The sequence below is a fragment of the Euprymna scolopes genome, chromosome 21 (assembly GCF_053919585.1).
Source record: "Euprymna scolopes isolate OS-2025 chromosome 21, ASM5391958v1, whole genome shotgun sequence".
Lineage (NCBI taxonomy): Eukaryota > Metazoa > Mollusca > Cephalopoda > Sepiida > Sepiolidae > Euprymna > Euprymna scolopes.
In genome coordinates, this window is record NC_136502.1 from 93,544,436 (window position 1) to 93,616,524 (window position 72,089).

Here is a 72,089-nt window from a genome sequence, read left to right on the forward strand (position 1 = left end):
CTAAACAACCAATGAAAACGTCCCAAAATTATTATAAAAATTGTCAAATTTTGGATTCAATCAGTTTGCCATTTACTATGTCCTGGACCGCATTTAATTCTTGGCCGCCATCTCGGTTACTGATCTGAACTATGCCCCCATCTTTGTTCAACACAATATCTCAGAACTTAAGAGGTTAACTACGCCACGGACCGCATTTGATTCTTGGTCGCCATCTTGGTTACTGATCTGAACTATGCCGCCATCTTTGTTCAACACAATGTCTCAAAACTTAACAATTTTCGAACCAATTAAATGTTTAAAGTGAGTAAAAATGTTAAAAACTTTTCCGGATAGGTAGAAGAGTAACTTCTCTTGCCTTTAATAACATATATTGGCTATATTTTTGCTTAATTTTTGACCACTTTTCTGTACCTCTGTGGATTGTAATACAAAGCCGTTTTTTTCCAACGCATAATTAACTAAATAAGAAGAAACTTATTTATTGAAATAGGGATTTAGTTGAGAGTACTTGTAATGCTTTGAAGGATTTATATTATAACACACAGACTAAAAGGGAAATATAAAATGAATAACAATTTATTGACTGACTCTTGCAGATCTCCTGGATCTCGGTGATGTATTTTTTTCTGCCTTTTTTCTAAGAGTTCAGTAAAGGAAAAGAAGGTTTAACAGTCAAAGAGAGGTAATTCAAATTATCTTACATCCTCTTTCAAGTGCCCAATTCATAGTGAGAGTTTTTTGGTGGTTGAACTTTTCTACCACTCTTTGTATATTTTACTTTGGGACTTTCCGAATTAAAAGGTTGGATATCCTGGTGTAGAGTTGACTTCACATCTGTCAGGTCAGTTTGTTCCATAAAATTATTGTGGCTGTATTCAGGAATGTTTCTGGGTGTGTTTGGTAAGACAGACAATTCTGTCGGTGTAGCTATTTGAGGAAATTTGATTTGCTCATTTCTTTTTCGAAGATGGCTTCTATTTCTATGAAACAATCCTGAATCATCTCAACCAGAACTGATCTTGGAGTAATAGTATCTACCACTTTGGTTGGGCTCATTTTAGGTGTCTTCAACCAAACTGCCTGTCCTTGGGTAACGAGAGTTTGTTCTCTAGTTCTATGACGTTTGTCAAAATATGCCTTTTATTTCCTTTTGACCTGAACATCTGCTTCTTTGAATTTTTCAGCATTTTGTTGATAATTTTCATTTTGGTGGGAGAGTGCTGGAATATGAGTCCTGAGTTTCCTATTCATCATCAATTCTGCAGGACTTTGGCCATGCTGTAGTGGAGTAGTGCGGTAATTAAGTAAAGCAATGTAAGGATCACTTGACTTTTAAAAAGATTTTTAACTGTCTGGACAGCGCGTTCTGCTTCACCATTACATTATGGATGGTGTGGACTGCTAGTGAGATGAATAAAGCCATAAACTTTAGCAAACTCCAGAAAGTCTTTAGATATAAACTGAAGGCCATTGTCACTTATTACCATTTCAGGTATACCATACTTAGCAAATATTGATTTGCAGGGTATTTTATAGATGAGATATTTCTGTCCATCTTGAATAATAGTCTATGACTATCAGGTATTTGATCTTCAATTCAAATAAATCCATCGCAATTTTTTGCCAGGGTAGTCAGGCAACTTGATTGGTTGTAGTGGTTCTGGTAGATATTTTCTTTCTTTTTCACAAATGCTGCATTACTCTATTTTTTCCGCTATTTGTTTTGAAAGGCCTGGCCACCAAACATTACTCCATGCCAGTGCTCTACATTTTACTATACCTTGGTGTTTCTCATGAAGACGATCCAAGATGTCTTTTTGAAAATCCGCAGGTATGATGAATCGGCTCTGATATAGTAAGAGTCCTTGGCAGATTGTAAGGTACTGCCTTATAAACCAGTAGGGTCTCAGTTGAAGGTCTTGCATAGCAGTTTCAGGCCAATGGTCCATTTTATAATAGTTCATGACTTGACTTCAGATTTTATCAGAGTATTGTTTCACTCTTATTTCCTCCAATCTCTTATCAGTAACTGAGATGTTTTGTATAATTGAATCAATGAACATGTCCGTCTCTGTCTCCTGCTCAAATTTGTGTTTGGTTGTAGGCTGTTTGGAGGTCTAGATAGTGTGTCTGCTGAAATGAGATTTTTCCCAGCAGTATGTGTAATCTCATAGGTGAATCTCATTAAGCTCATATGGAAACACTGTATTTTTGGGGTCAGCTCATCAAGGTGTTTAGTTTTTAGTAATGCTAATAATGGCTTGTGATCTGTTTCAATCATGAACCTATGCAGTTCAATCAAGAAGTCAGCAAATATTTTACAACACCAAGAGAGCGCAAGGGCTTCTTTTTCAATCTGAGCATATCTTTATTTAGTTTTGGTAAGTGATCTTGAGGCATAAAATACAGGTCTCCAGTCATCCCCCTTGTTTCTGGAGCAGCACTCCACCTAAACCATAGAAAGATGCATCAGCTGAAATTTTTGTTGGCTTATCAGCACTATAGTGGAGCAGTACCGGTGCAGAACTCAGATTTTTCTTTAGTGTGTTAAAGGCAGTTTCCTGAGGCTTATCCCAAACCCATTCATTTTCTTTCTTCAGCAGATCTCGGAGTGGTTTTGTGGTCTCTGCTAAATTTTCAGCAAATTTACCAACATGATTAGCCATCCCTAAGAGTCGTCGCAGTTCAGATACGTTTTGTGGTCTGGCCATGTTCATGATTGCTTTAATCTTCCCTGGTCTATTTGGATGCTTTCTTCTGAAATGATTTGCCCAATAAATTTAATTTTGCTAACAGAGAATACACATTTAACATTTAACGTTATTCCTGCTGCTTCCATCCTTTCTAGCACCATTCCCAAATGCTGCTCCTGCTGGCTTCTTCCACCAACAAGAACATCATCTATGTCACAGATGACTCCTGATATTCCTGATAAAATATGCATCATTTTGCGGTGAAAGATTTCAGGGCCTGAACTTATTCCAAATGGTAAACGTTTGTAGCAATATCTTCCAAATGGCATAATGAAGGTGGTTTGCTTCTGAGAATCTTCATGCAAAACAAGTTGATGAAATCCACTGTTGCAGTCCAATTTACTAAATATTTTGGCTCCATCAAACTGAGCTAATAACTGGTCTGAAGAAGGAAGTGGGAAATGTTCACGCTTCACATTTTCATTAAGTTTAGTGAAGTCAACACAAAGTCTGATTTTATCATCCTTCTTTGGAACTGCTACAATAGGAGCACTCCAATCAGTAGGCGTTTTGATCGGGCGGATGATGTCTTGACTAATCTTTTAAGCTTATCCTGGACTTTTTGCTTCATAGGAAGTGCTAGTCATCTGGGAGTTGTAATTGAAAAAGGTTGAGCAATCTCATCCAAATGTATTTTATAAACATGATCCAGTTTTCCCAGTCCTGTAAATACTTTTGGAAATTTTTGTTTGTATTGATGATCTCTGCTTTCTATAGAGTTGATTTTGCTCAACAAGTGTAAGGCTTTAATTACTGGTCCACCCAACAATGGTTCCATTAAGTCTTTAACAATGTACAAATTTTTTTCTCCATAACAGAGTGTAGCATCTATTTTCCCTATCACCTTTATTTTGCTCTGACCTGGTCTATATAATCTTGTATCCGTCCATTTTATTATAGGAGAATTTTTTCTATAGAACCGGTCTGGTACTATGGTCACATCTGCACCTGTATCTAACCTGAAGTGAACTATTTTACTGTCGATTGCGGTGATGACTTTTATATTAGCTTGCCAGTCAATTTTTTCTTCTTTTTCTCTGTTTTTAATATTTCCCAATGAGATCGAACCCTAAGAAGTGATTTTCTTCCTCTGCAACTCCTCTCACAGATTTACTTCTACATTCAGATGCATAGTGTCCTAGTTTTTTACACTTATTGCATTTTGCATGAATCGCTGGGCAGTCATCTCTGCATGTGAGGTAAAATATCCACAGCGTGTGCACTTCCTTTCAATCATTTTATTTTTATTCTGAAAATTGCTTTTTCTAAATACACGGATATAACCTGTGACTGTTGTTTTGACGTTTTGTGTGCTCTACCAATTTGCAGGCATTTATCTAAGGTTAGGGTTTTATCTGGTAAAAATGTTTCCCTTAAAATATCATCCTTCACCCCAACAACTTGATCCCTAATTAGTCTGCCCGTTAATTGTCCAAAATTGCAACTTTTTGCAAGCTGGCATAGAACCGCTACGTATGTTTCTATATTTTCTTCGGGTTCTTTTTTTCGAAGGTGAAATTTGTACGATTCGTATGCTTCATGTGTTTCTCTGACAAAAAATTCAACAAATTTTTGTATTACTTTTTGAAGATTATTTCGATCATCCTCTGATTTAAAATGCAACCCTTCAAAAATATCAAAACATTCCTCACCAATAAGAGAAAGAAAAACAAAAGTCTGATATTCCGAATCAACTTTGTTTGACAATCAACTCGCCACAGAATAATTTAAAAAATTCCGCCTAAATCTCTTCCAATTGCTCGCAACATTTCCTGACAAAGACATTTTTGCTGGGGGAGGTATATTGGCATTGAAATTTCTTTGAGTCATAGTTTGAATATATATATATATATATATATATATATATATATATATATATTTATAATATATATATATATATATATATATTATAAATAACACACTATTTCTGTGAAGAAAATAACCTTTTTCGTTTCAATTCTCGGTACTTCCAATATTGCGTGTGTGCAATCAGTAATAGCAAGATGTCCGTGTTTTTTTTTTTTCTTTCTTTCGTATAAGTTCTTCTTTGTTCTGCATATAATTTTTTTTTCTTTTACACTTGTAATGGTTTGAAGGATTTGTTATAATAAAAACAGACTAAAGGGGAAATATAAAATGAATAACAATTTATTGACTGACTCTTGCAAATCTCCTGGATCTCGGTGATGTATCTTTTTCTGCCTTTTTTCTAAGAAGAGTTCAGTAAAGGAAAAGAAGGTTTAACAGTCAAAGGGAGGTAATTCAAATTACCTTACAATACTCATCTACAAATTTATCAATTATATATATATATATATATATATATATATATATATATATATATTTTTTTTTTTTTTCAAATAGTCTTTAAAGTTCTCTTAAGCTTTGAATAATATGTAAACTATAAAATGTATAATTAATGTTCCTTAACACAAATGTATTTATATAAAAAAGAAAAAAGAAATTAAATTTTCCCCAAAGCATATATAAAAAGCCCATGATTTCAATTTTGTAGGAGTACTTCTACTTCACGGCTATGAAAACAATACGAAATTAATTAAAAAAACAAAAAACAAAAAAAAAGCGACACAAATATGTGGAAGCCGACATCTTCAATATAGTTCAGTTAATATCTTCAACATAACGATTTGTTTTTTTTTTAAATACATCATTAATTTTGCACTTGGTCTTCGGGCCGGGATCAAAGTGTAGTATCTGTTCTGCAGATGCTGCACTTAAGATAATTTGTACCAGTCAATGGAGGGGAAACCCTCTATACTGGGACAATTATTATTTTTGGTAACCAGAGTGACCCCTTTTAGGGGAGCTGGTTTTTACCTCACATTAAAAACGGCCTTGTGCCTAATTTGCTCAGTGGGGGAGCAAATAAATACCATCTGTTCTGCAGATGCTGCACTTAAGATAATTTGTACCAGTCAATGGAGGGGAAACCCTCTATACTGGGACAATTATTATTTTTGGTAACCAGAGTGCCCCCTTTTTGCTTACTTTTAGTGGAGCTGGTTTTTACCCCACATTAAAAACGGCCTTGTGCCTAATTTGCTTTGGTAAGGAAGCAAATAAATACATTAATTAGAATTGACAACAAAAACAAAAAGAAAAATCAGTTGAAACCATTGTTGTTGTTTTTTTGTTTGTTTTTAATCTGAAAACTCCATTTATCGACTACAAAATCTCCCAATAGTGTAGAAGCGTCACCATTTGTCGTTTCAGTTTGGAAAGCGCACATTAGGGGCAGACAATCGTACACCAGGAGCTGGGGAGGGGGGTGCAAACAAATGCAATTCAAGAATTTCCTAAGGAATTATCCGAAAATGGCCGCATATACATTGAACGCTAACATTTTGAATATGCACTATATGGTACTTTTAAAATAAAATAAATATATATTTTAAAAACTTCAAACCAAACTAACTAAATTGTGTTTAAAAAAAAACAAACATTTTTGTGTTATTATAATTTTGTTGATTTTACTTTAATGATTTTTATTTCATTTCTTAATTTTCGATTGGGTTCTGAAATTGCATTTGCCTGCCCCTGCTGTGTGCTCTCCTAATTGGGACAAAAGAAAGTTGCCCTTTACAGTAGTGCACAACTGCACAAGTATCGAAAATTTTCTATTTGGCTTTTTTTCTTTCTAAAAGTGCGCTCAATTCGGCTTTTTTTTTCTTTTAGCCCTTTTTCTTGAAAAATTTAGCTTCAAACATAGTCTGGCAACACTGTTCTCTGTAAACACATTTGTGACAAATCCCTCGTGGTGTAATTTTCTGTCTTTAAATACATTTAAAGAACATTTTGAGCATCGCAGGTGAAAAATATTATCTTCTTTCATTCTTTCATCTAATTCTGTTTACATTTCCCCCACGTGTTAGCCATTGTGTTTTAGCATTATTTTATTTTATTTTTTGTTGCGTGTTCAGAGAGGAGGCGAAACATTGTCAAAAATGCGCGTACTAAGATGGCCACCAGTAATAACATAAGAAATTACATTGCTTAATATCCAGAAAACAACTTATTTGCGGCAAATTTAAATGTGATATTCGTTTTCAGCATACCCGAAAACCTCTTCAAGCCGTCACTTTAAAAGTGATTGGTAAGGTGGAAAGCAAGCAAAAATGTACCAGTAATTTTTACAGAAAATTGGGGAAATTGCATTTTTCGTAGATGTTTGAAAGTAGACAGTGAAGATTGCAGAAACAGGCGACATAACTTAGAAAACATATTTTTAGATTACACCGTAATAGCGGCCAACATGTTTAGCCGATATCGGTATACTTTTTTCGTTGTTACTAAAAACACAATAGCAGCTGCAGCTCTGTTCTACTTGCTGCATTTTCGTAATTTTTGGATATATTACTATTTTCGACAGGACAATTAACTGAGTCATATTGTTTTTACTTAAAATGACATATTAAAAAAAAAAAAAACATCAATCTGTCGCCTCTTAAGCACCTTATTTTTATGCTGAAATCTTTAATTATATTAATTTTATATATTTCTTTAGATTTTAGGGCATTTGTGGATGTTTTGAGGATGTCACCAAAATCGGAAGGAAATTGTAATTTCGTTCCGGTGCAATAATGTACGTTTCTAATTGACCCCACTGCCCACTACAAAGAAATCGAACGTAAACGAGAAAAGGAATAGCAACCGATGGCTGACGTACACGAGTGAGGCCCCTCTAGCGAAAAATACGCATTGGTTCCGATGTTGTAGGCATCACGTTCTAGGGAGCGCTTATTATTTTGCGTGTACTGTACTGTGGCTTTGTTTTTGTTTATGTTGGCTTGAACTTGCGCTGTTCGGATCATTTTGTTATTATGTTTTTTGTTTTTGTTTTATGGATATTTTTATTTTTATTTTTTCCCGGAGATTATAGTTATAGGTAATTATTAACAGGGAAAATTTCAATGTATTATTAACGCTGAGGCTGGCCAGTACCAGATGGGTGACCATTTGTATGAGTTTGGTTTTTAATGTGTATGTGTGTGGGGGCCAGGTTCTCCAAAATGGGGAGGGGGGTGGGCAATTTAAAGCAGATTAAAAAAAAATTATTTCAGCGCGTTTGGGCCACCGTAGTCGAAAGGCGGCAAACGTTTCCAAACTTGATCGAAAAAATAATAATATTTTTAACACAAAGGGCACAATATTTATCAGATTTTTTTTGTATCGATTCTTCAAAGCATGCACTGTTTAATAATGGTCATGCATTATTCGGCTCGCTAAAAAGAAATTGTTAATTTATTTATCAAAGATTTTAAAATGGCTTTTTTCGTATAAATATAAAAAAAAAAATCTTTTTTTGTTTTGCTTAACTTAAATTAATTATTTTACTAAACATATTCACCGAATTTCACACTTCAAAACTCAAAAGCGGGATAATTAAACACAATCGAAGTTTTGATATTCAGACATCAAAATAAGGTATGCAAACAAGTTCTTTTTTTTTTTTTTTTAAATCTATAATCCCGTCCCTTACAACAACATAATATGTTTTGTTCAGTTTCAGATGATTATTTTAAGCATATTTGGAACCCCCTCAAAACAAGGAGGGTTTTGTAAGAAAAAAAAAAAAATATAAATATTGTTTATGAAAAATAAGTGCACTGTTATAAAGTTCATTCTTCTCTTAATCATCGCTGAAAATTTCGTATTGATTCGATAATTACCTGATTTTTGGTAGATTTTTAAAAAGACAGTCCGTCAAAAAGTACTAACCTGCCCCCCCCCCAGTTTTGGCGGTGCCTAAGAATACACATCCCATAATATTTGTTAAAAATATTTTTATTTTACTGTTGTTTAAAAAAAAATAAATTGATTTTTCTAAGCGTTCGTTTCCTACCTAGCTTTGTAAGTTTTTGGTGGCTTATTTTAAAGAGTTTATTTAGTAAAAAAGAAACAAACAAAAAAAAAGTAATGTAGAGTGTTACTTTTGTACAAAAAATCTCCGACATGAGATAATTACATCTTAGGAGTCTCGATAATCACTCAAAAATAGAAAATTAAAGAAAATACTGAGGTAGATATAGTTTTACCCCCCCCCCGATAATAAATTTGTATATTTTTAGGTAATGTCCAAGATGACTGCTTGGAAAAAAAATCAAGCTACCGAACGTGGATACGGTTGATTATGTAACGAAACCGAACGAAAGACACGTAAACGAAACCATATATTTCTAAAAAAAAAAAAAAAAAATACTCTAGTTTTTAACATTTCCTGGGTTATTACGAAACAAACAAAAAAAGAAAACACTTCTTGTATTATCAAATAATAAAACAAATATTTTATTTAGAAAATTTGGTACTTCACGGGGAACGTAGACCCTGATGTTTTTATTGGTGCCGGGAAAACTCGTCTCGGGAAAACTCGTCTCGGGAAAACTCGTCCCCTTTCGCTAGGTAGGAAAACTGGTCCCTTATTGAATAAATATCGATTGAAAACACATTTTATGATCGTTCTTGAAGGAGATATTGTTTTTTAAAATAAACTATAGCCCCCCCCTAATATTTTTTAAAAAATATTTTTACTTGTTTAATGTTTTTATTTTGTATTTTTAATAAAAGCGTTTATTATGTTCATAAACGAGACCGCATATTTTTTTTATATTAATATAAAAAGAATTTACTTATATACTGTTGTTTATAAAAGGGTAAAATCGATTTTTCTACCTCGCCGACTATGTTGTTTAATTTATTTGGAATCGTTTATTTGGTAAAGAAAAAAACAAAAAAAAACATGTCGAGTGTTATGGGAGAACGAGAAATAATGCCCGGTATATCACATCTTAGGGGGTCTTGATAATCGCTAAAAAATAGAAAATTAAAGAAATTACTGAGGGAGATTTGGTTTTAAAAAGAAAATAATAAATTTTAATATTTTTAAAAATATAATTTAGAGAGAGAGGGGGGGGATAAAAGCAACCAACAAAAAATGATAAACGATAGCGGAGTTTTTAATAAAATTGATTAATAAATTTATTTAGTGATTACTTTCTCTCTTAATGATTGATTTTAGAATTTTGAAGTAAAAATCTAAAAAAATTAAAAATGAGTTAACGAGAGATTGTTAGCACATGGCATCTCTCGCGGCAAAAAAATATTTCGCTTTTAATTTATTAGTTAATTTTTGCAAAATTTGACAGGATGACAATAAATGTTGATAATTGATAAAATCATAATTTTAAATAACGCATGAGTGCATTTGGTATGACAGAAAACAAAAACATAACAACAAAAAAACTATCATAATTAAAAAACAAAACCAAAAGCGTAACGAAGAATCGAATCGCTCCCTGTTTTTTAATTTTTTTTTTTTTATTGTTTTTCCAAAAAACATCGTTAAAATAAGAATAAAAAAAAATTTGTAATTAACTTTGTATGAACATAATAAACGCTTTAAAATAAGTTAAACCACTAAGAACTTAGCCAGTTAGGTAGAAAACGGACACTTAGAAAATCGATTTTATTTAAAAAAAACAAACAAAAAAACATTAAACAAGTAAAAATATTTTTTAAAAAATATTATGGGGGGGGGTATAGTTTGTTTTAAAAAACAATATATCCTTCAAGAACGATCATAAAATGTGTTTTCAATCGATATTTATTCAATAAGGGACCAGTTTTCCTACCTAGCGAAAGGGGACGAGTTTTCCCCGAGACGAGTTTTCCGGAGACGAGTTTTCCCGGGACGAGTTTTCCTAAATTCCATTTTTTGTTTGTAACACTCGACATTACTTTTTTTTTTTTTTTTTTTTAACTAAATAAACTCTTTAAAATAAGTTGAAAGACCAAAAACTTTCAAAGCTAGGTAGAAAACTAAAACTTAGAAAAATTAATTTAATTTTTTTAAAACAACAGTAAACAAGTAAAAATATTTTAAAAAAATATTATGGGATGTGTATTCTCTTTTAAAGACAATATCTTCTTCAAAATGTGTTTTCAATCGATATTTATTCAATAAGGGACCAGTTTTCCTACCTAGCAAAAGGGGACAAGTTTTCCGGGGTCGAGTTTTCCGGGTACGAGTTTTCCGGAGACGAGTTTTCCGGGGACGAGTTTTCCTAAATTCCCTCGAGTGACCTCAAAGCCTTGTTATGTGGTAACTCCTATGTAAAAAAAAAACTTTAAAAAAATAAAAACTCCTTTGATAAAAAAGATGTTTGTCAAGATAGAGTACACGAATCGATATTTTAATATGTGGCTTTAAGCAAAATTTCGAAAATAGTAATATATTCAAAAATTACGAAAATTCATCAAGTAGGACAATTGCTATTGCGTTTTCTTAAAAAAAAAATGTCTATCACTATCAGTTAAATCAAAATGAAATTTAGGAAAACTCGTCCCCTTTTGCTAAGTAGGAAAACTGGTCCCTTATTGAATATCGATTGAAAACACATTTTATGACCGTTCTTGAAGAAGATATTGTTTTTAAAAGAGAATACATATCCCATAATATTTTAAAAAAATATTTTTACTTGTTTACTGTTGTTTTAAAAAAATTTAATTAATTTTTCTAATTTTCCTTTTCTACCTAACTTTGAAAGTTTTTGGTCTTTCAACTTATTTTAAAGAGTTTATTTAGTTAAAAAAAAAAAAAGTAATGTCGAGTGTTACCTATGAACAAAAAATGTCCGCCATAAGAGGATCACGTCTTAAGAGTATAATCGCTCAAAAATAGACAATTAAAGAAAACGTTAAGGTAGATATAGTTTTAAAACGAACCTCGCCCTCTAGAAGAAAATAAATTTGTATATTTTTAGGTAATAATGCACATCCCATAATATTTTTAAAAATATTTTTACATGTTTATTGTTTTAAAAAAATTAAATTGATTTTTCTAAGTTTTCGTTTTCTACCTAGCTTTGTAAATTTTTGGTGTTTAAACTTATTTTCAAGAGTTTATTTAGTTAAAAAGAAATAACAAGTAATGTCGAGTGCGACATTACTTAATAAATAATTTTGAACAAAAAAAAATGTCCAAAAATTAAAGAAAATACTGAGGTAGATATAGTTTTAAAACGAGCCTCTCCCACCTCTAAAAGAAAATGAATTTGTATATTTTTAAGTAATGCACAAGTGCCCCCGAAATAACTTTTAAACGATAAGCCCAAAACCTCAACATGAAATATCTCCAGAATAAAAACTCGATTAAACCTAGAACCCCATCTTCCAACGTAGACGCCTACTACCAGGTCTCCTTCTCCAACATCAGGGGTCTACGTTCCAACCTTCCAGAGGTTGAAACCCAATTACAGGAGACAAAACCGGATATATTATTTCTAAGTGAAACTGGAATAGGGCCGACCACTTCCCTAGATGAGTTCATAATTAATGGATACTCTAATTTAACAGCTAAATCTGACACCCAAGATCGCCATAGGCATGGAATATGTGCCTACATTAAGGGTGGCTTCCCGTGTGGCAGGGATATCTCTAGAGAATATCCTAATTTACCCTATATGTGCTTCAGGGTTGCACTTGCTAACACCACTGCATTTATATTTGCCCTCTATAGGCCCCACAACAGCAGAGTTACTATCTTTAAGAGCATATCTGAGAAAATAGACCACATACTGTCTTCACATCCCTCGGCTAACATCCACATCTGTGGTGACTTCAACGTCCATAACGTGGAATGGCTGACCCATTCAAATAAGACAGGTTTTGTCATGATTTTGCCATTGCTTATGACCTCACTCAGATTGTTCGTGAACCCACCCGTGTGGCAGATACACCCAGTCAATATGCAAGCCTCCTAGACCTTTTTCTCTCAACTTCCCCTGAGCTATGTTCATGTTCCGTTCATTCTCCTCTAGGATCCTCTGACCACTCCGTCGTATCAGTTAAGATAAAAACGAAATGTAAGAAGCCCCTCCACCGTACTGTATACCGCTACTCTATGGCTGACTGGAATAGCTTCCGTACATTCATATCTGATTTACCTCTGCACTCCATGTTTAAAAAAGAAGTGTCCTCTATAGTATCAGATCTGACCGAATGGTTAATTGTAGGCATAGACCAATTCATACCATCTAAAAAATTCCAACAAAAACCTAACAGCCAGCCATGGTTCTCTCCAGAATGTGCTGCTGCTATCGTGCACAGAAATCACTTTTTCCATAGCTACCAACGTAATAGATGCACTGAGACTAAAGCTGCTTTCAGGACTGCCAGCAACCACTGTAAAAGAGTAATAAAAAATGCAAGAGAGATATATGCCCAGTCTGTTAAATCCAAGGTAGCTGATCAGCGGCTTGGTTCCCACCAGTTTTGGCAAATAACAAATAGGATCCTGAACAGAAGTGTGCATTCTATCCCAACCATTATCAATGGACCAGAGGTCATCTCGTCAGCGTCAGACAAGGCCAAACTATTTGCAAAGAACTTTGCAGCTAATTCTACCCTATGCGACGAAGGCCATCAACTCCCCATATTTCCTTCTATAACACAGAACAAGCTAGGTAACATACAAATATCCGTGCAGGAGGTCGCCAAGCTAATCAAGAACCTAGATTCCAGTAAAGCAACTGGCCCTGACAGCATTCCAGTTATAGTGTTAAAAAAGCTTCAACCAGAACTTGCTCCCATACTTACGAAACTATTTAAGCGCTGCCTTAAGGAGAAGTGGTTTCCGACTCCCTGGAAGACCTCATCAGTTTGCCCTGTATTTAAGAATTCAGGTGATAAGTCATCTCCCTCTCAGTACAGACCAATAAGTCTCCTGTGTGTTATGAGTAAGTTGCTAGAATCCATATTAAATAGAGAAATAGTCAACCACCTCAGCAGGAATAACCTTCTTAGTGACACACAATATGGTTTCCGCTCTGCAAGATCTACCGCAGATATGCTGACGGTTATATACCACAGGATTAGTGAATCTCTTGACAAAGGCTTCCTTTCTAGGGCAATTGCTCTTGACATATCAAAGGCCTTCGACAAGGTATGGCATAAGGGTCTACTTCACAAGATTTCCAGCTACAGTATAACTGGAAATGTTTTCTCAATCATTAAATCATTTCTCTCCGATAGGCTCATAAGAGTAGTGGTAGATGGACAAAAATCGGAGGCCTGCAATATAAATGCTGGAGTCCCTCAGGGGTCCATCCTGGGTCCAACTCTCTTCCTGATCTACATCAATGACCTCCCTAAACACATACTTAAATCATTCGTTGACATCTATGCTGATGATGCGACCATCTATGGCAACACATCAAAGGCTGTAAATGACAAAGTTCTCTCTGGTTCTCTCTCCTCTGATCTCGAGCGCGTGGTTCAGTGGGGGAAGATGTGGCTGGTTACCTTTAATGCATCCAAAACCAAACTCCTATCCTTACATCATCAACGCTCTGATCCCCATCTGGCATCAATTGTGATGGATGGCTCTTGTCTGGGTGAGGTCCCATGTTTTGACAAGCTTCTGCGTTTGACCTTTACTCCTGATCTGAAATGGAACACGTACATCAATCTGTTGCCATGGTCGCTGGAAAGATGGTGGGATCCTTCTACCGCTCCAGAAGATATCTCACTACTTATGCAATTCTCTATCTATATAAAAGCCAAGTACGCCCAAGGATGGAATACTGCTGCCATATCTGGGCAGGAGCTGCTAAAAACAGCCTATCCTGCCTTGACAGAGTACAAAATAGACTTTGTGGCTTAGTGGGGGATGCCCTTTTCTCTATCCTGCAACCTCTCTCCCACAGAAGAGATGTTGCGAACCTATCCTTGTTTTATCGTTACTTCCATGGCAGGTGCTCATCTGAACTCCAATCTCTGGTCCCCCCTCGCCAATCTTTCACGAAAAACACCCGTCTAGCTGAATCCACTGTGAAAAATTTCCCCCACTCTATATCTGTGCCTAAATCAAAACGCGGATTCCATGAACAAAGCTTCTTTCTTAGAACTGCACGCCTGTGGAACTCTGTTCCGTCTGCTTGCTTCCCACCGGACTACAACTTGGATGTCTTCAAGTCCAATGTTAACAAATTCCTAATCAACCGCCCCCTTAAGTAAACACTTCATCAAATCTCCACACTAACGTAATGTACTTGCAATAACCCTTATCCCTGAGTGGCTTCCGGGCCTTGATAAGTGGTGGTCACTGTGTAAAAAAAAAAAGAAAGAAAAAGCTCCCCTCCCCATGTTAAGAATGGCTTTCGAAATTATTATTTTAGCGCGGTACGAAAATTACATAAGACCGTGTTTTCTTTTTTGTTGTTTTGTAATAACATAAGAATTATTTAAACTAAATAAATTCTTCTAAATAAAATAATTGCTGTCTTTGATAATACGTGTTTTCTTTCTTTGTTTTTGTTTCGTAATGGCACAAAAAAGTATTAAAACTAGAGTATTTTTTTAATAAATATTTCTTTTCGTTTTCGTATGTTAACTCCGTGATCAGGTTTATTTTTTTTAAAGCAAGAGTTAAAAATAATTTTTAAAAATATTATGGGGGTGCATCTCTAGGTGTGTCAGAAATTTTGTGAAAATAGTGAATAATTCCACCCCATCTTTCCAAGCTTATAACTCCTCGAAAAATGTAATTCAAGCCCTAATTTTTTTTTCAATTAAAGGAGCAAGGACCAAGGTTTCATTAAAAAAAAAAACAAAAAAAAACGTGTTTTTTTAAAAAAAAAAAAAAAGGTTTTAAACTTCGGACTTTGCAGGTAAATTTCTAAAAAAACAGTACTTTTTTTTTGTTTTAAATTTGAATATATTATTTATTGACCTTTTCTCTTCAATTTGTGATATATAAGACTTTGGTACATAAATTAATTATTTACTTTTTAATAGACATTTCAAAATGGGAGGCGTGAATTATTCGACCCCCTGTCTTTCCAAGGTTATAACTCCTCGAAAAATGTAATTCAAGCCCTAATCTTTTTTTCAATTAAAGGAGCATGGACCAAGATTCCATTAAAAAAAAAAGAAAAAGCAAATAACGTGGTTTAAAAAAAGGTTTTAAACTTCAAACTTTACATTTAAAATTCTAAAAAACTCTGCGTTTTTTTTGTTTTAAATTTGAATATATTATTTATTGACCTTTTCTCTTCAATTTGTGAGTAAATTAATTATTTACTTTTCGGTTAGTAAATTAATTATTTACTTTTTAATAGAAACTTGAAAATGGGGGGGGAGGCGTGAATTTAAAAAAAACGTTTGTCTAAAATATTATATTCGGTTTATTGGAAAGAACATAAAATTTCACATTGACCCTGAAAATATCGTAAAAATAGAATCAATAGAAAAATTTTGATAGATTTTTAAAGTTTAAAAATTGAAAAATATTGAGTTCGGAAAATTCATTACTGTTTAAAAAAAAAAATATTTCTATTACTTTTAAAACAACTTTAATAGTTTATTTTGGAAATATAATCTCTAAAGAAAATAAACAACCCACTTTTAACAAAGAAATTACGAGATTTTTATATTTTATTCGTAGTTTCGTGTTAGGGGTGTCAAAAATTCCAACAAAAATTCTGATATACCTAGTGCATCTCCTTCAAGAACGATCATAAAATGTGTTTTCAGTCGATATGTATTCAATAAGGGACCAGTTTTCCTACCTAGCAAAAAGGGGGGGGGATTTTTCCGGGTACGGATTTTCCGGAAACGAGTTTTCCCGGACACCATTTAAAAGCCATAATATAAACATTAATTTGATCTTGACAATAATCCTTAATAATCACATCAAATATTTTAATAAATAATATTAAGCACAAATTTTGCTTTTCAAACGTAATTAATCTAATTAAACAGGAGTGTTGATTCCTTTGAAGTTCACCGACACCATGCGGACATAAATTTTGTGTCGTTAAACGTGCACGTGTGTGTGTACACACACACACACTTAATTGCATCGTTGCATTCGTACAAAACGTACACATGCAAACCGACATACACACGCTTTCAAATGTGTATTCTTTAGCTTAAAAAGGTTTGCCTATTTTCTCTCTCTCTTTATGGGTGTGTATATTTTTAGTTACCGCCTCCAACCGCCCCTTTTTGCATTATTGCCCCGCCCTGGTTATCAAAGCACGTTACCACATGGAAAACATTGCAGCTGTCCCGGTGAGCTGAACATGAGGTGCGGTGTGTGTGTGTGGGGGGGGGGGTCACTGGAAGATTATTTTGACCAATTCCTGTTTCACTAGTGAGGTGGAATCTTGTGGAATCTTTGTCTACAGGCTAGGGTCATGCCGAATGTTTATACTGGGGTGCCCAGATTTATTCGCTACAGTGGATCATTTACTATAGTAAAAATATTTTCAGACCAGGCCTTAGAAAATCTTAAAAAACTCCACCTGTTTAATTTTAAAGAGAGGATGCTGATGTATAGATTCAAGATAAAACACCATTCTGGAAAATTAAATTTAGCACCCGACTGTGCGTCCGAATATCCTGCAGGCACCCCTCACTTTACTCAGACCATCAACACCATGGTAAAAGTCATATATAGAAGCGATCCCAACCGGAAGGCTATCACAATGGAGAGGATTGTCGCTGCTGCGGCCACTGATGAAAAAAGCCGAACGTTAGCAGGCATAATCCAAAACAGCTTCCCTGAAGCAAGGAACAACCTCCTGCCCATAGCTCAGGTGTTTTAGCCAACGTGTGAGGGATTGTACCAAGGGATAATAATTAAAGGAAATAAAATTTTAAAATCTCAACAACTCGGGGCAGAGGTCTTGGAATCACTCCATGTCATAGGATAAACAGCATGTTGGCAAGCGCAAAGTAGCATTTATTTTGGCTAGGTCTAGAACCAGTATTAGGCAAACTATTTCCAATGCCGCATTGGCAACACAATAACACCCTGCCAGTCAAAGAACCCTTACTGTTACCAACAGAATTAGAATTCCTGTTCCAACTTGTAGTGGTTGACTTTGCAAACATACAGGGCAAAAGTTATTTAGTATATGCCAACCAGTATATAGGATGAGTAGAAATGGCCTTTATTGTCATCAGAGAAAGCTAGAAGCGTTTGTGAACCTGGTTCTGCACATATGGCACACTCGATGAAAACCCCCATTCGAATCACAGGAATACAACTTCTTTTTGGGGGTATACAAAAACGCACATCGTCATCCACAAAGTAATGGGCGTGCGGCGTTAGCCGTGAAGACAGCGGGGCGGATACTTCTCGACAACTCAGTCGACGGTGGACGCTTATGCCATAATAGGGCTGCTAGAGCATTACTGACCCATTGTAACACCCCCATCCAGGACCTTGACATGCCCTCGGCCGTAATGCTCTACGGTAGTCATTAAGGATCATCTCCCTCTTCTAAAGTACATAAAGAATATTGAACACAAAGGCAATGGAAGGAGATAGGCGAACTAAGAAAATTGACGATGACTAATAGGCACATGCGGAATGAACAATTCTATAATCAGCCCTGCCATCCACTCGGCAAACTTCAGGTCCTGATCCAGGAAAATGATGAATTCTTGAACCGAGGAAATTGACCACATTCATACGTTCCATGGTCACAGGGGAGCGGAGCATGTAGAAGTGTCAGTGAGGCTCCTTGGACTAACCAGAGGCAGGCAGGAGTTATCTCCCCTAAGGGCTATAAAAATACAAGTACAGGCACTGGTGACTTTGTTCCAATGCTAAACTCTCCTCTAACACTTAATATGAGTTAAAAATAACTCATAATTGTTAATTGGGTTTCTGCATATCATGGTTTCAATCATATCTGAAAGTGAGGGGTCAATTTAGTAGAACGTTATAATTAAAAAGTGATCCCCAACATTAAAAGTCATTTAAAATACTTTTTTCTTCAAACATTTTTTGGTAACCTGAAAGTTAAGTCTGTAATCGATGATAATCTCCAGAAAAAATTTAAGAAAAAGTGAAAAGGAAATCATTTACTGGTAGGGGGCAAGCTCGTTAAGGTTTGCCCGACGCCTTAAAACAACATTCCTATGTAGTCGGCATTTTGAAGGTGTAGACATACCTATGTTTAATAAATCTACCTAAAATCAACTATTGGTCAGCTTCTGTTAAGTATTACTGCTGAACAATGCCCAACAGTGGAATCCAAATTATTTAATTTTGGTCAGTGACCCTCACAACTGTAGTTTGTTTCCGGCAGGAAATCGGGAACCTTTACTGTACCTGCTCTGGCTTTGTGTCATACTTCTACCAGGCAATGCCGGTACATTGGTCATGCTATTTAATATAATATAATTAGTTTAATTATTAAAAAAAAAAAAATTCTAAAAAATAATTTAAATTCCAGTATTCTGTAATGTGAAGTTTTAAACATAGAATTTTGAGTAACGGTTTCACATTTAAAAAAAAAATATTTTTATACTAGCATGGGTGCCCGGCGTTGCCCAGGTATTTGGAGGTGTATGTTGAGCACCCCCCCCCCCCAAAAAAAAACGTTAATATCTTATATGTTTTTAGATAGAAGGATGTGGTTCTCGGTTGTCTGTGTCAAATATATACCCGAGAGTCAAAAGAATGAAAAGAATATTCTGTTGTCACAGCCCTAGTCATCAATCAGCAACTGCTTAACGAAATTCCAAGCGAGGAACAAACTTTCAGTTTTCTAGAGTCTACTCTTGATGCTGACCATGCTGTACAATATCCGACAGAATTTTAAAATTCATTAGAACCACCTCGTACGTCACCACACAAATTCAAGCTGAATGCTTGATACCCAGTTATGTTGCACCAAAATCTTGATGCTCTATGACTATGCAATGGAACAAGACTGTGTTAAACGCACGCAACTTAATGAGAAAGAAGCAGTCATATTAACTAGTATGGCTAAAGATGAATTGACATTCATTACCAAAATTCCCATTATTCCGTCAGATTTTGCAATTCATTTTTAAAGGCTTCAGCTTCCAATTACATTGTTTTGCCATAAAATTAAACACGCCCCAAGAAAAATCTTGGCAGTGATTGGTCTCGACTCTTCACCTTGCTTTAGCCATGTTCAGTTTTATGTAACATATTCACTGGTAGCCCCCCCCCCTCCCAACAATGTCTTCATTTACCAGAAGCTACAACATGAAATATTGCTTATCCAAGAGCTTTATACAGGGTGAAACAATAAAGTTGTCGCCCTGAAGAAAACAACACTATAGTTTTATTTTACAAATTTTATTGAAAAAATCAATTCAGGAAACTTGATTATGTAGTAGTGCAGACATCTATTGTAGCTGCCTTCAGCCTCACTCACTACCTCGATACGGATCCGGAACTGGGAACATGCCTTTTTCACAAGCGCTGGCAGGAGCTTGGCGAATACTTGGCAAATGGCAGCAATCAGGCTGGCTTTGGTGTTGTGGAAGATAATGTGGGTGATGTTTTTGACGTATAATCAAACGAAGTAGTCCAGTGAGAGAAGGGTACAAAGTCGTAGCACTCCTTTTGAAGCTAAGCCTGGGTATCTTTGGACTTGTGGGTCAGCGCCGAGTCCTGCTGCCACACCCAGTATCTGCCAGCGGCCACATAATTGCACCATGAGAATTACCACACTCTTCAGCACATCCAGATACACTTTGGTGTAGAATTTCAAGGCGACTTTGAAGATATGAGGTGGCATGTCATTTGAAAGCACACTAAAGACCATAACCGTGGCTGGATATTTTGTTTAGCTGTTCCCTCAAGCATTGAACTGTCTGGATTTGCATTTTTAGGGTGCTGGCAATGGTCCTGTTGTCATAACTTTGATCGGTAGAGAGCATGAGTTGTACAGCAGTGCCTTTTTGATCTCGCTCGTTGAACATTGTGTCACTTTCAGACAAAGTTTCATAATTATTAAGATTAACATAAAAGTTCATAAGTATCGTGAAAGACTGTCAATTAGTTGCTTTTTGCTAGATTTATTAAACACGTGTATGTCTACGAGTTAAAACTGCTACTACATAGGAACGTTGTCTTAAAGCATCGATAATGTAAAGCAGTCGTAGTCTCGCATTTTCATTTTTTTCATACCATTTTTAATCATGGGCAGTTTATTTGAAACTGCTTCTCTCAAATTGTACAAAACATGTGATAATAATATTAACCTATATTAAAGTTATATCATGTTACATATAAACGGCAAATTCTATGGTGCGCTTTGGAGGTACCTATCATTCATATGCTCGTTCACTCATTAACTAACCTATATAGCGTTGTTGTCATTCTTTATCTGTTTATTATGAAGTAAATGCCTACCTATCACATATATTTTATGTAACTAGTTTGTATGTTTTATATTATCATATTGTATAACATATAAAGTAAAGTAAGTCTCTTTGACGATTTTTGCTCACTATGGCATTCTTCTTGCCTAATTGCTTCTGATACGTTTAATTACCGATGCAGCGTAACCTTAAAAAAATAAAATGCAATTTGGTTTCATTTCTTCTAAAAAAATGTTCACTTGGTCGGGTTTACAATCCATCAATACAGAGTTACACCCCTTTCTTTAAAACAAAAAGTAATAAAAAAGAAATCAGCATACTTTAAAACAAACAAATTTTAAATAAAAAAATCTACTGGGGAATTCCGGATCAGTACAGTTAATAACTATATAAAATGTACACAACTATTTAAATGTGTAAAATATGCACAACTATATAAATGTATAAAATACACATAACTATGTAAACTTATAAAATACTCACAACTATGTAAATGTATAAAATACTCCCAACTATGTAAATGTATAAAATACTCACAACTATGTAAATGTATAAAATACACACAACTGTGTAAATGTATAAAATACTCACAACTAAGTAAATGTATAAAATACTCACAACTAAGTAAATGTATAAAATACTCACAACTAAGTAAATGTATAAAATACTCACAACTAAGTAAATGTATAAAATACTCACAACTAAGTAAATGTATAAAATACCCACAACTAAGTAAATGTATAAAATACCCACAATTAAGTAAATGTATAAAATACTCACAACTATGTAAATGTATAAAATACTCACAACTATGTAAATGTATAAAATACTCACAACTATGTAAATGTATAAAATACTCACAACTATGTAAATGTATAAAATACTCACAACTATGTAAATGTATAAAATACTCACAACTATGTAAATGTATAAAATACTCACAAGTATATAAATGTATAAAATACACACAACTGCATAAATGTATAAAATAATCACAACTATATGAATGTATAAAATACACATAACTATATAAATGTATAAAATACTCACAACTATGTAAATGTATAAAATACACATAACTATATAAATGTACAAAATACTCACAACTATATAAATGTATAAAATACTCACAACTATATAAATGTATAAAATACTCACAACTATGTAAATGTATAAAATACTCACAACTATATAAATGTATAAAATACTCACAACTATGTAAATGTATAAAATACTCACAACTATATAAATATATAAAATACACACAACTGCATAAATGTATAAAATACTCACAACTATATAAATGTATAAAATACACATAACTATATAAATGTACAAAATACTCACAACTATGTAAATGTATAAAATACTGACAACTACGTAAATGTATAAGATGCTTACAACTGTGTAAATATATAAAATACAACTATGTAAACGGGAAGTTTATTTTAAGCTGCTTCTCTCAAATGGTACAAAATTTCTGATAATAATATTAACCTATATTAAAGTTACATCATGTTACATATAAACGGCAAAATCTATGTAAATATATAAAATTAAAAAAACATGTAAAGTTATGAAATCCGAACAATTATATAAATGTATCAAATTAAGTCAATCTTATAAATATATAAAATACACGTGTAAATGTATAAAATATATGCACATGAAAGTCAATAAGGAACCAACCGTTTCTTTCAAAAGTTCTATTTCAGATTTGTCGGTGCCATAACAATGGACAAAGGCTGGTCTTGGGTGACCCTGTTCGCAGCTTTTGGAACTCATATTGTTTGTGGCGGTTTACAAACCTCAGTGGGGTTCATGCGTGTTGTTCTTCTGCAAAACGCTGACGAAAATGAGAAACGTTATATTACTTGGATTACTTCAATGTATTCTGGTATCATCCATTTATCAGGTAAGTTACAATGTGTACTTCGTCTGTAGATATAGCACTATTTATTATGTAAGCATTGTGTAATTATAAATTTGTAGTTTTAGAAGGCTTAATTAATATTGATATTAAGGTTATACAACAGATAGTAATACAGATTAGTTAACAATTTTATAGTCAGACAAGAAACACCAGTATTATTATGTAAATCAACAGAAAATTATTGCCAAATTATTAAATTTCAGAAGAGAACAATTTATTTATTTTTAATTCCATTTTCACCCCAAACAGTGCCACTTTGATGTATGGGACTACTATCAGGGGCATATATTGCAGGGATACTATGTAGGGAGTTGAGCTGCAAGATGTCCATTCACATTACATTTGAACTTCTGCATGTCAGTACAGTTGGGAAAGCAGTAACCCGGAAGGGAATTCCAAAGTCTAGCAGTTCTGAAGGAAGAAACTATTAGAGTAGAAGGCTTTCTTACATCTAGGAATTTCTATTGTGTAGGGGTGGGATTTTGCTGCTTGTCGAGTTTGTTGGGAGTATTTACGTCGCAAAGGTACAAGGGTTTTTAGTTTGTCGGAGCATTCACCATTAAAATACTTGTAGAACAGGCAGAGGGATGCAACTTTTAGTCAGTTTTCTTTGCACTTTTGCAAAGCATTTCAAAGTTTGGCATCATATAGTACACTGATGACATGTTGATACAATTTTAATGAACATTTGTATTTTTTCTATTTTTAAAGAGATTGCTACCACATGCATATTGGTTTAAAGTCATATTTATTACAGAAGTCATGTGCACGAGTTTTGATAATTCTCAGAGATATGTTTTCTTCATGAAGCAGTCTAATAATAATGGTTTGCAGTGCACGGATTATCCATTTGGGGATTGCAGAAAAGAAGCAGATTATATCGTTCCACTCATTGGCCAAATGTTCATCCATGCATGAAAAACCACTCATGATTGCTCAGCATCGTACGTAGACAATTATTTGGAAAATACAAATCATATACATCATGAGAAACACAAGATGCAAGCAAGCAATTTGGCATCATTTTGTTATGGTAACTATAAAAATTGCACACATAAAATATACATACATAATAAACGAATAACAATGTAATTTCGCATACCTATCTGAGCTGCAGCCAAATAGTGTAATGGTTAAAACTTCTGACTGACATCTAGGTGGTTGAGTTTCAATTTTAGCTTGAGGTAGTTGCTAGTCTCGTCACACTGAATAGCTGTGATACAGCGAACCACATATATGGCTTTCTTCCAGCAAAGTCCCTCGATGTTTGCTGGTGCCCCTATTCTGAATTTATGTTCGTATGACACTAAAAATAATTTTTCAAAAATCAGACTTTCTTCAAGAAAAATCCTCCGATGGTTGCTGCAGGTCTGTCAGACTAAGAAGCAATTTATTGAAATTAAAGGCAAGAAAAAAAAAAGTCTTTACTTGAAATTTTATAATAAAAATATGTTTATGAAACAAGGTTTTTAGACTTTGCTTGAATAAAGTATATATATATATATATATATATATATACATATAAATAGTGTATAACAAAAGTGAATATATCCCTCACATTTCTTCAAATATTTAAGTATATCTCTTCATGGGACAACACTAAAAAAAATAATTTTTTGACACAATGAAAAGTAGTCTTCTGCAGCCTATATAACAGAGTTAATTTATTTCCCCCTCCAAATAAATCAAAATATAGCCATTAAAACTTAAATCCCTGGCTACAAAAGTGAGTACACCTCTTGCGAAAAGTTGTCAATATTAACATACAACATGTCAACTCTCAATATTTTGTGTGGCCACCATCATTATCCAAAATTGCCTTTACTCTCCTGGGTATGGAGTTTACCAGAGCTTCACATGTAGCCACTGGAATGCTCTTCCACTCTCCAATTATGACGTCATGGAGCTGGCGGATATTTGAGATTTTGCACGCCTCCACCTTCTGGTTGAGGATGACCCAAAGATGTTCTATTGGGTTCAAGTCTGCAGACATGCTTGGCCAGTCCATCACCTTTACCCTCAGCCTCTTCAGTAAAGCAGTGGTTGTCTTGGATTTGTGTTTTGGGTCATTGTCATGCTGGAACACTGCTCTGCAACCCAAATAAGAAAAAGAGAAAGGAACGCTTTTAAGCCATGGTATTTTGAAGCTAAATGCTTCTCATCAGAAGAGAAGAAAACCTAGCATTATACAAATGCAAAAACAAGAACAAAGATCGGTTTAAGACCCCATAATTTTATTATGTACATCTATATCAAAAACATTTGTAAACGTTTTTTTTTTAATTTTGAATTTTTTTATTTCCATACTTTGTGGACCAGGTGCATACGCAGACCCCACAATTTTTATGAACCACCGTTCTGCTAGATCAAACATACCCATTCCTGTGTCTCGATACATTTATCATTATATGTAATCAGTTTTTTAAAATAGTCAACCATATAGAAGCCTATTCATGACCACACACACACACACACACACACACACACACACACACACACACACACACACACACACACACACACACACACGCACACACACACACACACACATTCAGCTTTATATATATATATATATATATATATATATATATATATATATTATGTGTTTTAAAGCTGGCAAACTTAAAGTCGATTACTCTACTTTCCTTATTTGTAATTTAATTTATATGTCATATCGCCAAAATTGTATTTAAATTATAAATGCACAATAATAATCCTTCAAATAAACCACATATTTGTATAATGAAAACATTTTTCTGTGATTTATTTTATTTCAGTGTTCGTTACCTCTAAAAAGACTTCCCTTATAAATATATATACATATATATATATAATAAAAATTACAATTAAATTTACCAAAATGATCCAAGATGATAAAACTAAAATATATTATAAATATTTAAGAATTAATATTTATAAAGTAATCTCAACCAGATGCAAAATCTCAATAAAACCAAATAGGAGATAGAGCTTATAGAGATTTTACTTGTGCGTATGGAAATTTAATTAACTTTCTTGGATTTATATTTTTGGATTTTACCGTCATTGGATAATTTACCTTTCATCAGACTATCCATTCACGTGAAATCACCTTTTTTGTCACCATATTCCCTCTGCTTCACTTTTTGTTATCACGTAAGATCTTTGACTTACTTGCAGTTTCATCAAATACTTTTGTATGCGAAATCCGATCCTACATTTTGCTAATTCCTACCCTCTGATGAGAAGGAAAGTATTTCTTCGAAACTCTATGGATTAAGGACTATCCACTTATTAAGTGTTTCCTTTTCAGATTAAATATGTTTTTAACTCTTTTCCAAAGTGATTTTTATAAAAACTCAGATTTTATATATATATATATATATATATATATATATATATATATATATATATTTGTAGTCATTGACATACAGTCCTGTTTCGTTGTATCACAACTCATCAGTGCCGCTAGACTAGCATCTCTCTCAAGCCAAAGATTGAACCTAGAACTGTCGTGTTGACAGTCGGCAGTTCTCCCGCTCGACCATGGAATCGACGCCCGTAAATAACTCGTCGGAATGTCTATTTAAATAGACACCCGTCACCACTTTTATAGTGCTCAAATCGCCTGTTCGTAAACAAACAAACAACGAGCTTCGCATTTTCAGCCAATTAAGTAGCGGGTGAGATTATTTACGACAGTGCTCTACCCAAAGAGGGCGGGGGCTTAAAATATATTTGTAGTCATCGACATACAGTCCTGTTTCGTTGTATCACAACTCATCAGTGCCGCTAGACTAGCAACTCTCCCAAGCCAAGGATTGAACCTAGAACCGTCGTGTTGACAGTATATATATATGTGTGTGTGTGTGTGTGTGTGTGTGTGTAAATTAAAGCAAAATAACAAATATAAATCTAGACACACTTATTTGTCTGTTGAATAAGGAAATCATGAGATGATAAAAACCATGGTATTTCAAAGCTTAATGCTTCTTTTCAGAAGAGGTGAAAATAGCTAGGTTACAAACAAATATATTTGTGATGTCTAGCATAGGTTACATTAAATATATTATATTAGATCTATTTATGTATGTATCTATTGCAACATATAAAAACTCAGATTTTCTTGAATAAACTCAATTGTTATTTTGATTATCAAAGCCAAATGCTTATTTATTGCAGGACCCATTGCCAGCTTCATTGTGTATAAATATGGTTGCCGGACGACGGTTATTGTTGGTGCATCGTTGGAAGTTATTGGCTTTATCATTTGTTTCCTTGCTCAGGACATTTGGATCTACATAATTTCATACAGCCTTTTGGCAGGTAATTTCTTATATTATCTTGAATAATGGTACGATTTATATTAATTGGATGTTTCTTTTTGATTGTCTAATAGCTTGATAATAGGTGATATCCTTTTCTCTTCCCTGCAACCTCTTTCCCACAGAAGAGATGTTGAGAGACTGTCTCTGCTCTATCATTATTTTCATGGCAAGTACTCATCTGAGCTTTAATCTATGCCCCCCCCCCTTGCCAAACTTTCACAACAAAAAAAAAAAAACACTCGACTAGCTACAGCCACTATCAGCAGTTCCTCCATTCTCTATCTGTGTCTAAATCTAAAGGCAGATTCACGCACACAGCTTCTTTCCTAGAACTGCCCGCCTGTGGAACACTATTCCAATGGCCTGCTTTCCGACCAGCTACAGTATAGTAGTCTTCAAGTCTAATGTAAACAAGTTCTTGTTGAACTGTCCCTTTAAATAATCAAATTATACCCAACTTATACAATTACCGATTACTACACTAACACCTAACATTCATTAACCTTTATCCTCGAGTGGCCTTGTAAAAGAAAAGATAAATGCAAAATGGCCGCACTACTCTCAATACAATGCAATTATAAAGAAACACCAAAAAAATGTATATAAGTTTATTATCCACTTCTACATCACCTGATGAAATAAGTTCAACCAATTACTTCAGTGTATAGCAACTCCTCTGCGCTTTTTGGTAGTTGCTAATATGGTTGAGTAATGTCATATCAAAGAAAAGTAAATCCAAACATAATTATTTTTAAAGTGAATTTCTGTAAAGGTTTATTAGTGAAAGGATTAGCGGGTAGGATAGAATATGTGATCCATGTATGAAACCGCGCCGGTACGTCGCGTCACCCAGTAAGCCCTTCTTCAGTGCGTTGGTGGAATCGTCTTTGCTGCAATGTCCACAAGGCCGGATCTTCTGTGATCGTCTAGAGATTTCGTCTTCGGAGATACTGGGTGCTCGTTGACGGAAGCAGTTTCACAAGTAAAAAAAAATAATAATGAAAACATCAGCACATCAAAGAATTTTGAATAACAAAGACTCCGGAGATTGGGTTATATAGAATGTATTAAAAGAAAACCGTAAAAGCAATATATACAAACATATGTACAGTTTGGAGTATGAATTTGTAAGCAAGCATTTAAACTTCTAAGTGGGGCTTCCACTTGCTGGAATTCACAAGTCTATTAACTTAACCCTTTTTAGTTATCGGGCAATAGGTGATGGGGGGAGAGAGAGAGAAGAGGTGAGGTGGCTTGACTCTCGGACTCGCTCTGTTTTGCTCCGACTTCTGTTCTGTTTTGCTCTGACTTTCTTGGTCTTTATATAGTAGAGCACTGGGTGGGGCGACAGATACCAATTCCTTCCCGACTAATCAGAATGCTCAATAACCAAATCGTCTGATTCTCTCTCATTGGATAATTTGACTGATGACAAAAAATTGGCCACCTCTCACAATCCAAGAATAATTCTAACTCCTCCCCGATCAACCAAAAACGCCCGATGGAAATTAACCAGTTTTCTCTCATTGGATAATTTCCAAACTGCGTAATACGCGATAACCACATAAGTAAGAAAACTGCGTCCAAGGAAAAAAAAATGCTTCCTGAATTCTGCCCTTAGATGTGACACTTGTCATTATCAAAGGAAATAAACAAATTATTAGTCTGTTAACATCTCGACAAAATATGTTATTGAAAATTGTCGGGTGGCAAAAAAAAAATCTCTTGATCTAAATTTCAAAACTGCGATTCGGCTTGAGAATGAAAACACTAGGAAGGTCATTTTGGGTTCAAATGGTTTTATCAGTCACACCAAATCATTTAATATTTGATTCGAAAAAGCATTCTTTGAAGCCGACAAATGCGTGTGTGAAATTTTAACTCCAAAGAAATTATTTATCTCTGTTTTGATCTTGTCACAAATATATTTTGTGACACCAACAAAGGCAGTTTTTAGTTCAAAGCAAAAACATAATCTATCTGTTGTTTTTCCAGCTGACACATGAATTATGTCTCTGAATTTGTCACCATCGTTGTACCGAAATCGACCTCGGGTTCAATTAATATTTTGGATTCATTTCTCTTATCCTCAGTTTTATCAAAGGAAAAATATTTCCCTTTTTGCACTGGATATGACTGTATCGGAAATTGTCACCATCGTTGCACTTGAAAACAAAATGTATGTTTTTGAAATTATCATTCTGTCCATTTTGACTAGATCATTATTATTGTTTCGCTTTAAAGAAAATAGAAAAAAAATACTTTAGCAGAATTGAAGCTAGCAAGGTTCTCTGGTAGTGCCCGGCACAAGATATTAACATTTATCTTTTAGTTAACCGGTGTTGCCCGGAATAAAATCTTAACATCTATCTTTCGATTACCCGATATTGCCCGGGATAAAATATTAACGTTAAATAAAAGCGTCACATCGACTCTAATGGTCTGATGCTGCCTTTCTTTGGTGTTACATTCGCCCCCACATGGGGTGGCAATTCTTAATATGAGGACGACGCCCCATGTCCTCAACAACCAAAGAGATTCTCCTCGCTAATAATACTGCTGCTGCCTACCCTGAAAGCAAAAATCACATGCAGATATCATGTACAAAAAAAAATTCTTAATTTTTTATATATGGCTACTGCCTTAGTTCAATGTGTCCATTAACAAAGTTTGTTGCGGTAAATTCATTACCAAAAGTTCATTAACAGAATGTCCTAAAAAATATCAGTTTTCAATGTTCATTAATAGTCCAATTTCTTAGAATTGTGTTCTCAATGTTCATTTATCCTGAAAAAGAATAGTCATGAAAAGAAATGTGTTTTTTTTTTCTCTTGGTATATTACACATGCAACAAAGTCCTACATTTTGAACCACTAAATGGTGTCAAAAAAAATTCAGCAGGTTCTTCTTCTTGACGCAAGGCTGGAATAGGTCAAAGTTCTTCGTAGTTCGCTTCTGGATTATCCGGACAGGTGCTGACCCTCTGTGATCCTTGACAAGGGTCATTCCCACCGGGGTCAGGGGTCTCCAAGAGGCGTCTTGAACACACACTAATTTACCCATCTCTTCACACCACACACTGTTACACCATCATCCTTACACTCTTCAGACCTTCCATCGTTACTCCCATCTATGAACCTACACTTGATACCGTCGGTGTCTTTTTCTGAGTTATCTAAGCTTTATCCTATAGAGTATTACTCTCGTAACCTTTCTCTTTTGGTTCGTGGGTCGTGGGGTTCAAGTCGTTCGCTGCGGACCGTTAGACAACAGACTTCAATTACTCGAGGATGTTTGCGGCGTTCAATCCTAGAATGCGCATGCCCATCCATGGCATTTTGGGGAGCCACGCTCTGTGTCCCCTTAGATTGTGTAGTCAGCCTTTATGACTGATATACCTCCCGGCTTCTCTGCCGAATTGTTAACACTTCCTCCTGCAGGTGTGCAAAATGCCCAATAAGAGTGCTTAAGTGTCACTCTATTTTCCGTCACTGCCCTTCTCGTTATATTAAGTATGGAGAGACCGCTCCATTTACATAGGCTAATGTCTTCTGCCCGTTTTCCACGGCTCTCAATCTTTGTCGGATACTTTCGACATTTTCCTCAGCGACCACACCAAACAGAGCTCCCCGGGCCTTACCTATGATAGGTATTACCGCCCGTCTATGTCGACCTCCAGGTCTACTTATTCTCCAGTCAACCATTCTTGACTGAGAACTCTCGGCTTTTCTGCCGAATTTCATTAAATTCTCCCGTCAACAATTATGACGGCTACAGAAGGTTGTCTCCGCCCGTGCACATCGCCACAGACACGTGTTTCATCATCTACGACTCATCAGAGTGGCTGTATCTAGCGAGATTCGAAATTGGGACCCAACGATAATGAGCCTAAACCCTTATCCCTGGACCATTTCGCTAGCTGTCTGGATATATCGCGATTTACTTAGGTGCTGTTTTGTTTTTGGTTTTAGCGATATGTTTTGAACGAATTCAATCATTTACGAAAGTGCATTTTTACCTAAATGCGAGTTGAGAACAATTTTCCCTTTTAACCAATTTGGTACTCCCACATGGGGAGCGGTATATATATTATTTTTAGAATGTAATTATCCGCTCAAGCCCACGCCAATTACACCCCATTTCGCGCCCTGCGAGCTAAAGAGAAGATATTCTGATAAAAAGTGCGTTATTTTTTCTAAAATGAATTCCATGCTAATTATTAATTTCTCTTAATGCTAAAATAAAAAAGCTGGCATTTAACTAAGCGACCGATACTCATGCTCACAGAGTTGGCAGGTCGAAACTTCTCGTCGCCCCCAACTCCCCTCCCGACACTGGCTTCGTGATGCACTGCCAGGAGTGCCCTCAGTACTAGTGTGCTCAAGCATCAAAGGATCCGGCGCCGAACCGTCCCACCCATCGACAGCGATACGGCTGGGCAGAGCCCTTGCCCACCCGTACCCACTTTTCATTCTGACAATCGTAGACGGTCACACCCCGAACAACCCCGACGCCGATCACCGTTCCTTTAGACGTCCCCCCCGCAGTTGCGCCCCCAGCCAGTGGGCACCCTCTTATCAGAGGTCCCCCCTGTATCCAGCAATCGCCGTGAACATAGGGGCCGATAACAACAGGCCCCCTTGGGACCCGTCCGTTCTCAGCACTTTCTCTCTGGGAACCGCCCAGGGCGGCGCCCCCCACCCGGTGGGACACCCTTTCGTTACGTGTCCCTCAGGGTGGTAGGTGAAGCATATTAGTTCACCTCTTCCGGGAGTCGGTTGAGAGCGGCCATGTTGGGGCCCCTTAATTCCCGTGTTTGGCCCGTACCTCTCTCCTGGGGCGGCACTGAAAAATTCTCTGCATTGCTCCCCAGCTCGCTGCTCTGCACCATCTGCTCTTATGGCCGCAACGAGCGAGGTGGTCTCCCATACCTCGTGGGGCACTCTACAGCTCGGTGCCCCTCAACCTGGCAGGTCCAACAGACCAAGCCATATCTGCTAGGAGTGGGTTTGTAAAACCCATGCGCAAGGCTCCAATCCCTTCGGTTGGGGTCAGCCTCCGCCTCCCAATCCTCCACGTCCTCGCCCAAAGGTTGGATGTCTGGGACTTCCTTCTTCCGACCTTCTTCAGGGTCGAGTGTGGGCTGGGGTGGGGTGTGTCGGGTCAGCTTGGGCGAGAGCCCCCTCCTCTGAGGTGGGCCCTGTGTGTTCGTCTCTCCCGACAGGGCGGTGCGAACCCCTGTCCACACTCGCCCGCTTGATAGGGCCACGTCTGCCCTCTCATTCCCTTCGGTGCTGGCCTCTCCTAGCACCTCGGCCAGTTCTACCACCTCCTCAGCTGCCTCCTGTATGAGTCTGAGCAACTCCCTCATTGACAGTCCCGACACCCTCTCAGTCACAGTCGCCACCATCTCTACTTCCCCCCAAAGCCTCACTCTTATTCTCAACCAACAAAGAGTCATTCTCTCTTTTTTTATTTCAAAATTAAGGCCTCCAGGCGCCCCAAACCACAATGAGAAAAACCCCAAGTCAAAAATGACAAAAATAAGAGGGGCTTACCTATATCCCGCTTCGCTTCAGATCCAGAGGGTCGAATTCCCGTTGGTCGAGGTATTTTAGTTATACGCTCAATCACGGAGCGAAAGAAAAGTTCATAATGTTCAAAATACACTATACAAGGTTGATGTGCCGTAGTTCTTGATGTTGTCTGGTTTTTTTTTTTCATCCAACGATGTTGTCTCGTAGTTGGTTGATGTGCCGTAGTTCTTTGATGTTGGCTGGTCCTTCTTTTCATTCAACGATGTTGTGCCGTGGATTTTTTTTCTTTCTCTCCGGTTGATGTGCCGTAGCGACCTTTCAGGGTCGAATCCTGGTCACGGCACCAATTATGAAACCGCGCCGGTACGTCGCGTCACCTAGTAAGCCCTTCTTCAGTGCGTTGGTGGAATCGTCTTTGCTGCAATGTCCACAAGGCCGAATCTTCTGTGATCGTCTTGAGATTTTGTCTTCGGAGATACCGGGTGCTCGTTGACGGAAGCAGTTTCACAAGTAAAAAAAAATAATAATGAAAACATCAGCACATCAAAGAATTTTGAATAACAAAGACTCCGGAGATTGGGTTATATAGAATGTATTAAAAGAAAACCGTAAAAGCAATATATACAAACATATGTACAGTTTGAAGTATGAATTTGTAAGCAAGCATTTAAACTTCTAAGTGGGGCTTCCACTTGCTGGAATTCACAAGTCTATTAACTTAACCCTTTTTAGTTATCGGGCAATAGGCGAGGGGAGAGAGAGAGAGAAGAGGTGAGGTGGCTTGACTCTCGGACTCGCTCTGTTTTGCTCCGACTTCTGTTCTGTTTTGCTCTGACTTTCTTGGTCTTTATATAGTAGAGCACTGGGCGGGGCGACAGATACCAATTCCTTCCCGACCAATCAGAATGCTCAATAACCAAATCGTCTGATTCTCTCTCATTGGATAATTTGACTGATGACAAAAAATTGGCCACCTCCCACAGTCCAAGAATAATTCTAACTCCTCCCCGATCAACCAAAAACGCCCGATGGAAAATAACCAGTTTTCTCTCATTAGATAATTTCCAAACTGCGTAATACGCGATAACCACATAAGTAAGAAAACTGCGTCCAAGGAAAAAAAAATGCTTTGTGAATTCTGCCCTTAGATGTGACACTTGTCATTATCAAAGGAAATAAACAAACTATTAGTCTGTTAACATCTCGACAAAATATGTTATTGAAAATTGTCGGGTGGCAAAAAAAAAATCTCTTGATCTAAATTTCAAAACTGTGATTCGGCTTGAGAATGAAAACACTAGGAAGGTCATTTTGGGTTCAAATGGTTTTATCAGAGTCACACCAAATCATTTAATATTTGATTCGAAAAAACATTCTTTGAAGCCGATAAATGCGTGTGTGAAATTTTAACTCCAAAGAAATTATTTATCTCTGTTTTGATCTTGTCACAAATATATTTTGTGACACCAACAAAGGCAGTTTTTAGTTCAAAGCAAAAACATAATCTATCTGTTGTTTTTCCAGCTGACACATGAATTATGTCTCTGAATTTGTCACCATCGTTGTACCGAAATCGACCTCGGGTTCAATTAATATTTTGGATTCATTTCTCTTATCCTCAGTTTTATCAAAGGAAAAATATTTCCCTTTTTGCACTGGATATGACTGTATCGGAAATTGTCACCATCGTTGCACTTGAAAACAAAATGTATGTTTTTGAAATTATCATTCTGTCCATTTTGACTAGATCATTATTATTGTTTCGCTTTAAAGAAAATAGAAAAAAAATACTTTAGCAGAATTGAAGCTAGCAAGGTTCTCTGGTAGTGCCCGGCACAAGATATTAACATTTATCTTTTAGTTAACCGGTGTTGCCCGGAATAAAATCTTAACATCTATCTTTCGATTATCCGATATTGCCCGGGATAAAATATTAACGTTAAATAAAAGCGTCACATCGACTCTAATGGTCTGATGCTGCCTTTCTTTGGTGTTACATTCGCCCCCACATGGGGTGGCAATTCTCAATATGAGGACGACGCCCCATGTCCTCAACAACCAAAGAGATTCTCCTCGCTAATAATACTGCTGCTGCCTACCCTGAAAGCAAAAATCACATGCAGATATCATGCAAAAAAAAAAATTCTTAATTTCTTATATATGGCTACTGCCTTAGTTCAATGTGTCCATTAACAAAGTTTGTTGCGGTAAATTCATTACCAAAAGTTCATTAACAGAATGTCCTAAAAAATATCAGTTTTCAATGTTCATTAATAGTCCAATTTCTTAGAATTGTGTTACACTCTTCAGACCTTCCATCGTTACTCCCATCTATGAACCTACACTTGATACCGTCGGTGTCTTTTTCTGAGTTATCTAAGCTTTATCCTATAGAATATTACTCTCGTAACCTTTCTCTTTTGGTTCGTGGGTCGTGGGGTTCAAGTCGTTCGCTGCGGACCGTTAGACAACAGACTTCAATTACTCGAGGATGTTTGCGGCGTTCAATCCTAGAATGCACATGCCCATCCATGGCATTTTGGGGAGCCACACTCTGTGTCCCCTTAGATTGTGTAGTCAGCCTTTATGACTGATATACCTCCCGGCTTCTCTGCCAAATTTTTAACACTTCCTCCTGCAGGTGTGCAAAATGCCCAATAAGAGTGCTTAAGTATCACTCTATTTTCCGTCACTGCCCTTCTCGTTATATTAAGTATGGAGAGACCGCTCCATTTACATAGGCTAATGTCTTCTGCCCGTTTTCCACGGCTCTCAATCTTTGTCGGATACTTTCGACATTTTCCTCAGCGACCACACCAAACAGAGCTCCCCGGGCCTTACCTATGATAGGTATTACCGCCCGTCTATGTCGACCTCCAGGTCTACTTATTCTCCAGTCAACCATTCTTGACTGAGAACTCTCGGCTTTTCTGCCGAATTTCATTAAATTCTCCCGTCAACAATTATGACGGCTACAGAAGGTTGTCTCCGCCCGTGCACATCGCCACAGACACGTGTTTCATCATCTACGACTCATCAGAGTGGCTGTATCTAGCGAGATTCGAAATTGGGACCCAACGATAATGAGCCTAAACCCTTATCCCTGGACCATTTCGCTAGCTGTCTGGATATATCGCGATTTACTTAGGTGCTGTTTTGTTTTTGGTTTTAGCGATATGTTTTGAACGAATTCAATCATTTACGAAAGTGCATTTTTACCTAAATGCGAGTTGAGAACAATTTTCCCTTTTAACCAATTTGGTACTCCCACATGGGGAGCGGTATATATATTATTTTTAGAATGTAATTATCCGCTCAAGCCCACGCCAATTACACCCCATTTCGCGCCCTGCGAGCTAAAGAGAAGATATTCTGATAAAAAGTGCGTTATTTTTTCTAAAATGAATTCCATGCTAATTATTAATTTCTCTTAACGCTAAAATAAAAAAGCTGGCATTTAACTAAGCGACCGATACTCATGCTCACAGAGTTGGCAGGTCGAAACTTCTCGTCGCCCCCAACTCCCCTCCCGACACTGGCTTCGTGATGCACTGCCAGGAGTGCCCTCAGTACTAGTGTGCTCAAGCATCAAAGGATCCGGCGCCGAACCGTCCCACCCATCGACAGCGATACGGCTGGGCAGAGCCCTTGCCCACCCGTACCCACTTTTCATTCTGACAATCGTAGACGGTCACACCCCGAACAACCCCGACGCCGATCACCGTTCCTTTAGACGTCCCCCCCGCAGTTGCGCCCCCAGCCAGTGGGCACCCTCTTATCAGAGGTCCCCCCTGTATCCAGCAACCGCCGCGGACATAGGGGCCGATAACAACAGGCCCCCTTGGGACCCGTCCGTTCTCAGCACTTTCTCTCTGGGAACCGCCCAAGGCGGCGCCCCCCACCCGGTGGGACACCCTTTCGTTACGTGTCCCTCAGGGTGGTAGGTGAAGCATATTAGTTCACCCCTTCCGGGAGTCGGTTGAGAGCGGCCATGTTGGGGCCCCTTAGTTCCCGTGTTTGGCCTCGTACCTCTCTCCTGGGGCTGCACTGAAAGATTCTCTGCATTGCTCCCCAGCTCCGCGTCCCCCGCTGCTCTGCACCATCTGCTCTTATGGCCGCAACGAGCGAGGTGGTCTCCCATACCTCGTGGGGCACTCTACAGCTCGGTGCCCCTCAACCTGGCAGGTCCAACAGACCAAGCCATATCTGCCAGGAGTGGGTTTGTAAAACCCATGCGCAAGGCTCCAATCCCTTCGGTTGGGGTCAGCCTCCGCCTCCCAATCCTCCATGTCCTCCCCCAAAGGTTGGATGTCTGGGACTTCCTTCTTCCGACCTTCTTCAGGGTCGAGTGTGGGCTGGGGTGGGGTTTGTCGGGTTAGCTTGGGCGAGAGCCCCCTCCTCTGAGGTGGGCCCTGTGTGTTCGTCTCTCCCGACAGGGCGGTGCGAACCCCTGTCCACACTCGCCCGCTTGATAGGGCCACGTCTGCCCTCTCATTCCCTTCGGTGCTGGCCTCTCCTAGCACCTCGGCCAGTTCTACCACCTCCTCAGCCGCCTCCTGTATGAGTCTGAGCAACTCCCTCATTGACAGTCCCGACACCCTCTCAGTCACAGTCGCCACCATCTCTACTCCCCCCAAAGCCTCACTCTTATTCTCAACCAACAAAGAGTCATTCTCTCTTTTTTTATTTCAAAATTAAGGCCTCCAGGCGCCCCAAACCACAATGAGAAAAACCCCAAGTCAAAAATGACAAAAATAAGAGGGGCTTACCTATATCCCGCTTCGCTTCAGATCCAGAGGGTCGAATTCCCGTTGGTCGAGGTATTTTAGTTATACACTCAATCACGGAGCGAAAGAAAAGTTCATAATGTTCAAAATACACTATACAAGGTTGATGTGCCGTAGTTCTTGATGTTGTCTGTTTTTTTTAACGTTAAATAAAAGCGTCACATCGATCCTAATGGTCTGATGCCTTTCTTTGGTGTTACACATGAAATCTATTAGAAGTTATGTTTTTATCTAAAGAGAACAGACTTAGTGCATCCTAACTTTGGCACGAGTCTTGGTTGTTAGACGATACACACACAAATCTAGCCTCGTTATCAGTTATGTGATTGACAACTATATAATTTGATTTGCACTGTTATTAGCACCACAAAAAAGAGAAGAAAAATCCTTTATTTTTCTAAAGATCAGAGAAAACTCTGAAAAATAAGTATTTTCGAATTAATAAAATGTGTTTTACAATTTTAACATTCTGATTTCTTTTTGGTGCAAACAACAAAAATATTGAATGTTTGTTATAGTGAACTAATTTGGGAACCTGTCTGCTTGTCTCATCGATAAAATGCAATTATCTGTCTCATTCAGCAAACAGGGAAGAAAGTGCTCCATTCTAACAAATGAAGATTGTGTAACGCCATACCTTAACCCATCTGTCGTCTCATCATATCATTACATAGCTAATATCATATCATTACATAGCTAATATCATATCATTACAAAGCTAATATCATATCATTACATAGCTAATATCATATCATTACATAGGTAATATCATATCATTACATAGCTAAGATCATATCATTACATAGCTAAGATCATATCATTGCATAGCTAATATCATATCATTACATAGCTAATATCATATCATTACATAGCTAATATCATATCATCACATAGCTAATATCATATCATCACATAGCTAATATCATATCATTACATAGCTAATATCATATCATTACATAGCTAAGATCATATCATTACATAGCTAATATCATATCATTACATAGCTAAGATCATATCATTACATAGCTAAGATCATATCATTGCATAGCTAATATCATATCATTACATAGCTAATATCATATCATTACATAGCTAATATCATATCATTACATAGCTAATATCATATCATTACATAGCTAATATCATATAACTACACAATTATTGTCAGATGATTACACAACTATTATATGATTACACAACAGTTATAATATCATTGCATAACTATTATCATATCACTACACAACTTTTAGCATATAATTACACAACCATCATTGATTACGTAACTATTACATCATTACACAACTATCATCATGGCATTACACAACTAATATCCTATCATTATGCTACTATTAGCATATCATTACATAAGTAATAGTAGTAGTATTTATTATATCAGTAGAGATATTTATTAAACAGTTGTTAAGTAGAGATATTTATTAAATGTTTAAATTTCTTTGTTTTTTTAATTAATAGAAAAGTTTATTTTTTAATAGTAATGTATTATTTATTGAATGATCATATATCTTTCCAGGCATTGGATCGGGATTTACTGTTATAACTGCTATAGTAGTGGTCAGCTTCAATTTCGACCGCTATCTCTCTTTTGCATCTGGGGCTGCTATTTCTGGGACAGGTGTCGGCCTTATTGTTATGCCTATTGTCTGCAATTTTATATATGAGAAATACGGTCTACAACCCACTTTTCTCATTATTGCGGGCATTACTCTACAAAAATGGGTGCTTGGGGCCCTGATGCGGCCCTCTTCGTTCGAGTTGGACCAGCTTTCCAAATTGAGAAATTCCAAAACTATGTACGATGAAATAAATGCAACAAAGGAAAATGAATTTGTTACAAAGAAATTGTTCCACGTTCAAAAGGAAAACAATGATGGTGAAAACGTAAGTATTTCTTATTTTCCGTTTTACTATGAAATTCAGAACCAAATTAAGAGCAACTTTAAAAAATAATGACATTGTATTTTCATTTATTTAAAAACTAGCAGCACTACCCGGTATTGTTCGGACCATAAAAATAGAAGAAATTTAATAGTTTATATTACATGTTTATAGTCAAACTTCTATCTCTCATCTGTCTTTCTCTAACCATCCCTTTATTTTTTCCTCTAACCGTCACTTTATTTTTTCCTCTAACCGTCACTCTATTTTTTCATTCTTTTCCGCTATTATTTCTCTTCCCAACTCTTTTGTCTTTGCTTATTTCTCTATGTTGACAGGCAGCTAAATCCCACCCCCACACAGTAGAGATCCCTAAATGTAAAAGATCTTTCTACTCCAGTAGTTTCTTCCCCAGAACCGCTAGACTCTGGAATTCCATTCCAGGTCCCTGCTTCCCTAACTGTACTGACATGCAGAAGTTTAAGTGTAACGTGAACCGACATCTTCCTGCCCAAATACCAACATAGTGCCCCAGCAGTTGCTGCCCCTGATAGTAGCCCCCTACACCAAAGTGGCAATGTGCCTTGTTTGGGGTGAAAATGTAAAAAAAAAAAATAACATGAAGATAAATGATGTTGATAATGAATATAGTGTAGCAGCCGACACCCGCTACATCACAGGCAGGAGCTACTTCTTTCGAGATTTGAAATCCATTTCGTCCAGGCTTGTCTAATCGCAAAACAGCTCACTATCATGTGACCGAGTATATAAAATGCGAAATCTGAAACCATTAACCCTCTCTTTCCACCTGACCCTGCCTGAGAGCAGGCTTCACCTGGGGCTTAGGCCCCAGGCTGAACGTGAGTACTACGAGCTCGCTATGGCTCTCTTCAAACTCACATTTCCACGTGCGATACCTTAATGAACATTCTTTGTCATGCTAAAGAACATACAACTCATACTCACCCACGACAACACGCAAACACTCTGAAGACTTTGTCTTTTCTTTCTCTGCAAATCGGCTTCCTTCCTCCTGGCGACTACTTCCTATAAACACGTGTGGACTGAACTATTCGCTCCTCAATAAGCCGGCATTACATTAATTCAATCTATACACAAGAACACTTCAACCTACTAATCTGTTTCTCTCATGTATAAATGCTACTAATGAAGATAACAAATAAAGTTTGTTTATTTATATAGAATGAAACATTGCGTTCCTTCATTTCCATAAATTTTGGTGAACCCGATGTGATATGAACACGCAGCCATTGCGTTGTCTCATCTCTATAAATTCAATTCAGTTCAACTCAATTTACTTGGCAAAAAAATAATATAAATGTGCTTTTTTTGTAACAAGGGAAGTAATTTTCTGTTTCTATTCAACTCAACAAAAAATAAAACAAGTGTGCTTCAATGCCATGCAGGGAAAGGGTTGTAAAAACGTACAGAGAAGAGGATACAGTAGTCCAGCACTTGTTTAAATTTACTTTAACTTGTGTTGTTATTGTCGTATTCATTACTTCACTTGGAAGTCTATTCCAAGTAACGTAATATTTCTCTTTCTCACTGCTAAGCCCAGCAGTACACATCGCCGGGGGGGGGGGGGGCTTTGGTCTTCGGCCGAACGTGAGTACAACAAGCTAGCTATGGCTCTCTTCAAACTCACATTTATTTCCACGTGCTGTACCCTAACCAACATTCTTTGCCATGCTAAAGAACATATAACTCACACTCACCCACGGCAACACACGTAAATACACTGAAGTCTTTGCTCTTTGTTTCTCTTTTAACCGGCTTCCTCCATCTCGACGACTACTAGCTATAAACATGTGTAAACAGAACTGAACTATTCTCTCCTTCAACCAGCCGCCATGATATTAAATCTATTTTCACACAAGAACACTTCAACCTACTAACCCGTTTCTCTCTTCTACACGCCACTAACGAAAATGATAAAGTTGTTTATTGGTCCCCCGATTTATCGGAGAGGGACCTATGTTTTCAATGGCTTTCGTGCGTCCGTTAGTCTGGACTATTGCCAGATAACCGCCCATTAGTTTTTTTTTTGAAATTTTGCCACAAACTGTATTTCATTAAATAGATGTGCACAGTAAAAAATTTTTTTTACAAAAATTCCCGTTGCATCCCTTTGGGACTTTTAGGGCTAAAAAAAAAACATGCCTTTTTGGAGCTCTTTTTTTCATATTACTCAAGAACTTGATATGTATACCTATATAGTAGTTTTCCATGGTGCTGAATTCAAATATATATATCTTAGTGTGAAACTGCCTTGTTTGTCCATTTTAACTGGGATTCAGCATTCCCAGGAGCTGAAAATGGGTCAGAAATGCCCCAAAATTGCAAAAAAAATGACACTTTTTACCCCATAACTTTCGCTACATTCATTAGATTTTCCTGAAACTTGGCAAAAATGTGAAGGCAGGGTTGGCCCTTCACATTTCTCACATTCATCATTTCTTCACTATTTTTTATGGCGTCATCTCACATGCAGAACAAGAGGTGGACCACGCACGCGCGGCTTGTTAAATGTCAAAATGAGACTTCCTTTCATTGTCTTCATTATGAACTAAAATAGTCCAAAAGTTTTAAAGGATATACTGTAATTTACATTTATTTTTCCCTGAGAACTCCAAGCGAAACAGTCAATTCTGCTAATCTCATTCTCAGTTAGTAAATATAATACAGTAATGTTAATTATGTAAATTTTATTGCTCCTGAACAACGCCGAGTAGAACGAAAGATTCTGTCATACCGCCTCACCTCAGTTATTAAAATGTTAGAGTTTATCTTTCTATAATGTTTGTAAGGAGGTTTTCACTGCAATTACAAAAGTTTGGTTCAAATCAAAGTATGATGTGAAATAATGTTGTTTAATGAAAATTTTATTGATACCGGACAACATCGAGTGGAACAGAAATGTATGTTATTTCTCTCATGCTTACCATGCTTGTTGTGATGTTAGGAAGCCTTCACAGAACTGTTAAAAGTACCGTTCAAATGAAAATATGAAGAGAGATGATGCTAATAAGCACAATTCTATCGCTCCCATTTAACAAAAGGTACAAGATCCTACCCCTTTACTTAACGGTAATTTTAGTAAGTAGAACTTTGTAGCAATGCCATAAGTATGATTAAAATCAAAGTCTGAAAAGAAATAATGTTGATAAAAAGTATTGATCCTGGACAATTCTGAGTAGAACAAATGATCCTGTTCAATTTCTAATACCTTGTCTCATCTATTCATTTTCCAATTAGTATGAACGTATTGTTACGTTTTTATTAATAAAGGATCAATAAACCAAATAAAATTCTTTGTACATACCTGCGGATGTTTATACATGCTGTTTTTTTTTTTCACTTTTATCATCGTGTTTAATCAACATTTCTGTTTTTTCATGTTTAATCAACATTTCTGTTTTTCCATGTTTAATCAACATTTCTGTTTTTCCATGTTTAATCAACATTTCTGTTTTTCCATGTTTAATCGACATTTCTGTTTATTCATGTTTAATCAACATTTCTGTTTTTTCGTGTTTAATCAACATTTTTGTTTTTTCGGTGTTTAATCAACATTTTTGTTTTTCCATGTTTAATCAACATTTCTGTTTTTCCATGTTTAATCAACATTTCTGTTTTTTTCGTGTTTAATCAACATTTCTGTTTTTCCATGTTTAATCAACATTTCTGTTTTTTTCGTGTTTAATCAACATTTCCGTTTTTTTCGTGTTTAATCAACATTTCTGTTTTTTTTCATGTTAATCGATATTTCTGTTTTCCGTGTTTAATCATCAACATTTCTGTTTTTGTGTTTAATCAACATTTTCTGTTTTTTGTGTTTAATCAACATTTTCTGTTTTTTTGTATTTAATCAACATATCTGCTTTTTGTGTTTAAATCATCATTTCTGTCTTTTTCGTGTTTAATCAACATTTTTTGTTTTTTCGTGTTTAATCAACATTTTTTGTTTTTTCGTGTTTAATCAACATTTTACATTATTTTTAACAGGAATGAACGGCAAATTTTGTATGACTTACCAAATTCTCTCTCTCTCTCTCTCTCTCTCTCTCTCTATTCATCAAAGATATTTTTAAGTTGAGAAATCGTAAACCCATAAAACAACAACAAATACAGTATATCAACCATAAACGTTAATTGTATTCAGGAAAATGAACATTTTTATGTATTTTCCAAACTTAAAATATATTTGTGTATTTCTAAGGACATTGCAAATAATTTATTCAAATATTAAAGGAATATTGATTCTTTTATTCCAAGTGTAAATTCATAACATTTTGAATTACAAACGTTAACTTGAGGAAGCAATTTAAAAAATGTTTTATATATGAAGAAATAGTGTTTGTTAGAAATAATATTTGTGCAAAAAGATAATTATTGTAGTAAAAAATTAATGAAGGAGTTTTATTAAATACTAGACTACCCGTGACCCGTTGGGTCAGTATGTTATATTAGCTATGGAATTCATGTATGAACGTGACACCTGTGACGTAAAGAAAATAGTTTTTTGTGACGTAACAGAAACATTTCTATGAAAGTATATTAAAATGAAAAAAGAATATAGATAGATTTCTATGAGTCATTCTGTTTATAATTGTTTATTTTTGAAAAAAAAAAACTTACAACCATTGAATTAAAAATGGTTTGTCATACTTATAGGTAAATGTGCACTGAACAGATACCATAATACTTAAAGTTATATTCAAATTTTTATATATCTTTTAATTTAAACACGAAAAAAAACAATTGGGATGCTGAAAACATACACAGTAAAACAATATGTTGCAAAATTCTCTTATGGTTGTCAATGGGTTAAAGTAGATTTATTTGTAAGAAAATTGCGTTAAAATAACTTAAGCGTAATACTGAAATGAACAATGTAAAGAAATGGCAGAAAGTATTAACAATTGTGTATTTGGATAATTTAAACGCAAAAAAAATTGGGATGCTGAAAATGTACACAGTAAAACAATATGTTGTAAAGTTGATTTATTTGTAAGAAAATTGCAACAGTATAGTTGTAGTACAGAAAAGTTGCAAAACATCCTCAGCCTTCCCATGTTAAATAATAATTTCTAGATAATAACGTTAATTTTTCAGTGCCCAGGTCAAATTCTGCAAAAGTAGCGATTTGTGTTCATTTGTTTACGCTGTTATGAGTTTAAGTTTATGTACGTATGCATAACTGTCGTAAACCGGATGTTGGGTTACAACACCTGTTACAAGGTCATTTGAATTTTATAATTATATAGATTGAAATAAATATTATGAATATGCTTCTTTTTATATGCATTTGAAATTGTGACAAATTAACAACAAATGTCCCTTTCTTTTTACCAGAAATAATTGTCAGCTACAAATTCTTCAAATAAAAAAAACAAATGACACTTTGAAATGTATTTATTTAAAATTGTACCATTTTCAGAAATAGAGTCACACATTTTAGAAAACTTTTTATATATAAATTAAATGAGAACATTTGAAAACTTGAAAATGTTATAAAATGATAACATTTTTATTTACTTTTTTTTTGTTGTTATAAAAATGATTTTATAACATGTTCAGGTTTTCAAATGTTTTAATCTAAATTGTACTATTTTAGTCTATAGATCAACATAATTTAATGTTTGAATAATTCATTTTAAAATGGGTAAAGTTGTATGTCTTTGTCCCTTAATAATGCTATTTTAATAAGAATATACTTTGAGGTAATACTTCTTTATCAAATATGGTTTCCTGTGTGTTTATAAGATCGAATGATATGGTTTTCACAAAATATATTACTGAACACAGTTACACATCTAAAATCATAGCGTGGAAGTTGAGACTCCTTTGTCTTTTCTGTTCTACTGTAGATTTAATAGATGAAATAGATAAATTAAGCTAATTTCTCATAAATATAAAAGCGAAAATGTATGTATGTGTGTTCGCTTTTTCTGTGTGTCTACAAAAGGCTTCTTTCAGAGAAGCGGTCGCTCGATTCACAACTTTTTAAAACTTTTTATATCACATACAAATCGTAATATCTCACAGTTAACAACGAAGCTCGCCTGTCTATTTAATTTGCTCGATTTCGGGAAGATAAATATTCAATATTTGTCGCTCGCCGCATGTGGCTTAGTCTTTTTCCTATTACATCTTCGGGGGGGGGGGAAGCATTCAGCAGTAAATGAATACTATCCCGCAGTCAAAACTTGTCCTCATTTAAAATGGGCACCTGCTAAATCCAACTAATTAAATAAATTCAAACGTGTTTCCATTAGCATCTCGCGGTGGGGCAATCGTTAACATCGCACTTTTTTTTTTCACACTTTAATTTACAACTTTGCCTCAAGGGTTCAGGTTCGATCCTCATACTTACTTTTTTTAACCCCCCCCCCCAAACACCCGGGCAATGCCGGGTACCCCTCGCTAGTTTCTCATAAAAATAAAAAGTATGTCTTACTCAATAACATTTTATTATTTTGTTTTCAATTTTGTTTTGCAAATCTATATATTCTTATTTATTTATTATGTTTATTCAGCGAACTAAATACATATTCCATTGTTTCTGTTTTCAAGGTGATTTGTTGCAGTGCCATTTCTGATATAGAATTCCTGAAACAAGAAAGTAAGCCCAAAGAAAAAAGCAAACACATTTCGACCATTTTCACAGCTGAATTTGAAGCCAAAGCAGATACTAGTGCCAAGTTTGTTGACGTCATTTCCGGCCAAGACAACATGTCATACAATTTTGACAAGGTAGAAAACATCACAACGGAAAGACATTATGTCGGAAATACGTCAAGCATTGTGAATGAGAAGACAAGCAACACTTCAACTGTCAATGAGATAAAGAAAACTGACTATTCATATATTAGCGAAGACGATCTTCCCAAAAAAACCAAAATGGCCGACATGTCTGTCAAATTCCCATATGACGATGAGAAAAAAATCAGATCAGTTAAAATGGCCGCCAGCTTGGATGAAGTTAATAATAAAACCCGAGCGAGTATTTCCTATGACAGCAAAGAAAACCCTTACTTGAATATTCTTAAAACCCGGAAATTCATTTTCTTCCTTTTGGGAATCCTATTGTATAGTGTTTCGGAAGAAATAATCTACATGCTGTATCCGAATTATGCCGTAATAAATGGCTCAAGCCAAACGGAAATATCTAACCTTCTCTCCATCATTGGAATATCTTCCACCATTACCCGTCTCCTCATGGGTGTTACTGCAAATTCCAAAATTGTCGACATCAGCATCCTCTTTGCGATGCCTTTTGTATTGCTGGGTGTGGCCACTTTGCTGTTGCCTTATTATGTTCATGCCTTTACAGGCCGAGTGTTTTATGCCATTGTTTTTGGACTGTACAATTGTGCGGTGTACAGTATATTAAACGAAATTGTCACGAAAATAACTGGTAATGAAAATGTTCCATCAGCTTTTGGTCTAATCTTCTTGATAAAAGGAACTGCTGGTGTTTTTGCTCCACCATTGGCAGGTAATAATAATTATTTCTACTCCCTAAGAGTTCTTACACAGATTATCATCAGAGATTACACTCTGATAATTACCGATGTTGGTCCTTAGAGTTGGGATGATAACAAGTCTTCCGAAGCTTTTCAATACTTTACACCTCTTCTAATAAACTTGGCAAATGACTTTGCGTTATTGCAACAGCTGCTTACTATTAATTTCCCTTTAGCAACTACAATTGGTTTTCTCTGGGATGTTAGTGATAATAACTCCACTCAAGGTCCCAGTATTTTCTGTAGTCTTCCGATGGAGGTTCGATTAATAATTTTCTTCATGTTCCTTTCCTAGTACTCCTAAAATTATTGGTATTATAGTCATTTTCTTCATGTTCCATATACAAATCAGTTCTCTGTCAAGTTTCAAACATTTTCTTACTCTCTATGATCCTTGTTTGGATAAAAAAAAATCCACTATGACATTTATAGCATAGAGGATTTATTGATTTTTATTTCTCATACTGTCTCTGGTTCGTGATTGTCAACATACAGACATTTGCACAGTTTCCAGTGAACTATTTCTCCCACTTCTTTGTACTGTTTGGGCTGGTATGTAGCACCCATTTATTATGTGTTTTACTGTTTCGTCTCACTGTCTACAGAATCTAAGTTTACGGTTTTGTTAATCTTAAATTTGATATCATTTGTTCTCATTGCCTTGTTCTGTACGTTCCTCAGTAGTGATTCCATTTCTCTGTTAGGCTCACCTTTTTGTGAACATGTAATTTAATACCGCTTGTACTGTTAATTTTTATCTGATGTTTCTTGTTGTCTGTCAGTGTTCTAGGTTATGTACTTTTCCAATTCTATTTTTTGTATATCATCTACAGTGTCTACTATTTTCATCAGACTTCGTCCAACTTTCTTCCTTTTTTGGAAAGAATCAGTCAATATCATACTTTGGATTTATACAACGAAAACATGAAATTTTCTTATCTCATTCTCGTCTCCTTTTCGCTATCATTTAACCCTGGCAAACGAAGTTAATGTCTAGATGTTTGATCTTATATATATATATATATATATATATATATATATATATATATATATATAACTATTTCATTTATTCACATAAATTTACTATACGAGAGTATAGATTTATGCGTAAACTTTGAGTATTTACTTCAAAAGTGCTCAATACGTAGGTAGAGCTAGTTAGTAATTTATAAAATACATATGGCGATTAAGCTACACTGAATATTCTGCGTTTCATCCAACTATAGGATTCGTCAGGCTTATATATATATATATATATATATATATATATATATATATATATATATATACTTGATTATTGTTATATAAACATGTTTACATCCCGCTGCTACAAACAGCCATTTGTTTCAATCAAACAACAGATATCATCAGGCAGCGACTTGACTATTCAAATGTTCAATGAATAACCTGATTATTCATTGAACATTTTAATAGTCAAGTCGCTGCCTGATGATATCTGTTGTTTGATTGAAACAAGTGGCTGTTTGTAGCAGCGGGATGTAAACATGTTTATATAACAATAAACAAGTATTATCAGCTCTTTTTATTGAGCACTATCTAACAACCTCGTTGAATTCACTAGTCTATTACTTTTGAATAAAAAAACCCAAGTATATATATATATATATATATATATATATATATATATATATATATATATATATATATATATAATTTGAGGTTGCTATTTTTCAAAGGTAGGTTAATCAGTGAAATATAACGAGGTTTATACAAAAGTGCTCAATACAGCAATAGAGCAAGTTACATTTTAAATTTGTCTTTACATAAGCAGTAATTTGTTGCTACACAGTCATGAGCATATATATATATATATATATATATATATATTACTGCTTATGTAAAGATAAATTTAAAATATATATATATATATATATATATATATATATATATGCTCGACCCTTGCTTAAAACCACACGTATCTTTAGGTATATTTGTGCTTTTCTTTGTTTTTTTTTATTGATATACAAATTCAAAAGGTTTTTATCGAGGTAATTTTAAATCTTATAGGTTTGTTATTTTAATATTTTTTATTGTTGCGAATACTATTGATATTTTATTTATATAATTAATGATTTTATGATTAATGATTTTATTATTTTTTATTTTCATTATTAATGATATTATTATTATTATTATTATTATTATTATTATTATTATTATTATTATTATTATTTTCCGTTTTCTTTATTTCTTTCTCCTTTCCTTTCTTTTTCCTCCCTGTTTTATCGTTTCTATTTTGATATACACATTTTATTCTCCCCCTTTTTCTTTGTCTTCTCTCTGTTTCACATATCTTAAATGTTGTTTGTTTTTTTTTTATTTTGTATATCACGTGATGTGACTTCCTGATTAATTTTGTGCTTGAAACTCCTATAAAATTTTCATTACGGACTTAACTTTTGTATATGCAATATCGTCTAAAGAAGTCTATTACTTGTAACTGGCTGACCGAAACATGCTGATGACTGTGTAGCGACATATCAATTGCTTATGTAAAACAAATAAAAAGTGTACATATTTATATATATTAGGGTTGGGACGATTAATCGGAATCGGGAATCGGAAAAATCGGAGCTTTTTGAGGTATCTGAATTGGTATCGGAATCAAAGAAATTTGAGCCTATTTTTTGATGCCAAAACCGATTCGTTAAATTATCTTTTTTATTTGACTTTGGTTTAAGAAACATCTTCCATTGCTTGTAGTAATAATAAATATTTATTGATTTAAACTTCTCTAGATTATCCTCTCACAAGTGTTTTAGGTTTGAGAAAATATAGCCACATTTAAAGTATGTTTTTACAGTAAAATATTTCGAGATTTACAAAGAATCGGAATTGTATCGGAATTGGGGAAAAATATTGGGATGGTCCCATCACTAATGTATATATATATATACAATCGTGAGTTAGGTTTTGTGCATGCACACATGAATGCATAAAATGTGCTTGTGTGTTTGTATATGGGTCTGCTGCCATACACTCGCAATGTGTTAACGTATTTAACACATATTTATGGATTTGTACGAACTTTAATCTTGAATAGAATAGCTTCCATTTTCAATGATATGAACCGAATAAAAAATATGCAGACCCATGGAAGAAGAAATTAAAATCCAATTTAAAAATACTCCAGTGAATTCATCCCCATGATCTGAGGATGTTTTTAAAGCACCTGATTTCGTTTCATATTAATTCCAGAAATAAAGAACAGTAATCCTGGCCTAAAGATTCACACAAATGAAATAAATTATTACTTAAGAATTACTCTTGTTTATTTATCTCATATGTGTGTTAATAATTGTATTTAATTAATTTTTCAGATGGCATTCAATCTTATGCTGAGAATCCAGATGCAAGTTTCATTTTTGCAGGTGAGTATTTTTATTTGAATCTTCCTCAAGACAATTCTACGTATTCCTTATTTTTTGCATTCATTAATGTATGATGAGGATGTATTTCTTTTTCTTTTTGATTTTGGTTTATTGTATCGGAATCGGGAAAAATATTGGGATTGTCCCATCACTAATGTATATATATATATATATATATATATATATATATATATAAATATATATATAATCGAGAGTATGGCAGCAGACCCATATGCAAACACACAAGCACATTTTATGCATTCATGTATGCATGCACAAAACCTAACTCACGATTATGTATATATATATATATATATATATATATATATATATATATATATATATTAGTGATGGGACGATCCCAATATTTTTCGCGGTTCCGATACAATTATCGATTCCGTACTAAATTCCCGCTTCCGACGCAATTACCAATTCCGATTCTTTATAAATCTCTAAATATTTAACCATAAAAGTGTTATTGTATCCCGATTACCGTAAAAACACATCTTAAATGTGCATGCATTTTCTCAAACATAAAAACAATTGTGAGAGGATATTTTTGCATTCAGTACACTTCATAAATGTATGATGTATTTCAAATTTTAACTTCTATGTTTTATTCATAACCATCACCATTAGAAAGGATTAACATTAAAGCAAAACGTTGATAAACTTTGAAAAAATATTAAATTTCTACTGGTTATAAAAACATTATCTCTTGGAAGCGTCAACATCTGATTTCTTTTTGACAGTTTTTATTATGAACTTGTGGTTCCAAGGTGTTATAGTGGGGTACTGAATATTAATTAATTTGTACAAGCCGTTATATATGTGTATGTATACACATATATATATATATATACATGCATATATATGTGTGTGTGTGTGTAGGATTTCGGGTGGAGGGTGGTTGTTGTATGTCTCTTTATTTGTATCTATGCATGTAATCGTGATACGTCTAGTGTCTATATGTGGCCGTGTTCATAATGTTTTATATGTGTGTGTGTATAATCAAACGTAACATACCTTTTTTCTGCCTCCTATCTTTGTCGTTCATAACTGCAAACAGAACTGCATGCACAAAATAACAGATCGGAGGCTTCTTTTAATTAATGCTTGGTTTATTTCTTTCTCAGTCTTAACGGTTCAGCATTCTTTCTTATCGGCTGTACTTAACTCTTTTTTTGCGTTTCTTTCTCCGGTGCATCTTTGCATCAATCTTAACATGTCTGCTCCAACCAAAATCGGAAACCAGACTGACTTGCATGTGAGACAAGATATCTTAGTCTCTTTCTTTTGTTTTTTTTTACACAGTGATCACCACTTATCCGGAAGCCACTCAGGGATAAGGGTTATTGCAAGTACATTACGTTAGTGTGGAGATTTGATGAAGTTTTTACTTAAGGGGGCGGTTCATTAGGAATTTGTTAACGTTGGACTTGAAGACATCCAAGTTGTAGTCCGGTGGGAAGCAAGCAGACGGAACAGAGTTCCACAGGCGTGCAGTTCTAAGAAAGAAGCTTTGTTCATGGAATCCGCGTTTTGATTTAGGCACAGATATAGAGTGGGGGAAATTTTTCACAGTGGATTCAACTAGACGGGTGTTTTTCGTGAAAGATTGGCGAGGGGGGGACCAGAGATTGGAGTTTAGACGAGCACCTGCCATGGAAATAACGATAAAACAAGGATAGGTTCGCAACGTCTCTTCTATGGGAGAGAGGTTGCAGGGTAGAGAAAAGGGCATCCCCCACTAAGCCACGAAGTCTATTTTGTACTCTGTCAAGGCAGAATAGGCTGTTTTTAGCAGCTCTTGCCCAGATATGGCAACAGTATTCCATCCTTGGACGTACTTGGCTTTTATATAGATAGATTCTTTCATGCTCTCTCTCTTTTTCTCTGTTTCCACATTGTCTTTCATGCAAACCCAATTGACCTATCTCCTGTGCTATCGTTGACCTCAGCTATAGAGTTTGACGTCAGCAACTTAATCATTCACCTCTTCTTACACTAACCAACCCTCACAGCAAAATCACAATTTTCAACATGCCGACGTAATCCAGAATAGATCACATATATATGACTCTTAATTAATCATTGTTAACATCCAATGGTCAACCACTATGCTCATCACCTTTACCATCACCTCTCATCGCCACCATGAAATTTCTTAAACTATCATAGTGCTGTGCCTTCAGTAGTGGTTTCTGTGCCAAATGCTTTGTTGATATCACAAGCTATTCAGCAACTTTTCAGCCTAGCTCTAACTGAAATAAAAAAATTGTGTGAATTTGCTTTTTTCCATCTTGTATTCAATGTTCTGAAAAGAAAACATAATTGTTTTAAACCGATTGTAATTTAAGCGATTAGATAGAGCTAAAAACGCCTTTGAAAATGATATATAAAGTAAAGGTATTATAATGAAAACTTATTTGAAAATACATCACTTGAAAACAAAATTAAAAATTCGGCAAGAACTTTGTACTCAACCTAAAATATATATAATACATGGTGAGTCACGGGAAACAGATGTTTTTTTAGGAAACAAGACTTTGTGAGGAGAACAAGGAGCATTCTAAAAACATCTGTTTCCTGTGATTTCACCCTATATATATATATATATATATATATATATATATATATATATATATATATATATATATATATATTTATTTATTTACCAGTGGTGAAAAAACCGGAATAGAGTGCTGAATGTGTAGCCAGAGCAGTATATAAGAAATTTATTATTCATAGATGAATTCTGACGATGCTAGTTGGACATTTCCTCTCTTTGGGGATCTTCCTCTAGTTGAAACAATATGTAAACTCATTCTGGACTCACAGTAATAAATTTCTTATATATAGGGTGAATCACAGGAAATAAATTTATATATATATATATATATATATATATATATATATATATATATATATATATATATATATATATATACTAGCATGGGTCCCCAGTGTTGCCCTGGTGTTTGGATGTGCGTGTTGAGCAAAAAAAAAAAAGTTGTTGTAGGAAGGCAGTCTTGAACCCATACCACGAAGGAGGAAAAGAATGGGGAAAAAAACGTGACGTCTTTGCTGTTACGACCACTGCCAAAGCGGAAGTGACGTAGGTTTAAATTAAGGCTAGACAATCGAAAAGAAGGAATGACTTGCGAAAATATCGGCAAAAAAAGCGACCCCTCCCTGTAGAAAAGTGCTCAGTTGAGGGTGAAGAAATTAATGTTTTTAGCCAATTTTTCGGTATTTGTTGTCTGAAGAGTTGAGCTTCAAAACGATACTGATCTTGTGAAAATCTGTCGCCTCTGTCGAAAGCTTTAGGCAGACATACAAGCATCCATACATGCATTTATATATTGGTAGCTCAAATTTTCGACCCAAACCAATTAAAACGCTTGCCACCCTTTATGTTAAATTTCAAGTGTGTAGACCAGAAAGTGTCTGATTTGGTAGAGATTTGGGCTCAAATTAAGTTATTAAGTTAGATCCATGTCCAATGAACCTATATCTAAAATTTCAAGTGTTTAGACCCAAAATTGTCGGAGGAGTTTGGTAGAGTTCTCAAAGGTCAAATCGTTGAACTTTGATCCCTTATTCGCCAAATTTCTGGCCGAAAACCGATCACAAAGATTTTTCCCAAATCTCAGTACCCTGTATATCAAATTTCCGGTCTGTAGACTTAAAATTGACAGAGTTATTGCGTAGGGAAATGTACACACACGCACACACAGACACAGACACACACACAGACACACGCACACAGACACATATACACACAGAAACGTTCACTTATATATATATATATGTATATATATATAAATACATATATATATATATATATATATATATATATATATATATATATTGCACTGGTTAAAATTATTGTGAGACTAATAATGCAGATAATAGAAATCCGGATAATCCAAATAACGGATTCTGTTTGCATATTTTTCTTTAATTGTTGAAAGGAAGAGATTCTCAAAGACAAATCAAATGCGAATGAGAAATTTTTTATCTTATTGTTTCTTATGATGTCGGAATGCAAATATAAAATTGTATAACATTAAAAGACTTTCATTTATATTTCTGTTGTTTACAGGTATCACATATATTACGTGTTTACTGATGATTGCTTTGCTGCCTTGAGGTTGCTGGTCTTTAAAGACATGCTTCACAAAAGCAGCTGATAAAAGAAGAAAAGAAGAAGAAGAAAGAAGATGAGGAGGAAGAGAAGGAAGAACTGAGACCATTCAAACGACAATAATTATCAGAATACTGAAGAAAGCAGTTAAATATTTTAAGAGAATTGTTGCCACTTTATTTTAAGTTAAAACCACCTGCATTAGTGGATCTTTCAAATAACTGTTCTTACCTCGTTATTTTCCATAACTACCTCAAATCGAATGCTTTACCGTATAGTCATTTTTTGTGTACTACTATGTAATGTTATCTCCCCTGACATCAGACCTGTTGGTAATAAGTCACTCCCAAATAGATAAACAAGATGATTCAAAAGGAACAGTTACACCTTACATGTAAACATATCATGGTGTAATTTTTCTCTCAAAGTATTTTATCTTTGAGCTAGTAAGTTTTGGTATTCAAAAAAGGATATTGCTGGGTTTTTTTAATGTTATCTTCAAGGTTGACGAAAAAATCATGCAAACACTGGGTTAAAGTAAAATTCAAAATGGATGACAAACCAGATTCGATAAGAAAATCTCTCTCTCTCTCTCTCTCTCTCTCTCTCTCTATATATATATATATATATATATATATATATATATATAAAAGTGAAAGTGTCTGTATGTGTGTGTATGTGTGTGTCTGTGTACATTTCCCTACGCAATAACTCTGTCAATTTTAAGCCTACAGATTTGAAATTTGATATACAGGGTACTGAGATTTGGAAAAATCGATGTGATTGGTTTTCGGACAGAAATTTGGCGATTAAGGGGTCAAAGTTCAACGATTTGACCTTTGAGAACTCTATCAAACTCCTCCTACAATTTTGGGTCTAAACACTTGAAATTTTAGATATAGGTTCATTGGACATGGATCTAACTTAATAACTTTATTTGAGCCCTAAACAATAAATTTTAAGGGGTCATAATAGGGGTTTAAGTTAAAAACATTGACCATTTTTTTTTTTTTGCTCAGCATACACCTCAAAACACCCGGGCAACACCGGGCACCCATGCTAGTATGAAAAAAAAACAAACAAACACTTGCTTGTTTTTCCTAAAGTTTGAAATATTTTTTTTGCAAACTATCAAGATTATGTAACATGAAATGTCTTGCATGTTCTGATATAAAATTCTAATTTAATTTTGAAATTTTATGGCCATGCTTTCAATCTGTTACACATTACATGTAAACATCTCCCTTAAATTATTTTATCTTTTAGTAATTTTTTCCAACTCGAAGTAGACGCTGAAACGGGAAGCAAATGTCCATATTTTTAAGTTGATATCAGAGTTGCTTCACTTTATTTCATATGAAATCCGTACTAACTTCCTTATAATAACTAAAAATAAATATATAGTTATCCTTATATAGATAAGTATACATTTATAATTTAAAAATAAATCACTACATAAAGCAGAGAAAAAAAGAGTTAGAACTTACCTGGGCGGCACGAGAGGCTTTTCTCTTCCACGTCTCGCTCACTTCTTTTACTGAGAAACGGTCATATTTGCTTTTCATCTTCTTCTAACTTGAAAATGAACTTGCATGAACCAGATAACATCTCTAAATGATAAAAAACGTTTTTGTCACCTCAAACCCCCAAAGTGCCTAAATTTGCATTTGTCTTATTTTTGTATTGGAAGAGTTCCAGGTTCGGGTGCCAGTGCCTCTCTACAGTGGACAAATGCCAACTGTAGGCACCTATTCCTATGATTCTTCACACAGTTATCACATCCCTCCCTGATCTCATGATCATCCAGGTAGTATTCCAGTGGCAGCTGTTTTTGTTGGGTACTCCTTCGCAAAACTGAGCTTCCTCAGGAGCATGCGCTTCCACTTCTGTTTTGTGAAAATCGTCTGACACTGTTTCATCGATGTATACCAAACTCTATGACCTTCTCTCAGAAGATGTTATTCTGTCAGAATCTGCTGATGAGAGGGCACTGTAGCAGGGCGCACGTCTTTTACGTGTCAAGGCATCCCACCCATTAGGGTGGATTGTGAACTAATTATCTTGGTTCCCCGACTCTGGCCAAATTTCGCCATACAGCAACTCTCTAGTGCCTTCACCTACACCTGGTAGAGACTGTGCTCAGCATTTGCTGATGGTGGCATTAATATCTTTGGAGAAATTTAGAAATTAAAAAACGTACAAATACTCTAATCCAGCAATAAAATAAGTCTAACTTTTACAAAACTTTTTAAAAATGATCATGATTTAATATTTCTAGTAGATAAAATGAACATTTATAGTATGAGTTTTGAAACTTATAATAATTTGATAAGGAAGTAGAAAATATCAAACGTAAATGATCTCTATGATATCAATTCGTCAACTTTGGAGATATGTTCAAAAATCAGTATGCACAATAACATTGAAGTCTACACCCAAAAGAGCCCAAGGTTTACACTCTAGGACTACAAAGAGGAATTTAGCATCAAATTGATTTCTTTTGTATCTCAGACACAGGAGTAGCTATAAAAAGAATTGGTAGATAGGATACTACCTAACATGAAATCTAAGCTTGTGGTTATCATCCTACAAAGTTCTCAGTTGTTTTGAAACATTGCCCCAAGGTATGAACTAAAGATTACTATTACCCCCTATTTTCCCTAAATTTTTATACAGCGCTTTGGAACTAGCTAAAGCTGAGACAAATACAACTAGATTAGAAATATACATAAATTAGATTAGCTAGAAGTACATTAATTAAGTACCTTAATAAGTTAACTTTGCTATCACTATGTACATTCAGAAAGATTTGGTTGTTGGTTGTTTTTGTTTTACGGCATATCAACCCTTTTCAGGTTATTTAATGCCGAATCCAAAGATTTTGAAGAAAGATTTTTAATAGAATATATTTGTTGTTTTCAAGTCGGTTTCTACTTAACCCATAGTTGGGACCCTAACAGGTACTACCACTCTGGGTCAGAGTGAACCTGGGCGCTATGGCAATTAAAGGGTGGCTCCACACTCCCCAAAGCCCGCAAGCTAGGGCCTCACCACTGGATATAATTTAAGGTCATATCCAGGACAACATTCAGAAGGAATTCTATGTATCAAGTATGAGGGTTGGTCTCTAAAAGAATGATGTGTTATTTAAAAAAAAAATTTTTTTGTGAAGTATGGTGACATGAGTTTTGAAAAAAAACAAACAAAAATTATATCAATTCTTAAAAAACATGGACTAAAATAATTGTAGGTGTAAAGCATTAAATATTAAGGAATATGAACGATGCTATAAACCCAATCACATATTCTAATACATTGATACTAATCAGAGAGCATCTAGACAATTGTTTGATAGTAAAAAAAAATATTACAACAAAGTATTAGCCAGTTTCCATCCATAGCCTTTTGAGCCCCTGGAGGGGCATAGGCCATCTACAACTTTTATAGATGTGTTTGTAGCGAGGAGTTTTTTTTTTACAGGGTGAGGGTGTTGGCCCCATGCCAAACCTTCCCAGAAGGTACATACAGCGCCTAGCCTTCCTAAATGGTCACCCATCTTGTACTGGCCAGGCTCAACGTTGCTTAACTTCAATGATCTGGTGAGAACTGATGTGTCAATATGATTGTGCCGTGCATTAGCCAGTTTGGGATAAAAGTGACCATCTCACATTATACCATATTTCATGACAATCCTAAACAAAAATGGTAAAAAAAATACAATAAATATGAATAGAACTAATCCAAATAGTGAAAAGATTTCACACCAATATTCTGAAATGAAGACTGATAGGATAAAAAACAGGCATAGAATTTCAATTCACTTCCTTGAAGTGCACATATCCTGAACAACATACTGAAGGAGTTTTGCTAGAACATTGAAAAAATTCCCTCTAGAAAATTTACCAGCAAAAAGCAGTCAAATTGTCCTTTTAAACTTTTATTAATTTAGCTACAACTATAAGAAGTATTAATAATGAAAAAAAAAAGAACGTAATACTGATGAAGAACCACTATGTAATTGTAAAAATACTAATGAATGTCCTTTAGAAGGTAAATGTCTTATTTTGGACATCGTATATAAATGCAACATTATTGAAAGAACTAAAACAAGGACATACATAGGTTCAACTGTCTGCAAATCCAAAGATAGATTCAGAAACCATATCATTTAATGTACCTTGTAATGGTTCTATTAGTAAATTAACTATTCTGGTATGAGAATCGTATAGCAGTAATGCAGACTACGAATTGAAATGATTTATGTAAAATAGAGTAGAAAAATATAAACCTAGTAAATCCAAGCAGTACCATCTTTGCACCTTACAATTATACTATATAATAGTATCTAATGATAACCTACTAAGCAAAAGGTGAAAAGTGGTCAAAAATTGTTTGCATAGAACCAAATCTCAGCCCATCTAATTAGCTTGAAGTACATGAATGCTATTAAAACCAGCAGAAATAGGACGTTCGAATATTTAAAAGCGTCCTTTGAAACAAATATTAATTGTAAAGGTCGTCAAGCTTAAACAATACCAGTAGATGGTAATAGAAATTTGGTATAAATAGAATTAGATAAATAAATAAATGAATAGCAAAATATAAATAAACAAATAAGAATATAAACATGCTATAACCGATATTATTGAATTTGAAAGAGGGGGTTACTTTGGAAAAAGTTATTTATAATTAAACCGAACCATAAACAGAAACTAAGTATGTTATGAAAAATGAACTTTTCATATTGATAGCAAAATATGGTAGACAATTTAGCTCAATGCAAGCAATTATTTTAATGGAAGGGTTAGGGTTAGGGTTATTTTAATGGAAGGGTAGTAATTTACACAGATTTTTAAGCAGGAGTATTACCCTTGCATTGTGGTGTAAGAATATATGATTAATTTTGTATCCATATAACTACAATATTTTTTTTATTAAATCAAAGCATTAAAAAAAAAAGCCGCGACAAATATTTTTTAACATAACAAAGTTGATAACATTAGTAATACAAAATTTAGTCTTTACGCGATTATTAAAAGAAGTGTTTCTCTTTTCATATCATAATTTATGATGCTAAAACCAACGACATTTTCATTAGATGAAAACATTTAAAAAAAGAAGCTACGGCTACTTTTTTCTACACTTTTTTATGACTTACTAAGAGATTAAATGAGACGATAGGAAATTATAATTTTTTTCAAACAAAATTTTTTTATAAAACAAGGATGAAAAAAGGCTGCGACGGCTTATTTTTTCCTACTGAACAAAGCTTATAATTATAATATTAATAACACCAACGTCTAGCTTTAACATAAATAATAACATCACAGTTTTCGTTTAATAAAAATTACAAGTCCTCTACAACTATCGTCGCATTTTCATTTTTTGTAATGTTAAAATTTAGATGTTGGTGTTATTAATATAATAATATTAATAACAGTAAGAAAATATAATAATAGTAAAATAACAGTAAAATAACAGTAAAAAAAAAGTCGCCGCAGCTTTAAAAGTGTCATCCTTATTTTATTAAAGAGTTTCATTCTTTGTATTTTTTTAAGGTTAAAAACCAATTTTTTAAAAACCTAACCATAACATTTAGTTTTTAATAAAAAAAAAGTTGCTGCAGTTTCTTTTTTTTACATGTTTTCATCTAATGACAATATTGTTTGTTTGTTGCTTTTAGCATCGTAAATTGTGATATGAAAACAGAAATAATTGCTAGGGGTCATAAATGAAAGAAACCACAAGTATTGTAAAGAATATAAAATATAATATGTATTTATCATAAAGAATACAGGAGCCATAAAAATGGTATGAGAAGAACGTGTTCGTTTCATGCGGTAAAACATGGTACGAATGTCTCCCTTTAGTCTCTGAAATCAGCGGTATTCATAGGACTGGTTGATTCCACTTAGTTATGAAATAGGTATGATTTGTACCCCACAACACCCCCCCCCCTCCCGAGCTTTTCATTCCCCTGGAATGATCGTATAGCTCTTTTTTCTGGGGTTGATCTCTATCGGGTCAGTAATTTTCCTTTTTCTAGAGAACTGGCATTGTCCGGCTGCTTGTGGTGTTACCAAATCGAACGCGTCATATATCTGGTCCATTACATCTTGTTGTTCAGCAAGAGGTTGTCTTTTGTCATCTGTGATACATATCCGAATTTGGTTCACATGCTTCTTGGACCTTCAATAATGTAAACCATACGCCCGATCCATTTCTGAACCTTTCTTAGTTCCCATATTGTACTATTATTTTTGTGCACTTGGAAAAATACCTTTTCATCAGGCAAATACCTTTTTTTAGGAACTATAATATTTGGCAGTTTCACCTGTTTTGGCAAAAGTTTCTTGAAGACCAGCCTAATTTTTCTCGCAAACATTAGCTCTGTCAGCGACATCTTCGCTGGAGCGTTTTCATTTGGTGTAATTCGGTAAACTTGTAAAAACTGCTGTAGCGCCTTTTCTGAGGGCGCTTCTCTCCAGGGCTCTTTTCAGTGTGTCTACAAACCTCTCTGCTTGACCATTCGATTGGGAATGATAGGTTGGCATCATTATGTGGTTAACTTGGAAATCCTCGCAGAAGCTTTTAAAGTCTGCTGAAGTGAATTGTGTGCCATTGTCTGACATTAGACAATCAACCACACCAAGCCTAACGAACAATTGTAAAATTCGTTGTACTTTTACATCAAAATACCTCAGGCCATTTTGAAAAAGTGTTTACCACTATTAAATAATAGTTTCCTCCCAGTGAGCCTGCGTAATCTACGTGTATTCTTTGCCATGGGTGGTCTGTTTTAGGCCACAGGCTACATTGTATTGGGGGCGCTTTTGCAGCTAATGTGCATCCCTTACACAACTTTACTGTGCCTTCTATATCAGTGTCCATACTCTTCCAGTAAATGTAGGACCTCATGAGGCTCTTCATTTGCGTAGCCCCAGGGTGCTCTGTATGAAAATCCTTTAGAATTTTCTTTTGTAGTGTAGCTGGGATTACTACTCTTTCTCGGTACAACAGTACCTCATTGCACATAGAATAGGCTTTCACCGACGATTCATCCGATTGAATTTTTTGTTTCATTTCTTTCATGAAACTATCTTCTTCAGCCTCCCTTATTATATCTTCCAAAGTTACAGGTAGTTCCTTGATCATATTACATAGTATTTGTGCATAGTCCTTTTCACTTTGTAGCGACGCTATTACTGTGTATTCCGGTGGTTCCCTTGATTTCGGGATTAATCGCGAAAATTCATCCATTGTTAAATTAGTTTTTCATACCTATCCAAATAATGCTTTTGCCTCCCCCTTATTTTTTAGGCCTCAAATAGTACCTTCAGAAAGTTTTTGTGATTAAATAAGCCAAAGAAAACCTTTTGCACATGAGCTTTGAGAGAGCAATCATTAAATAAAAACACTGTTTACGCAGGGTCCCCATTTCCTGTAAAGTACCAAATTTTCTAAATAAAATATTTGTTTTATTATTTGATAATACAAGAAGTGTTTTTTTTTGTTTCGTAATAACACAAGAAATGTTAAAAAGTAATTTTTTTATAAATATATGGTTTCATTTTTCATGTCTTCATTTTAGTTTCGTTACATTGATTATTAACCATATACAAATTTATTTTCTTTTGGACGCAAGAAATCGTTTTAAAACTATATCTACCTCAGTATTTTCTTTAATTTTCTCTTTCTGAGCCATTATCCAGACTCCTAAGACGTGATTATCTCATGTCAGACATTTTTTTTTTCAAAAGTAACAATCTACATACTTTTTTTTTTTTTTTTTACTAAATAAACTCTTTAAAATAAGTTGAACCCCCCAAAACTTTCGAAGCTAGGTAGAAAACGAACACTTAGAAAAATCAATTTATTTTTTTTTAGACAACAGTAAACCAGTAAAAATATTTTCAAAAGATATTATGGGATGTGTATTCTCTTTTAAAGACAATATCTTCTTCCAGAACAGTCATAAAATGTGTTTTCAATCGATATTTATTCAAAAAGGTCGAGTTTTCCAGGTAAGGGTTTTCCTAAATTCATATATATACGGTGCCACGCAAAAGTATTGGATACATTACATTTTTCTTCATAACTTTAATTAGGGTTCAAGATTTTATCTAAAATTTGGTCAGTATATTACTATTCTAAATTATATTTGGAGTAGTAATTACAAAATCAAAGTTTAGAAAGTTTATGTTTAAGAAAAAATATGAATTAACAAACACAAAAGTATTGGATACACTTTTAAAAAATTCTTTTTCTGAAATAAATTTAAATGACTTTTGCTTAGCGTGTTGCAATAATGCAAACGAGTTATCACTGACCAATTAAAGAGCTTTATATTAAAATAATTTTATAAAATTCTTCCAGTTTGGGCTCACTCCTTCAAAGTCAACCAGTTCATTTATAAAAATGCCTAAAACTAAAGAGTTGTCAATAGACATTCGTACAAAAAATCATTGATAAGCACCAAGAAGGAAAAGGGTATCGAATAATATCAAGGGAACTTAATCAACCACTTAGTACAGTTGGAAACGTTATTAGAAAGTTTAAAAACCCTGATGAAGCTGCTGCAAATCTTCCAAGATGTGGTCGGCCAAGGAAATTAAACGAAAAAAAATCAAGGTGGGTAAGCAGAAAGGTACAAAAAAAAAACTTTTCTTACTCGTGGTGAAATTCAAACCGATCTCAGAGAAGCTGAGATTAATGTGAGCAAGGGTATGTACTTTTACAAAATATAATTTCCAAAATACAAGGAAATTTATTTTTACAAAATATAATGTACAAAATACAAGGAAATTTACTTTGGCAAAATATACAAAGAAATTTATTTTAGAAAACATACTTTACAAAATACAAGGAAATTTACTTTTACAAAATATACAAGTAAATATACTTTTACAAAATATACACGGAAATATACTTTTACAAAATATAATTTACAAAATACAAGAAAATTTGCTTTTACAAAATATAATTTACAAAATACAAGGAAATTTACTTTTACAAAATAGTATTTACAAAATACAAGAAAATTTACTTTTACACAACATAAAGGAAATTTACTTTTACAAAATATAATTTACAAAATACAATGAAATTTACTTTTACAAAGTATACAAGGAAATTTACTTTTACAAAATACACAAGGAAATTTTATTTTACGAAATATAATTTACAAAATACAAGAAATTTACTTTTTCAAAATATACAAGGAAATTTATTTAAAAAATATAATTTACAACATACAAGGAAATTTACTCTTAAAATATAATTTACAAACGAGGAAATTTACTTTTTCAAAATATACAAGCAAAATATACTTTTACAAAATATACAAGGAAATTTACTTTTTACAAAATATACTTTCACAAAATATACAAGGAAATTTACTTTTACAAAATATACAAGGAAATTTACTTTTTACAAAATATACTTTTACAAAATATACAAGGAAATTTACTTTTTCAAAATATACAAGCAAAATATACTTTTACAAAATATACAAGGAAATTTACTTTTTACAAAATATACTTTCACAAAATATACAAGGAAATTTACTTTTTACAAAATATACTTTCACAAAATATACAAGGAAATTTCCTTTTACAAAATATACAAGGAAATTTACTTTTTACAAAATATACTTTTACAAAATATACAAGGAAATTTACTTTTACAAAATATACTTTTACAAAACATACAAGGAAATTTACTTTTTACAAAATATATTTTCACAAAATATACAAGGAAATTTACTTTTACAAAATATACAAGGAAATTTACTTTTACAAAATATACAAGGAAATTTACTTTTACAAAATATACAAGAAAATTTACTTTTACAAAATATACAAGGAAATTTACTTTTACAAAATATACAAGGAAATTTACTTTTATAAAATATACAAGGAAATTTACTTTCACAAAATATACAAGGAAATTTACTTTTACAAAATATACAAGGAAATTTACTTTTTACAAAATATACTTTCACAAAATATACAAGGAAATTTACTTTTACAAAATATACAAGGAAATTTACTTTTACAAAATATACTTTTACAAAACATACAAGGAAATTTACTTTTTACAAAATATACTTTCACAAAATATACAAGGAAATTTACTTTTACAAAATATACAAGGAAATTTACTTTTACAAAATATACAAGAAAATTTACTTTTACAAAATATACAAGGAAATTTACTTTCACTAAATATACGAGGAAATCTACTTTTACAAAATATACAAGAAAATTTAATTTCACTAAATATATGAGGAAATTTACTTTTACAAAATATAATTTACAAAATACAAGGAAAATTACTTTTACAAAATATACAAGGAAATTTACTTTTACAAAATATTCAAGGAAATTTTCCTTTACAAAATACACAAGGAAATATACTTTTACAAAATATACAAGGAACTTTACTTTTACAAGGAAATTTAATTTTACTAAATATAGGAGGAAATTTTATTTTACAAACTATACAAGGAAATATACCTTTACTAAATATACAAGGAAATATACCTTTACTAAATATACAAGGAAATATACCTTTACAAAATATACAAGGAAATATACCTTTACTTAATATACAAGGAAATTTACTTTTACAAAATATACAAGGAAATTTACTTTTCTAAAATATACAAGGAAATTTTTTTTGAAAAATATACAAGGAAATGTACTTTTACTAAATGTATGAGGAAATTTAATTTTGCTAAATATACAAGGCAATTTTCTTTTACTAAATGTACGAGGAAATTTAATGTTACAAAAATATACAAATTTATTTTTATCATTCGTTAGAAACATATTTTGTCAGCAATTCATTTAATAACCTTCAATCAATGCATCCACCTGCTTTCTCGAATTCACTATAGTACCAATGTAATTTAAGGGATCATCAGTTGTTTACCATGAAACACTGTTTCAGGGATTTAAAAACAAAACAGTATATTGCGTCATCGGTCCCCAGCAGTGTTGATTAAACACCCCCTAATCTTAAAAAGAAGACATATTGCAAATAGTAGATCTAGTTTCCTATTCTTAATTAATTTAACTAATCTATTCATATTATAAAAATGAATTTCTTACCTGTAAGATTCAAAATGCAAAACGGATATATTTTTAATTTAATGTTGTTATGATCAGATCTTTTTGCATGGTTTCCATCTATATTATCAGTAAATTAGGGCAAGAGTCGTTTGTAAGGTCCAAGGTGGAGTTTAAAGCGACTTGCTGGGAAAGCACTTTAGCATTATCCATTACTATTCATGTGACATTATGATGGTTGGATAGTGTAGGGATTTTGATTGTTCATTGTTCATCACAGTATCATAGATCTTACATGCATCACAGAAATAACGAGTTCCTAATTTCTGCGACTTGATGGGATTTTTTTTCCATTTCAGTGTATTTAACCTTAGCTGCGGCTATTGCACTTTTATGGTGGTTTAGTGATGCTATAAATCTCTGTCTATTTGTACGCAATTTCTGGTTGTGTAAACGGTGGAATTATTGCTGTCTGTGCGCAATAACAGTTGCACAGATCGAAGTGAACCATTATGGAGAGTGAGGTTTACTATGGAATTTTTGCGTCGGAACACATGTTTTCTTACCTACTTGAACCTATCGAATCACCCTCTCCCCTTTGCATTATTCAGTAAGGAGATAAAATGTTTCATACACAGACGCATCTCTGATGGGATTTTTTAAAAGGATTCCCGATCATCACGTTAATAGCATATCGTCATTTTAAGAATAAGTCGAGAAGTGAAGCTTGCTCGTCTTCACGATCTAGTAGACAAGTTGAGAAAATAACGGTTTGTGAAAGTGATAATTATATTATTTGTTTAATATCTTTCTTATATCTGTTTCTTTAATAACTTCCTTATATCTGTTTTTTTAAATATCTTTTTATATCTGTTTTTTTAATATCCTTCTTATATCTGTTTTTTTAAATATCTTTCTTATGTGTGTTTTTTTAATATCTTTCTTATATCTGTTTTTAATATCTTTCTTATATCTTTTTTTAATATCTTCCTTATATCTGTTTTTAATATCTTTCTGATATCTGTTTTTAATATCTTTCTTATATCTGTTTTTTAATATCTTTCTTATATCTGTTTTTAGATATATTTCTTATATCTGCTTTTAATACCTTTCTTATATCTGTTTTTTAATATTTTTCTCATACCTGTTTTTTAATACCTTTCTTATATCTGTTTTTAGTATCTTTCTTATATCTGTTTTTTGTATTAGTCTGAGTAATGCTATGAATAAACTTTAGAAAAGAAAAAGAACACAAGAAAAAGAACATAAGAAAATAGGCAAGTATACAAGTATCGCCAATTTCTTGTGTTCTTTTTCTTTTCTATTTCACAAAATAAAAATGAGATTCTACAGTTTTTTAGACGAGTACATTTGATTCTCCCCAAAACTACTACATCGCCTGAACAGTAAACGGCAAAAAGAAATAAAAACGATTAACAAAAAACAACACTGATCATTTTTCTTGACTATTTGTGTCTTGCACACAATTAACTCATCAGGTAGCATAATATTTCAATGTGCATGAAGATTCTCTCAAGATAATCCGAAAGGCAAAAATAGTTCTTTAGAGAGAATGAAGTCCAAAATAAAATCCAGTGTGATGATGCATATAGTAAGGTTGGAAAGTTTTCAAAGCATCTGAAATAATGGAAATTGTTTTTTTTTTTTGGGGGGGGGGGCAATGCAGCAGCCCAACGATAAGATGGTCTCCAGTCAAATGCGTTTGTTTTGATATATTTTTGGGGGGACAATGCAGTAGTCCAACGAGAAAATGGTCTCCAGTCAAATGCGTTTGTTTTGATTTTTTTTTTTTTTACATATCCAACATTTTTTCACTAGTTTTTCTTGGCAATTTATCGCTATAATAAATTGCAGTTTCCCTTAATACCATAACCAGCAAATTCTAGCATTACCACAAATATAATTTGCTGATTTCTTTCTGTACTCTGATGAGAAGAATAGAAAGAATAGCATTATATGAAACTCCGCAGAATAAGGACATTGTAAATTGTTTTTTGGAGTATTTAGTCGGACAATAAATTTTGATTGTAAAGTTCAACTAAGAGTTTTAATTTTGTTTCTCTTATAATAAGCTCTACTCTCTATTGAGCTTTTTTATTTGATCGGGATTAAAATATCTTTATATAAATACTGGTATTTGTATTAGATTGAAGTTTACCATCGCGTATATAAGGTAAGAACTACATCCTTTTGATTTCATATATATATATATATATATATATATATATATATATATATATATATATATATATATATATATATATGAAAATAAAAGCAAATATGTTATTATAACATTATCGAAAAAGGAAAAAGAATACCTGTGGCCTTATCAGAAATTCTTAACGACTCATCCCCATTTTCGAGGGACTTCCTCGGGAGATTGATAAGGATGACTGAGAAAAATAAAACATACCAAAGGTGTTGAGGAGAATTCTATAAAAAGAGAGATATTTATATATATATTTATGTATATGTAAGAAAAGCGATTAAAAATGTAAGTGGGAAAACGTGAATGTGAAAAACGTGAGTTGGGAATCGTAAGTAAAAATGTAAGAATTATCATCATAAGTGGGGAAATGTGTTTAAGACGAAACTGATCAGGTTCCAAATGTATGTATCATTGAGGGAAGCAAATCAGTACTGTTTCACATGCAATTTTAATCGCTTAAATAAGATTAGTCACAGATTAGAGATCAAGTGAATTATTCTGTCAGATATTACATTGAGATCATACTTTCAGGATGATCCTAGCCAAAAAGGTAATGCTCAATATTTTAAAAATAGAGCAATATATAAGCTTAATGATTAAAGTTCAATTCTGTAAATCAAAATGTATACACATATATTTAATTTAAGAATTTATTGTTTGAAACACGGAATATATAGAGAAAAGGTATGTTTATTTTCTTAATCCATGGATTTTCAATAATGACTTACAGCTCCTAAGTCAGAGTTAAATGGGCAGATCAATCTTATGGAGGGATGTCATAGAAATTAGGTTTATGATCCTTGAGGGTGAATCTAGGAGTACCCGGGGAAATTATTTCAGTGAAGTTATGAATATTCATAGAAGTCAGTAAAAGTTTAGCTTCAGAATTAATGGAATCTAAAGTCTTAGGAGGGACTATTTTATAAGATTTATTAAGTTCTTTATACAAAAGTTTTTATATGTAGGATAGTCAAGTTTATAATTAACTTTCTTGAAGTTATATATTTGGATTTTACCGTCACTGGATTATTTATCTTCCACCAGATTATCCATTCACGTGTAATCACCTTTTTCTTCACCATATTCCCTCTGCTTCACTTTTTTGTTATTAAGAAAGATCTTTGACTTACTTGTTGTTTCATCAAATACTTTTGCATGCAACATTCGATCCCGCATTTTGCTAATTCGTACCCTCTGATGAGAAGAAAAGAAATATTTTCGTTTTTTTTTTCGAAAGATTTATTTTATTCCTACATAACACATAGAAATAAATACAGAAAAGATATACATATTTATATATTTTTCGTATTGACTTTTTATCCATATATATATATATATATATATATATATATATATATATATATATATATATATGCATATATAAATGGTCGAAAACAGAATTTATAAACGACTATTTTATTTAATGAAATTTGCTTTATAGAATAAATACTGCCTATATATATATATATATATATATATATATATATATATATATATATATATAGGCAGCATTTTTCTTTTAAGCATATTTCATTAAATAAAATAGACGTTTTCTTATCTATAAATTCTGTTTTTTGACCCTTTACAACTTCCTAATAATGATCTTCACTTTTGGCAGGACTGGCTGATGTATTCGTCATATTTGTTGTAAGTCCGAGTACTTTCCAATCCTTCTGGATTCATCGTCAAAGATAAATTAATATTACTGGTTTTGAACAATTCATGTAATTATAAAACTCAAATGAGCTTGTATCGGGTGTTGTAACCCAACATCCGATTTACGACTTCCGTTTGTGCATGTGCACAATTTTTTTTTCTCTTTTAAATTATCCAAATAAACAGTTTCCTTTAAATTGCCTTACAAATAAATAATCACCGCGACAATAAAACGTATTGTTTTACTGTGTACGTTTTCCGCGTTCCAATTGAGTTTTTTTCGCGTTTAAATTATCCAAATAAACAATTGTTAATACTTTCTCCATTTTTTTACATCGTTCATTTCAGTATTACGTTTAAGCTATTTTAACGCAATTTTCTTACAAATAAATCTATTTGAACCCATTGACAACCGTAAGACCATTTTACAACGGCTACACACCGCCTAATTTTTAAAAATTTATTCTCCATTTTTTAATACACCTTTTTTAAAAAACATTCATACATTTTCTTCTACACTACCAACATAAATAAATAACCCCGAAAATATGCTTTTTTTTAATTTGCGTTACAAGTAAATAATCAATGCTACAATAAAACGTATTGTTTTACTGTGTACGTTTTCAGCGTCCCAATTGTTTTCTTTTTTCACGTTTAAATTAAAAGATATATCAAAATTGGCATTTAACTTTAAGTATTATAGTATCTGTTCAGTGCACATTTACCTATAAGTATGGCAAACCACTTATAATTCAATGGTTGTAGGTTTTTTTTTAAATACACAATTATAAACAATACGACTCATAGAAATCTATATTCTTTTTTCATTTTATTATACTTTCATAGAAATGTTTCTATTATGTCACAAAAAAACTTTTTTACATCACAAGTGTCACGCTTATACATTTATTCCATAGCTAATATAACATACTGACCCAACGGGTTACGGGTAGTCTAGTTTATATATACATATATATATATATATATATATATATATATATATATATATATATATATATAATAAGATGTATATTTATTTCATTGGTTAATTATTTTAATTACTTTAAAAACATTTTAGTATGTTATAACTATTGGTAAATTTTATTTTATTGTACGCTGCTTGTATTTCAAGTAAATACGAGAATCTTCACGTTTTTCAAGTAAGCAATAGAAGTATTACGCTTCTAATATTTCAAGTTTTTGTTTATTATCGGTCTGTTGAAGTATACATTTATTGTCAAATGAAATCTTTATAAATTAGAACAATGGACAGGAATGCTGATTAATCAGGCTGACCTAACATGCCGATGACGGCTGAATTCAAGAATGACCTGATTATCCCGAAGTATCGACGAATCATGGGAGCCAAAAGTCCTTGAAGCCTAATTTAAATATCAAATTAAAGCGTGGAATTTACATTTGACCAATCGCATTCCAGTCGAGATTCTCAATATGAAAAGTGTGGTACTATATCTTTGACTCTTCTAAAGACGCTACATGATAACTCGAAAATCCGCACTATGATAATGAATCCCAGAAATGGCAGACACCGTTTAAGAGTTAACATTACTACGTTCCATGTATATTTTTAACAGTGGGGTGGGGGATATGAAGTCAGTCCCGGAAATGGCAGAAACCGGCCTTACGAATGAGAACAGTAACGAAAGCAAAGCCAATAACTTAAAAAATCGTAAAACTCTTATTATAAAATCCCTTATAACAGAAAGATCGATGAATGAATAGACTAACCAGTTCCTGTAAGGAAAATAACAAACCAATGATTCAAAATTCTGATCAACAATTCGTGTTTGATTAGAAAAAAGAATTTATTCGCTGTGTATGTCGGGAAAAGAGAACAAAGAAAAAAACAATTAAGTTATAAAAAGCTACGACGATTTCGTTAAAAAGTATGTAAGAGAGGAAGAGAAAGAGAGAGATAGAGAGAGAGAGAGAGAGAGAGAGAGAGAGAGAGAGAGAGAATTATTGTCCCTCCTTTCTCACATTTGTTTTACCCGTTAACAACTCTTTACATTTTATATTCATAACACGAACCAAAGAGGACTTGTCGTTCTTTCTCTTCCTTTTCCTTTTATTTGAATGATGTTCATAATATCTTTTAATTTCATATACAACAGTGATTTAGCACCGATTAATTTGGAACGTTTTTTTTTTGTACGATAGGCGCTCTACAATGTAACCATAAGAAATTGTCATTTTTGACCCCAGAAAAAACTAATAACAAGAATTTCCCGGCCGAACGAACCTTGCAGTCTCATATCCCCAGATACCTATGATCCAGATCAAACTAACACAACGTGGGCGTGTCACAAAGGTCATGGCTAGTGTCCGACTCCGGATATTAAAGACTCTATAATTGACTGGATCCCAATGTGATGTTTGATAATACCCTGACCTAAAGTTTACAATTGATTTCTGTTGCCTTATGATCTGGCCACAAGGTTTGAAAAGTTTACACTCGGGATAGAGCTGCAGAAATTTGAACAGGAACTGGAGTCAAGTAGGTGCAGGAGGCAGCAACGTGTGAGAGATGAATCGTATTCTAGCAGTTTGAGAGTTGTCCTGTAAAGGGCGATTTGATTTACTGTTACTGCTGGTATCTTTTTCCGCTCCAGGGTCTGGACGATT

General features: G+C 34.1%; 1 protein-coding gene across 1 annotated transcript; it reads left to right on the forward strand.

The window, feature by feature from the left end:
* Positions 1-22,638: 22,638 nt before the first annotated feature.
* On the forward strand, positions 22,639-56,276 carry LOC145242864 (monocarboxylate transporter 9-like). Its single transcript, XM_080105979.1, has 6 exons — positions 22,639-22,845; positions 27,025-27,168; positions 39,026-39,393; positions 45,991-46,915; positions 50,285-50,335; positions 56,176-56,276. Exons 1-6 carry the CDS (start codon positions 22,665-22,667, stop codon positions 56,274-56,276), a joined length of 1,770 nt encoding a protein of 589 aa, XP_079962105.1. The 5' UTR covers positions 22,639-22,664.
* The last annotated feature ends 15,813 nt before the right edge of the window (positions 56,277-72,089 follow it).

Excerpts from the sequence above, each read along its gene's own strand:
- LOC145242864 (XM_080105979.1), top strand. The coding sequence starts at position 22,665 with ATGGACAAAGGCTGGTCTTGGGTGACCCTGTTCGCAGCTTTTGGAACT. Across the intron at positions 27,169-39,025 it reads TTCATACAGCCTTTTGGCAG|GCATTGGATCGGGATTTACT; the intron begins GTAATTTCTTAT and ends ATATCTTTCCAG. Across the intron at positions 46,916-50,284 it reads TTTTGCTCCACCATTGGCAG|ATGGCATTCAATCTTATGCT; the intron begins GTAATAATAATT and ends TTAATTTTTCAG.